General features: G+C 33.8%; 1 protein-coding gene and 1 long non-coding RNA gene across 2 annotated transcripts; both read left to right on the forward strand.

Annotated features, from left to right (window-relative positions):
- The first annotated feature begins 16,920 nt into the window (after positions 1 to 16,920).
- LOC119770122 lies at positions 16,921 to 45,425 on the forward strand. Its single transcript, XM_038264453.1, has 4 exons — positions 16,921 to 17,817; positions 17,884 to 18,180; positions 18,363 to 19,087; positions 45,128 to 45,425. The coding sequence occupies exons 1-4, from the start codon at positions 16,921 to 16,923 to the stop codon at positions 45,423 to 45,425; spliced, it is 2,217 nt and encodes a 738-aa protein (XP_038120381.1).
- Positions 45,426 to 46,556: 1,131 nt separating this feature from the next.
- Positions 46,557 to 48,939, forward strand: LOC119765689. Its single transcript, XR_005276906.1, has 4 exons — positions 46,557 to 46,587; positions 47,495 to 47,618; positions 47,690 to 47,757; positions 48,562 to 48,939. It is a non-coding gene; the product is annotated as an uncharacterized LOC119765689 (long non-coding RNA).
- Positions 48,940 to 72,089: the final 23,150 nt, after the last annotated feature.

Consider the following 72,089-nt stretch of genomic DNA (forward strand, 5'->3'; position numbering starts at 1 on the left):
TGAAAAAGTTATTACTGTTGTGTGCCTTGGAATTGGCTCCAAAAAAGTGCTTTTAAAGATTTAGTGAATTTGTTTTCACCTGTCTAAACACATCCGACTCCGCCTGCGGTTGTGGGAAATAATTCTATATCAAAAGATAATAATATGAATTCATTTCCGATAAAGTGTGCTTGGTTGATATTTTTTGGGGAACACGTCTGGAGCATCATTTGGAAAGGTCGCAAAAGCATTTTGATAGCTAGAACTGTTTTGCAAATTCTGAAACAACAGGTAACTATTTAACAAAACCCGTAGTGTTAAAAGGTAACCGGGAAGCCAGCTTTGTTTTGTGAAAGTGTTACCTTTTGTATCGAAACTTGTAAAATAGTTCCAGCAGTTAAAATGCTTATCCACCATTTTCCCGTGTTGCTAACGACTATTGAGATTTAACAAGGACTGGCATAAATACTTAAGGTTTATAAAAGGTTATCCATAAAACTTTATATTCCTAAATTAGTCTTCAATAAAACCCATCAGATTTAGTTTTCTGTATTGTTACGCCCAATAATTGACAGTTGCGCTCAAGGTGTCATTTGTGCTATTGTTGCAGTTTTCTGTATTTTTTGTGAATAACTATTTCAATCAATAATATGGTCTTTTTGTGCTGTCTAATTGTGTAAGTGAAGTGAAAAGTACAAAAACTGCGGTGAATGTTGCGACGATCACTTAACAATAGTGATAATAAGGACAGTGTTTATAAAGCTACACGAATAAAGTTGCGTCAGTTGGTTCTTCATTAAGTGATCTTATGTGTGTTCATGCTGTGTGTTTTTAGAATGAATAAATATCGTTAAAAAGCAAAAAACCTTTCTGTTTTTTATTCAGTTATTTTGAAATTAAATTTCTCCACCATCGAAGCCGATCTACTTGCAGCTGAAAAAGTTGCATGCGCTACGGTCCTGCCATGTGCGATTTAATCTTGTAGAAAACCATGATAAAACATTTTGGTTCTGATTAAAGCTCTTATAGGTATTTTATAAATCTGGTATGTTCTGGCTAGTTTTGAGGCAGAACTGCTCAAGAATGAATAGATTTAAAAAATATTTAATCAAGAGCATTTATACGTATCCAATTTCGCCATATTGCTGAAAGAAGCAAGGGGCAAAAACCGCAGCCATATTGAATTTGGAAGCAACAACAAGCAAAAATTATTAGTTTTTGAAAAAATCTCAACTTTTTTTCAGAGAATTGAAAGTGCTCACACTAATTTTTCGAGCTAACTTTGAAAATTGGTCGATGATTTTTTTTGGCATAACTGTTGTGGCTTATTATAAGTATAAACTTCAACAAATATTTCTTAATTACAATAAATAATATTGCCAAATTATTATCATCTGCCATCAGTCATTGTATTTGCGTATAAGAATAATTTATTTTAATCAAGTAAACTTGTATGTCATTTCCTCTGATATACAACCTTTTGGTTTTACTGCAAAACAAATAAATAAATACTTCATGCTCTGATATAGCATTCAAGAATAATTACAGACTTCAACAAAACCTTTTTCCAAGTCAAGCAGTTTTAATTTTTTTTTGAAGAGCTCTATAATGTATTTGTAAAGCACACATTAAAACTGGTAAGTTTTAACATGCTCCTCAAAAATACTCTTGATAACCTACTAAAATAGTCCATTTTGGCTTTAATGTTGATTTAACTGGTATTTAACTCAGCATGTAGGACCATAAAGCATTTCATTTGAACTTTCTTAAGAATTCTACAGAAACTCTTTGAGACTATTACAAAACTGAAATTGTTACTTGGGTAATTTAATTCATGAGGTTCATCGATGCTTCTCATCGAAACGGACCACTTTTAGTAGAACAAAATTTAGTAGAGTTTTCGGGGACTGACTATAAAAACCTCAAAATTCTTGAGGAGGGCAGTTAGTTCCAGGATTAGTTCCAGTCAGTTCCAGCCAGCTCAACTCCAGTCCAGTTCCAGAAGACGCCCCAGACCAGCCGGACCCGCCAGCAGCCACCAGTAGCAGAGGCCCCAGTCCAGCCGGACTTAGCGGTGGAGGCCGCGGTCCGCCGGGACTTAGCTGTTTGAGAAGTCCGCCGGGACTTAGCCGCCGTGAAGAAGTCGGCCGAGACTTAGCCGCCGTGAAGAGTCCGCCGAGACTTAAAAAGCTGCCGTGAAGAGTCCACCCGGGACTTAGGAGTTCGGGGGTCTGGCATGGCTCGGCGTAGAGGTCTGGAGGACAAGTCTGGCTTCAACATAGAGAACTGGCTCGACGAAAATTTTAATACAAAGTGATGTGATCGTGCGCGTAGAAGTTGAAAGTGTTACCGCAAAAATGTAATCTTCAAAAAGTGTAATATACAGATAAGTGATGTTTACTGATCTGTTTTGACTCTACAAGTAAATATCACAAAATCCTGAAAGCCTAAACCGCTCGGGCCGTTCAGGTGGTGACTAGCGGAAAGCAACGCTGTGTGTGTTTGGACACGCCATTATGATTGGACAAAACCGAGAGTTGAAAATGTGACTATGCGTGAAAGTTAATGAACAAAATGATTTCGCGAAGTAACAAACAGTTAAAATAGTGTTAAAAAACGTTAAATTGAAGAAAATGTTATGTGAGGAGTTCTAAGATGGAAGCAAATGTGCAGCAGTACGAGATGGAATCAAAACGGGCTCGACCAATGGCAGAAGCATCGAAAATTTCAAAACCGGCCAACGATGGACAACACTAGGGATTCAACAATGACGAGATCATCTGTATCAACTGGAGACGAAATTCAGCCGCATCGAACACCCAAGAAGACGACCATGGAAATCTGGCAGTTTAGGGTGAGTAAACAAAAGTTATACCGAAATTTGTTGTAAATAGTTAGAAACACGCTTAAAAGGGTGCACAGCAACCAAGGAAGTTGTTGTCTTCTTATGCCAAAATTGACAAACTTACGGACCCCATCCTGCACAAATCTGATTGTAAAAACAGGCAAATTTTGTTGTAAATCACTTAGTAGACAGTACTTTAGGGGATGAATAAAACATTATATCGATAGTTCCCGTAGTTTCGAAAATACTAAAATATCTGTAACAAAAATCTTGGTGCAAAAGCTCTTGTTGATGTGCACCGTTAAAGATGGCGAATTTGGAGATGACGGATTTAATCCAGCTTATTCCAGAATTTGATGGGTCATTAGACTCACTGGACCAATTTTTAATGTTAATAGATTATTATGCTGATCAAATTCCTGAAGGCGAAGATCAGAGTAAATTTTTAAATATTGTTTTTATGAAACTAAAATTTAAAGCAGCAGCACGTATTAACCGAATTTATGCAAGTACTTGGGAAGAAACCAAGGCAAATTTAATTAGAGAGTTTGGTATCAAAACTACTTTTGGTAGTATAATTGAACAAATTGAAACTCTGAAACAAGGACGGGATGAATCATTTAAATCATATGCAGGAAGAATTCTTGACATAAAATACGAAATCATAAAAATTGATCAAAGTTACAACGAAAATTCATTTACAGCTTATTGCTTAAAAGCCACTTTATAGTTGGAATCATAAATAATGAAATCAAAGCAATTGCCACTAAAAACCGTCATATGAAGTTGGAAAATTTGCTAGAATTTTTAGAAAATGAACGAATGGACAGAGAGTCTTTAAGAACTCTCGAACAAAGGTTACTTGCTAGTACTGAAAATTCAAACCTTAATTTTGACAGAAAATTCAGAAATTTCTGGAACAATAAAAATAAAAATTTTTATCAAAGAAATAATTATCAAGCTAACAAATTTTATGAATGTTATAAAACGAATACTGCAAAGAGCACTTTTAAACGAACTTATACAAATAGTCGGCGCAATAAAAATCAAATTCCAAATAATTTTAAAATGCAATTTAACGAATACATTCCACCACATGAAACATTAAAAATCAATTTCAATAATGATTCAATATTTTATGCAAATATTGCTACCTTGGCAAAGCCAACAAAATTTCACAAATTTATAATTGACTCCGCATCATGTAACAATTTTGTAAGATGGGATGTGGTTAGTAATATGCGTTTAACTAACATTGATTTCAACGATAGAATTTCCATTAGAGGGGTTCATGGAATAGCAGAAGATACAGTAGGATCTGTAAATATGATTTTATTAATAGGAAATTCAAAATACGAGGAAAAGTTCTACATTTTGAAGCATTTCGCTGATGATGCAATTCTTGGAGCACATTTTCTAAAGAAATACACCTTATATATTAGTCAAAGTTTCGACAACATAGTTTTACGAACGCCTGACAGAAATAATATGCAATATACTAATCATGAAATGACCAATTTATTTAGAATCAATGACATTGAAAATATAAACAAAGTAAATATGACAGGTATTGGAGCAAATAGCTATGACAATTTTAATACAAATTATAATGAAAATAATGAAAATAATTATGATTATGACAATGGCTGCAATGGCAGAATCCAACCGTACATTGAAGAGTATTATGACGATCAAATTGAAATTGATGATGATAACCAAGATTACCCAAAAGAGATGAATTTAGAAAACGATCGGGATTATGATGTGATTGAAAACATGAAGCATGAGAAACTTACAGGCAACGAAAGAATGAGAAAAATTTATGAATTGGTTAAAACAGACCACTTGAAAGGTGATATCAATCAAGAAATTAATAATATTTTGAATGATTTTAATGAAATATTTTATTTAGAGGGTGACGAGTTGACTTATACCAATTTAACCATGCACGATATAGAGACAACAACTGAAATTCCAATTAATAAAAGACAATATAGATTTCCTGAAGCTACCAAGAAACACGTAGAAGAACAAGTGGAAGAAATGCTAAAATTAGGGATAATACGCTCAAGTAAAGTCCGTGGAATGCACCAGTATTATGCATCCCAAAGAAAGACTTAGACGCCGAAGGCAACAAGCGCTACAGAATTGTAGTGGATTTTCGAGACCTAAATACCATTACTAAACCATTTGTGTACCCTGTACCGCTTATTAGCGAAATTTTGGACAGTATTGGAGAAGCTCGATATTTCTCAACCATTGACTTGAAATCAGGATTTTATCAAATCCCAATTAACCCAAAGGATGCTGCGAAAACTGCTTTTTCAACATTTCTAGGACATTATGAATTTTTAAGAATGCCAATGGGACTGAAAAATAGTCCATCAACATTCCAGAAGTTTACATTCACACTTATTTATGAAATACAACCAGTTAATGCGTTTGTATATTTGGATGATATAATTGTATTCGGTAGAACTATCGAAGAACATAATGAAAATTTATATAAAGTTTTGAATGCATTGCATGAACATAATTTAAAAGTTGAACCATCAAAATGTAAAATTTTACACAAAGAAGTCAGATATTTGGGTCATATTATTAGTGAAGAAGGTATTCGACCAACTAGTGAAAATATTGATACAATCAAAAACATGAAAAGGCCGCAGACGATTAAAAATGTGAGATCATTTTTGGGAACTGTTAATTTTATGGAAAATTTATTCCAAACATTGCAGATAAACGTAAGCCACTTAATGCATTATTAAAGAAAAATGTGAAATTTATTTGGACAGAAGAATGCGAAAATGCTTTTGAAGAATTAAAAAACTATTTAATTTCAGAACCAGTTTTAGTTAGACCGAACTATAATGACAAATTTGTTTTGACAACTGATGCTAGCGATTATGCTATCGGAGCAGTTCTTACTAATGAGAAGTCAAATGATCACCCCATCGCTTACGCAAGTCGTGCGCTTATCGGGGCTGAAAGAAATTATTTTACTATTGAGAAGGAACTACTAGCTATTGTTTGGGCAGTAGACCACTTCAAACATTTTATTTATAACCAAGATTTTATCGTTTACACAGATCATAGACCGTTGGTAGCTCTATGGCATTTGAAGGAAACTTCACCAACGTTGACAAAGCTTCGTTTAAAAATCCAAGGCATTGGATGTGAAATTCGTTATAAGCAAGGAAAGGAAAATGTGGTTGCAGATTTTCTCTCACGTTTAAATAATGATGAAGATCATGCAGATGATAAACAAGCATCAAAATTAGTAGCAATTACAACTCGTCAACAAGCAAAACAAAATAGACAAAATATTTCAGATAATCAAAACTCAACAAATACTCCAAACAGACAGAATTCATCTAGAAACAATAATAATTGGAATAATAATATGAATGGACTTCAACAAATTTACATAAATTTAGATAATGACGATGATAGCAACGATAAAACATTTACATACAAGGATTTCCAAGATACAGATATCGATTTTAACGTTTTAAAATTTTCTAAAAATATTATACCATTTGAACAAGCCGAAGCTACATTTATGATATTAAACAGTGTTACGGTACACAAAGAATTGAGTAAATACATTGACCTTCCACATGGTATTAAGGATTACACCAAAGAAAATATATTTGTATTCCCGCAAAAGAAATTTTGGGGTTTAATTTTGAATGGAACATATCGTTCAGCAATTAAGAATGAAGAATTTTTCGATGGTTTATTTAAAAGCTTTAAAGATTATCCTGATTTTGCTAAAGATGCATCAGTTATACAAATTATTTCTCATAGAATATTTAAAACAGAGTTGGAACTAAACTTATTACGATTTTTTGCAATGAAACTTTCAAAGTCATTTACACTATATGCAACAGAAAATGAACGAATTTATGTAAAGCCAGAAGACAGAGATCAAGTGCTTAAAGATTTTCACGACGCACCGTTGGGTGGTCATGTCGGAGGTAAACGAATGATTAAAAGAATGAGTCCTTTATTTACATGGGAAAATATGCGAAGAGATGTTTTGAATTATGTAAAGCAATGTGATTCTTGTCAAAAGAATAAAATATGGCCAGCAAATAAGATGCCAATGAAAATTACGACAACATCGTATGAACCCTTTGATAAAATTTATATGGATGTGGTTATGTTACCAATTTCTATTAATGGAAACAATTGTGGACTTGTGATACAAGATGATTTAACAAGATTTTTGATTGTAGCTCCCATGGAAAACCAAGAAAGTGCAACAGTTGCTAGAACTTTTGTTGAAAACTTTGTTTGTAAATTTGGAGCTCCTAAAGAAGTTGTAACCGATCGAGGTACAAACTTTGTAAGCAAATTATTGCAACATACATGCAAAATATTACACATTAAAAGATCGTTACAAGTGCATATCATCCTCAAGCTAATTTAGTTGAGAGATCAAATAGAGAGTTAAAAATTTATTTACGAAATTTTATTGGCAAAGATCCACAATGTTGGGATGAATTGATACCATACTTTATGTTTGAATACAATACTACAGAAAATTCATCAACTGGATATTCTCCCTATGAACTTTTGTATGGAAGAAAAGCTACAATACCAAGCACAATTTATAAAATCAACGATTCAGATTTAAATTATGACGACTATATTTGTTCAATGAAAGATATATTCAAGGATGCTCATGAAACTGCTAGAAACAACTTAATATTGTCAAAAGAAAAAAGAAAGGAAATTTATGACAAAAAGACAAATGATTGGGTACCAATGTGGGGAGATAGAGTTTTGGTACAAATGGTACAAACAGGAATTGGTCAAAAGTTACAAAATAAGTGGCGAGGCCCTTACGATATCGTTAAATTTAACAGCGATCAAACGACCACTATTAAAAATGGCAACAAATTTGAAGATGTACATAATAATAGACTTAGAAAATACAATGATTAATATTAGATAAAGTTTTATGTCAAAATTTACCAGTATGATTTTTTTAACAATATATATTGAAAATACCTTAAAATTAAATACTCCAATACAAGATAAAATATTTTAAAATGACAATTACAGTACAATTAAATGGAGTATAGATAAAAATTATGATGAATAACAGGAATGGCATAGTACAATAAACGATTAATATCAAAAGACTACAATGAATGAAAATATGTATTTTAAAGACGGGATTATTTATGTATATTGAAAAAAAATATGAAAAAATATATATATATTGAATTGATATGATTGATGAATAAGTAAAAAGAACGATGATTATCAAGAGAATTCAATGAATCAAAATATGTGTTACAGAAACCGGATTTTTTTAAAGATATATAGAAAAATAAACATGAAAAATATATGATTTATAGGTTGATGAATTAGTTGAAAAAATAAATAAATAAAAAGATTATTATCAAAGAAATGCGCAAACCAGATGAATGTTATGAATTGGAGATGAAAGATAATTTTTATAAATGATTGAATTGATGGGGTTTAAACAAGGAACAGATTAGGAAAAGTACGAGTACTGAGCTTATTTTTTCAGATGAAGCGATTATGATCAAATATAAACATAATAATGAAGCAGTGATGAAACACGTTAAAACAATTAAGAAGCTGTGGGGTTACTTCTTTTTTTTTTTTGGGAACATTCTAAAATTGAGCTGAAATGGGTTAACAGGGTATAAAAAGAACAATGACGCATTTTTAAACTGAGAAAAAAATATATATCTTGACTGAACAATAATGAAATTTCAACGACAAGTAAATGAAAAAAGTATGATTATTAAATGTTCCAAAAACAACATGTACAGTATGTAAAAAAAGTATTTACACCCCTTGGGCACTATGCACATTTTGTGATGAAACATGTAAAAAATTTAAAGTTTGACAGGAACCTAGTACTACGTTTTGTTCAGAAACTCATGCCAAACATTTTGCTACAAAATCATGAAAAGATGATTTCTATAAAAGTTATATAACAAATACTATTACGAAAATAAAAAGGTGCAAAAAGTATGTACACCTTTCGAAAAATTAACATAAATAATGTTATTTGTTGACAAATCACCATAAATCCAGTCTCCCAACTCCAAATAGGCATCCTTGACTGATTAAAAATAATTTGGATTGAATATAAAGTTTACTAACTACTTAGTATAAAAGTTTATATAACTCTGGAAATTCTATATAAAACTTATCTAAACTTAATTTTGCAAACTTTTAATTCAACTAAATGTCAATATATTACCATAGAATTGCTAAATAAACATTTTGAAGTGGGTATAACACCGTTTTGGGGGTATTTGTATCGATAGAATAGATTTTTCGTTGGAATTTCGTACCAACCCGGAATTACGTCGTAGGAAAATCCGCCTGCATCCGAACCGGTCCACGATTCACAAGTCAACCTATGTGGAATCGGAAAGGGCATAAAATTTCCGATCTTTTGATACCCAAACATCTAGGTTTTCTTTAAAACCCACGTTTTTAAATACCTGGGCAAAAAGTAAGTTTGATCCACGAGAACAAAAATTACGAAATTCCATGCATTTTTGGCAGGTTGCTCAAACGAAACCATAACAACGTTTTTGCTTAGGTATTTTAAAACGTAGGTTTTATAGAAAACCTAGATGTATGGGTATCAAAAGATCGGAAATTTTATGCCCTTTCCGATTCCACATAGGTTGACTTGTGAATCGTGGACCGTTTCGGATGCCGGCGGATTTTCCTACGACGTAATTCCGGGTTGGTACGAAATTTCAACGAAAAATCTATTCTATCGATACAAATACCCCAAAACGGTGTTATACCCACTCCAAAATGTTTATTTAGCAATTCTATGGTAATATATTGACATTTAGTTGAATTAAAAGTTTGCAAAATTAGGTTTAGATAAGTTTTATATAGAATTTCCAGAGTTATATAAACTTTTATACTAAGTAGTTAGTAAACTTTATATTCAATCCAAATTCTTCTTTAATCAGTCAAGGATGCCTATTTGGAGTTGGGAGACTGGATTTATGGTGATTTGTCAACAAATAACATTATTTATGTTAATTTTTCGAAAGGTGTACAAACTTTTTGCACCTTTTTATTTTCGTAATAGTATTTGTTATATAACTTTTTATAGAAATCATCTTTTCATGAGCTTTTGTAGTAAAATGTTTGGCATGAGTTTCTGAACAAAACGTAGTACTAGGTTCCTGTCAAACTTTAAATTTTTTACATGTTTCATCACAAAATGTGCATAGTGCCCAAGGGGTGTAAATACTTTTTTTACATACTGTATGCAAGTAAGAATGTGTGTAAGAATAATTGGACAAGGGAGGTGCACCCCAGAATGAATGTTAGATGTTAATATGTGTTTTATAATTTACTTAACAAAGTATTAAGAATTTATTTTCAGAATGTTATATGCTTATACGAAGGATTTACAGGAAACCAATGGAAGACGATCAAGAAGACAACAATATCAGCAAGGACGCTTGCAAGGACGAATATGGAATTCAGCTCAAGGAAGGGTAAAATTTGTGAGTATATCGTGGGAATCTAAAAGATCGAAAAGGACGGTAAAAGTTCCGATCTAGGGATACATCAACAGATAAAGCAACGCCAAAAGGATTAAAAGTAGACAATTGTACTCTATGGGGAGAGTTTTATGTCGAATAAAGCTTCAAACAGTTGTAATCCATGGGGGATTCAATATGTTAAAAACATTTCAAAACATTTGCACTTTACGGGATAGTCAAATGAAAATTAAAGGAATGGATAAATAATGCTTCAAGGAAAATCAAGGGACAAATAATGCTTCAAGGAAAAACACCTTTAAACTGATAAAATTCAGAGGGATAAAAAAATCATAATGATTCAGCATTTTATTGCGAATTGCTCAAATAAACAAATTGATTGAACGGATTTGACAAATATGAAAACACAAAGTGATGTACAGATTTCATAAGAAGTTGGAAGAACAGAAAGGATATTTAACATGCGCAGTTTTGCAATGACAAGATGATAGGATGTGTAGATCAATGAAAAACTTAATAGAGTAATTTTTTTATCCAAGTATAAAAATAATAGTCAATTAGAACTGATTTTTTAGTAAAAAAAAAATCGAACTGATTCCATATAACTGATTCTTATAAATAAGATTTATAAGATTGTGACTAAATTTGAATTTCAATTTTGCACAGAAATTAAATGATAGATTCCTGAAAATTATTAAATATTGTTCATACGAAGAAAACAAGTAAGACATTTTTATGGAAGAAACAAAACTAAAAACTGAAGTAAAATATGGCAGAGACGAGAGACGAGACGACTTGAGATGATCGACGCGTTCGTATGCTGAGAAGTTCTACGCGCTCGTATGCAGAGGTTTGTGATGGCAAGATGATGAGTGGCAAAGTCTTGCGGGAAGTTGAACAGGTAACGGTGTTGATGTTGCTGTAAATCAATGAGGATCAAGTCGAATTAAGACACAATTCTAGCAACGAGACATTCACGTAAAACAAATTATCAATCAAAATGTGGAATTAAGCGAAGCAAAGATGATTAAAATGCGAAACATCAATGATGCAACAAAAAAATGCAAGTGGAGATCTTACTACACGTCTGAAACTATTGAAAAGGAGAAGATCATGATAACATCATCCGGTGTCATCAATCTACAAAAGCCAAAGTTGCAAATTACACGAAAAGACAATTTTGGACTAACAACATGTCCTAAACATTTGAGAAAAGAATTACATCAACCGATGACAATAATTTGAGAATGTCAAAGATGCAAAGCAACTGGAAAAGTCAATTTTGGACAAATATACTGGATTTACGAACAATTCGCAATACTCAGCAAGTGAGAAGTCAATGCACTCTCAAAACTGACCATAGTCAACTCACAGCTGGGTTATGAAGCATAATTTATGATGGAAACGACGATTGCACTAATCGACGAAATTAAACACCTTAGCCTCGAAAACGGACCAATTGACCAAGTCACTGTGGAATGAATAGCCTCACGATGAAGACGATTATTGATGAAAGACGACGACGAATAACAACCAGCCGATCAACACAGCTCTACAACAACAAATTTTGCGTACAGTGGGAAAAATGCAATGATTTTTTAATAGATAATGAAAATTAATTTCAAATGCAAGTTTATTTAAATCAGTTTCAACGAAAATATTTTAATAGAGAATCTCAAAACGGTAATTCAGGTACTTTAACAGGACAGTAGATCAAAAGAGTAATGAAAATAATTTTACAGTAGAAAAATCAAATGAGCAATTATAATTATAATAATTATAACAAGAAAGCACAAGAAGAACAAATTGTAAACCGCACGATCACTACACCCGACAATATTCTTTCCATAGCTGATCATTTCTTTCAGACGATCATCTAGCTGATAAGTGTGGGGGAGATTAACCGAACCATTTTTTTGTTGGATCAATTTTTTTATAGCCAGCCATTCAAGTAACTTTTTATGAATTTTTGCAAAGTAATTTTTACACAATTTAAATTATTGACTTTGGGAATATTATTTCAACCTACGAATAACTTTCGATAGATGTTCTTAATGCTTTTCAAGAATACAAACATCTAGCTGGTAAGTGTGGGGGAATGCAGCGACCTCAAATTTAAATCATTAAATTTGTCCATTTTTCGAACCTCACCACAGTTCTGACCATGCGCGCTTACGCAAGCATAAATAATTTTACCCGTCGACTCGCGTTGCGCGACAAATAATCAAGCTTATGTACAGGTGTGGATCATGAGTCATCCTCACCTGAAAAGCCCTTTATTAAATTTCGCCAATTGTTAGGCAATCAAAAAAAATGGTTAAGCTTTCAATTATGAATGTGCGATGTTTTTCCACAGGGGAAATTGAGGGTGTGGCTTAACCAAATTCATTGGCATGTTCGTTCAATGGAGAATTCGACCTTCTCATTATTGACCAACATTTTTGAGAATGTTTTAGGAACATAATTTTGATATTCCAATAACATAATTTAAAGTTTCACGACAATGGTTCGAACCCATGACTTCCGGTTTTGAGGTGTACTCACTACACCATACGGAAAGTCATGAAGAATTGCAGAGGTCTGCATAATTTAATTCATGAGGTTCATCGATGCTTCTCATCGAAACGGACCACTTTTAGTAGAACAAAATTTAGTAGAGTTTTCGGGGACTGACTATAAAAACCTCAAAATTCTTGAGGAGGGCAGTTAGTTCCAGGATTAGTTCCAGTCAGTTCCAGCCAGCTCAACTCCAGTCCAGTTCCAGAAGACGCCCCAGACCAGCCGGACCCGCCAGCAGCCACCAGTAGCAGAGGCCAGGACTTAGCGGTGGAGGCCGCGGTCCGCCGGGACTTAGCTGTTTGAGAAGTCCGCCGGGACTTAGCCGCCGTGAAGAAGTCGGCCGAGACTTAGCCGCCGTGAAGAGTCCGCCGGGACTTAGCTGCCGTGAAGAGTCCACCCGGGACTTAGGAGTTCGGGGGTCTGGCATGGCTCGGCGTAGAGGTCTGGAGGACAAGTCTGGCTTCAACATAGAGAACTGGCTCGACGAAAATTTTAATACAAAGTGATGTGATCGTGCGCGTAGAAGTTGAAAGTGTTACCGCAAAAATGTAATCTTCAAAAAGTGTAATATACAGATAAGTGATGTTTACTGATCTGTTTTGACTCTACAAGTAAATATCACAAAAATCCTGAAAGCCTAAACCGCTCGGGCCGTTCACAAGCCAGGAAATCAGTGAAGAGTTTCAAGCTCTAAATGCTCTCTATGGAAATTTGCCATTTTATTACCTGCATTCTAAATATTTTTTTATTGGAGGATGGCGTTCGAGACATCGTGCGATACGGTTCGCTTTGAAGCTTGTGCTTGTGAGGCCTTGAATATCGGTAGTTTTAGGCGTGAAATAGACTTGAAAAGTGGTTAGGATTATCCTGAAAGTGTTCTGTGTCTTATGTTGTGTGATAAATGTAGACATTTTCTTGAATTTACCGGGAAATTTGCATTTTTTATCAAGTTTTGTGATCGGAGACGGCCATTTTCCGCGTTGCTTTGGGGGAAAACAGTCTTCAACGTGGTGAAAAAATCACACGCACAAGATCGGCATTAGTGTATAAGTGTGATGCAATCAAGTTTGTCACTGGAGGAAAAGAGAAAGAGTATGGATTGCTTTCGTCAAAATCGATCGCGCGTGTTTGTGTGTGTGAACGAAAGGAAAAAAATACCCGTGTTAGTATGTGTGCTGTGCTGTGGCAGTCGGAAATCATCGGGTGTCATCGCAGCACCGAACCTCTCATGCCGACTTCTGGTGGAGAGTGAGAGTTGATGACGCAGGCGTTTTGTCATCGTCATCGCTAGCCGATTAGCTGAGCAAGAGCGGGGCAACATCATGAGTGTGAAAGGAATAGCCGTTCGTGTTACTTTGTGCGCTTTTGTGTTTTGAGCGTGGCGCAACCTCCAAAAAGGTGGCAGTGCTACCAGTTCACTATGGGGTTTCAGGCGGCCATAAATCGAAAAACCGACATACTCTAATTATTTTTTTGGTATTTTTTTCGAAAATAAACATTCTAACTAAGAAAAATCCAGAGTTTGAAAGTTGTAGGTTCAAAATTCACTGAATTGCAGACCTTCAAAGGCGAAAATGGTAAGAAAAACATGTTTTTGACAAAAATGATTATTTTTCATAGTTGTATTGTGTAGCTGTTTATGTATTTTTTCCTGCATCATTATATATATTCAGAAAGGTAATTGATTCAACTTTTTAATAACATTTTATAAAACACACTTTTACAGGCTAAAAAATAATAAAAATCAAAAAGATGGATTTTTATTCAACATTTATTTTTTCAACTTTGCTAATGGAGTACTTTTTTGTGTGCATTTGTGCGGTCTGAAAAATTTGCAGCTTAAAATTTGAACCATGTCCTAACTTGTCTACAAATTTCAAAGTGCATTTATGTGCACTTTTTGAGTTATGCCATTTTGAACATTTTGATTCATGCATGAAAATTGATGATTTCGCGTATACGCTTGGTTAAAATCACATTATTTACCTGCGGAAGCAGAAATGACGCACCTGCTATGTATGTTTTGAAAATGGTTTGATATTCATGACTTTGTTGGTACTTTGGTACGTTTAATAAAATTAGAAATTCCTATTCTAAGTATTTTACAGAAACGATTCGTCGAATATTCATATCAGTTCGTTGTTGTGTTCTTTTGAAAGTATGGATAATAATACCGTAGTGTCCCTGTACGATATAACGAAGCACTATTTTGAAAACGTGAGAACTACTTTCGAGTATATTTGTAATAATTACAACATTGCAGAACCATCACATGATCAACTCAGGAAAAACCACCGAGGAAAAACTACGCATGTTGTTCTGTAGCTTCAAAACGAGGTATACAAAAGCCCATAGAAGAAGTTCATATTTTAAGTAATCTAACGACAATCGGTTACATAGTGATTTTGATTTAGAAGAATTTATCGTGGAAAACGTGAATTTGCAAGTGGATCAACAAAAACGTGGACGAGAATCCATACAATGTTCCATAAAATAAACCGTCTAAAATTCTAAAACACCGCAAAATCAAATTTTGATTGGAGGGGAGGGGGTCTTCAAAGAGAGGTGGATTTTAACTCAAGAAGAAGGGAGGGAGATTGAACGTAAATCAGAAACTTTAACATAGCATAAACCGCCATTCCGTGCATCAAATAGACAGAGCAAGAATATTAAAATTCACCACATTAATGCATGTGGCCTCAAATATATGAAAAAATCGAAAATTAAACTTATTTTCTGGAAAAATATCAAAATTCATTTGTTTTCATTATACTAAGTACAAACAACACAAAAAAGTCTCAAAAAAGCAAAAAAATATTTTTGGCCGCTCGCTTATATGGAAATACCCCATAGTGCAGTTGAGTCCAGAATTCTAAATCTGGAAAAATAGTGTTAATTGTAAAAATTAACAATACTGATTTTTTTTAAATATTCGGCTGTCAGAAACGTTGTGCGCGAGGAAATAGCGAGAGACAGGAAGACTTCAACAGCGAGTGGAAATAAGGATGGAACCCGAAATCGTGTGATTACGCGGTCGGAATCTAAGAAAAGGAAAGCAGAAGAGGCAGAGGACAGCGAGTCAAAGAAAATGAGAGCAGAAGAAGTTGGAGACACGGTGACTGAGTTCGTTACTCCAAAGGCGAGCTTTGCAAAGGTGGTACAGCAAAGAATTGTGCTATCGGAAGAGGAGCAAAAACAGAAACAAACCCAGAAGCCGGACCCAGTCGTGGTTATCAAGCCAAAGGAAGGAGTTGAGGTTGAGAACGCCCGAATGGAAGTACAGAAAAAGGTCAGCTCTAAAAACTTGAACGTTCAGCGGGTGTATACCAACAAAAATGGTGAAGTTGTAGTAGCACTGAAGGATGAAGCTTCAGTTCAGGTACTTCAGGAGAACGTGAAGAAGCAGCTTGGAGAGCGGTACGACGTACGGCTTCGGGATTCCCTGAAACCAACTGTCAAGATCATCGGCATGCCAGAGGAGTTGGAGGAGGACGAACTACGGGAGACGTTGATCGATCACAACGATTCGTTTGCCAACCTGAAGCACTTTAAACTGTGCAGAAGTTATCGCAACGAAAAGTGGAGCTACGACAACAACAACGCTGTAGTTGAGTTGGACGCAGACACTTACTTCAAAGTATTGGACGCAGGAAGGTGAATTGCGGCTGGAAGCGTTGCCGTGTCTTCGATGGACTACAGGTGCTGAGATGCTTCAAGTGCAACGGTTTCAACCACAAAGGAGCTGACTGTAAAGCTGCTGTTGTTACCTGTCCGATCTGCAGTGGACCGCACGAATTGAAGGACTGCAAGGCGGAGCGTGAAAAATGTTCAAACTGTGAGAAACTAAGGAGTGAAAAGAATGCTGACGTCGACGTGAACCATGCCGCGTGGAGCAGTGAGTGTCCGGTGTACAGGAAACAGCAACAACGGCGGAATAAGCTGGTTGATTTTACTCTGTAGCAACCAAAACCCGTCGGAGATGTCTTGTACATGAACATAGCAGGGATGAGGACACATTTTGACGAGCTAAAGGTGATAATTCAGCAAAACAAGCCAAAACTGGTGATTTTGACAGAAACACACTTGACTTCACAACATGATCTTGACGAGTACGAGATTCAGAACTATAGGAGAAGCGTGTGTTTGTCCAGGTCAGCCCACACGGGAGGGGTTCTAATATACGTGGATGATCGTGTTGACTTCGAGACAATTTCCGACTTTGTAGCTGGTGACAATTGGTTCCTGGCAATTGACGTCAAAAGCCCAACTCTGAATGGAATCTACGGAGGAGTATATCACTCACCGAGCAGCAGTGACACTAGTTTTATCGGAAGTCTGGAAACATGGCTCAGGAGCGTCTTTGTAGAAGATAGGACGAACATTTTCGCTGGGGATTTCAACATAAGATGGAACGAGCCCGGTTACTCGCGTGAGCTGAGAAACGTTACGGAGGCTTTGGGGATGAAGCAGTTAGTGTCTGAACCTACCCGTGTTGGTCCTAGCAGCAGCACAATGATAGATCTCGTGTTTACAAATATGGTGGGTGGAGATGCACGTGTTGTAGAGGAGCTGAAAATTTCCGATCATGAAACAATTGGAATCAACCCCGGGAAAAGCAGCGTGCATCTTTCCGAACGCAGCAAGACCCGGATTAGTTGGAGGCGGTACTCTAAGGAGAAACTGCAGGAGATTCTCCTTTCGAACCGAAGTCGAGCGGATCCAATGGCGTCAGTAAACGAAGCCGGAGAGAAATTTGACGCAGAAATTGTGGCAGCCGTTGGAAGTCTCGTCGATGTCCGCTTCGATGAGCGTTCAGACCCACATGACTGGTACGGGGATCAGCTTTCAACACTCAAAACTTTGAGAGACGATGCCTATCGGAAGTTTAAGAGCACCAAGTTGGTAAGTGACTGGGATAGGTACAAGCGTTGCAGAAACCGTTACGTGAACCAAATCCGGACATCAAAGAACTCGTCAATCAACAACGAAATAAGGAGCTGCGGCGGCGATTCAAAGAAGCTGTGGAGGTGTTTAAAATCGCTTATCCAGCCTGGAGGACAGCCGCCAACTGAGATAGTGTTTGGAGGACCACGAGGAGATGCTGAGACGGCGACGCTTCTGAACGAGTTCTTTGTACAGAGTGTGGAGGAGATACATGGAAAGATTCCACCAACGGCATTTACGCCGCCGACGACAGGAGGGACGGAACACAAAGAGTTGTTGAGTAACTTTGAACCGATCACAATGAACAAACTGAAGGAAACGGTACGGTCACTCAAGAATTGTGCTGGAGTTGAACATGTCACGAAACGGGTCATGATGGATGCTTTGGACGTGGTTGCAGTTGAGTTGCTGGATATCGTAAACAAGTCGCTGTCTCGAGGTGAATTCCCAGACGCATGGAAGAGGACCTTGGTGATTCCCATCCCAAAATTCCTAAATCTAAGAATCCGGAGGACCACAGACCCATCAACATGTTGCCGCTGTACGAGAAGGTCATGGAGATAATCGTGAAGGAACAACTGTTAGCGTTCATTGACCGTACTGGTGTGCTGCTGAAGGAACAATCTGGTTTTCGGAAAAATCACTCTTGTGAATCGGCGCTGAACCTGTTGCTGTTGAAGTGGAAGCAGTGTATTGAAGAAGGAAGAGTTGTTCTATCAGTCTTCGTGGATCTGAAGCGGGCCTTCGAAACCATTGACCGGACGAAACTAATAGGTGTTCTCAAGAAAAGTGGAATACGGGGCACGGTACTAAAATGGTTCAGCAGTTACCTGGAGAACCGGACGCAAGTGACAAGGTACAATAGCGCGGTGTCATCAGAAACAGCAGTCAAGCTCGGAGTACCGCAAGGAAGCGTGCTAGGCCCACTACTGTTCATACTGTACATAAACGACATTAAACAGGCACTGAGGAGAGTACAGGTGAACCTGTTCGCCGATGACACAGTTTTGTTTGTGATTGGTGACAGCTTCGACGAGTGCTTTGACATCATGAACGAAGAGCTAGTAGGATTCACGGAATGGTTGAAATGGAAGAAGCTGCAGTTGAACATCGCGAAGACGAAGTGCATGGTAGTGACGACACGGAAAACCAACGACTGCAGACGGTGTGTACAGATGGATGGAGGAGTTGTGGAGCGGGTTGAGACGATGAAGTACCTCGGAGTCATGTTGGACGAAAAGTTGAATTTCAACGAACATATTGACTATACTATTCGGAAGGCAGCACGGAAGTTTGGTGTTCTGTGTAGGATCAATCGCTACTTGACGGCAGAGACGAAAGTTCAGGTGTACAATTCGCTCATCGCTCCTCACTTTGACTATTGTTCATCGATCTTGTTTCTGGGAACACAACGACAACTGAAAAGGATGCAGGTACTACAAAGCAAAATAATGCGGCTGATACTAAAGTGTGATCGACTGACGCCTCGACGGAGCATGCTCGAATGTTTGCAATGGATGTCGGTAAAGCAAAGAATCGAGTACAATACCCTTGTGTTTGTTTATCGTATGAAAAAAAGGATGGCGCCACAATACTTGACGGAAGCCATGGAATGCGGAAGAGATATCCATGAGCATGACACTAGAGGAGCTGACGATCTCAGATTGCAGAACTGGAAAAAGGCATGCACGCAGAACTCGCTGTTTTACAAAGGATTTAAACTTTACAACCAGCTCCCAGAGAATGCAAAGACGACAAGCAACATCAACGAGTTTAAAAGAAACTGCAAGGAGTTCGTACGGACACGGCCGTTGGAGTAGAAGTGACCCACGATGGTACTGTGAGGAAGAGCACGTTATGACGGTCGGCCATCTTCACTATCGGTACGCATTCGCATGGGATCACTTTGGGCCGCATATGATAAACCTGATCAAAAGTAACGCGAATCTGGGCGCGGTTTAACCCTATGCGCTCATATGCGAGTGGAATAGCAAATGGTTCCAATACCCTAAATTTGATGCAATCTGAGTGATGAAAGACTCTACATAGGATTTGTAAGAGCGCCTTGAGACGAGATAAGAGAGATATGGATGGGCATACACGGAAGTGGAGTAAGATTACAGGACACTCTCTAAACATGAACGAAGAATTATCGAAAGATATCTGCTCGTAAATCTTCCATACTACAAAAACTGTGTATGGGTATGAGGTGGGCCATCCAAGGAAAAAAAAAAAAAAATTGGTGAACGACGTGCTCTGCCATTTGTCAACTCGTAAGCGAATTTTCAGTGAAATAACAGGAAAAATATTGTTTACAGTCACAAATATTTCGACCCTAGGAAAAAAAAGTATTTGAATGATAACGTTACAGAGCATTGAATGGATTAATAATTTGGTGAGGCAATTCTAATTACATGCTTTTCTTTTAGGACTTTTTTCGCCGGTCATGTTTCCTCGCTCGATATTGATAACTTCCTTTAATCACATATTTTCGCGTTTTATTCAATATTAAACAGTAAATTCGAGTTTATAATGTTAGATTTTTTTGCTATTTCAATTACCGTTATCTTTTTAATTTCAATATTTGGCAGTCATATTTTTCAATATATTTTGATAAAACAGGTAGATTTTCTGTTCGGTCGGCTGTTTGAGTTTAAAATTCTGTTATCTATTAAATCATGTTAAATTGATATTCCACGTAAAAAATCAAATATTAATTAGCCAACTTGCATCCCCAAACACCTGATCGTTTGCTTTTCATTTTAAAATAACATATATATATCAGTATAAATTTTATTCTTTTCCTCGGAACAGCCGGCTGTGCGAGTTTAACCAAAAACAAAATTTAAACAACTTTTATCAACCCGCAATACCTTTAAAGGTATATCCTAGGGTCCTACCTTTCTACTAACATTGAGTCCAAAACCACCCTACAAACATCTATACCACTAAGGTGACGCAGGGATTCTTGCGCACTTTAGATAGTTGTTTACAAACATTCCTTCCGTTCCCCAAAGGATAGTTTAGACCCGGCAAGGACCCCCTTATGCCCTGGCTGTATTACACACTCATCAAAAGATGAAAACATGGTATCTCCTGTGTTGGATTATTGTTCCGAATGAGGGTCTAACACAACCAGACCAAACAGTGGGATAAGCGTTGTGGAGCCATCCGTGGATAGGGCGTCCTAAAATGCTAATGCTAATGCTAATGCTAATGCTAATGCATTCTAAATATTTTTTTATTTTTCAAACAAAGGAAAGCAGTGAAGAGTTTTTAGCTCTAAATGCTCTCTATGGAAATTTGCCATTTTATTACCTGTATTCTAAATATTTTTTTATTTTTCAAATAAAGGAAAGCTGTGAAGAGTTTTTAGCTCTAAATGCTCTCTATGGAAATTTGCCATTTTATTACCTGTATTCTAAATATTTTTTATTTTTCAAACAAAGGAAAGCAGTGAAGAGTTTTTAGCTCTAAATGCTCTCTATGGAAATTTGCCATTTTATTACCTGTATTCTAAATATTTTTTTATTTTTCAAATAAAGGAAAACAGTGAAGAGTTTTTAGCTCTAAATGCTCTCTATGGAAATTTGCCATTTTATTACCTGTATTCTAAATATTTTTTATTTTTCAAACAAAGGAAAGCAGTGAAGAGTTTTTAGCTCTAAATGCTCTCTCTATGGAAATTTGCCATAAATTCTAAATATTTTTTTATTTTTCAAATAAAGGAAAGCAGTGAAGAGTTTTTAGCTCTAAATGCTCTCTATGGAAATTTGCCATTTTGTTACCTGTATTCTAAATATTTTTTTATTTTTCAAATAAAGAAAAGCAATAAAGAGTTTTTAGCTCTAAATGCTCTCTATGGAAATTTGCCATTTTATTACCTGTATTCTAATTATTTTTTATTTTTCAAACAAACGAAAGCAGTGAAGAGTTTTTAGCTCTAAATGCTCTCTCTATGGAAATTTGCCATAAATTCTAAATATTTTTTTATTTTTCAAATAAAGGAAAGCAGTGAAGAGTTTTTAGCTCTACATGCTCTCTCTATGGAAATTTGCCATAAATTGTAAATATTTTTTTATTTTTCAAATAAAGGAAAGCAGTGAAGAGTTTTTAGTTCTAAATGCTCTCTATGGAAATTTGCCATTTTATTACCTGTATTCTAAATATTTTTTTATTTTTCAAACAAAGGAAAGCAGTGAAGAGTTTTTAGCTCTAAATGCTCTCTCTATGGAAATTTGCCATAAATTCTAAATATTTTTTTATTTTTCAAATAAAGGAAAGCAGTGAAGAGTTTTTAGCTCTAATTGCTCTCTATGGAAATTTGCCATTTTATTACCTGTATTCTAAATATTTTTTTATTTTTCAAATAAAGGAAAGCTGTGAAGAGTTTTTAGCTCTAAATGCTCTCTCAATGAAAATTTGCCATAAATTCTAAATATTTTTTTATTTTTAAAATAATGGAAAGCAGTGAAGAGTTTTTAGCTCTACATGCTCTCTCTATGGAAATTCGCCATAAATTCTAAATATTTTTTTATTTTTCAAATAAAGGAAAGCAGTGAAGAGTTTTTAGCTCTAAATGCTCTCTATGGAAATTTTCCATTTTATTTCCTGTTTTCTAAATATATTTTTATTTTTCAAATAAAGGAAAGCTCTGAAGAGTTTTTGGCTCTAAATGCTCTCTATGGAAATTCGTCATTTTATTACCTGTATTCTAAATATTTTTTTATTTTTCAAATAAAGGAAAGCTGTGAAGAGTTTTAGCTCTAAATGCTCTCTATGGAAATTTGCCATTTTATTACCTGTATTCTAAATATTTTTTATTTTTCAAACTAAGGAAAGCAGTGAAGAGTTTTTAGCTTTAAATGCTCTCTATGGAAATTTGCCATTTTATTACCTGTATTCTAAATATTTTTTTATTTTTCAAACAAAGGAAAGCAGTGAAGAGTTTTTAGCTCTAAATGCTCTCTCTATGAAAATTTGCCATAAAATCTAAATATATTTTTATTTTTCAAATAAGGGAAAGCAGTGAAGAGTTTCTAGCTCTAAATGCTCTCTATGGAAATTTGCCATTTTATTACCTGTATTCTAAATATTTTTTTATTTTTCAAATAAAGGAAAGCAGTGAAGAGTTTTTAGCTCTTAATGCTCTCTCTATGGAAATTTGCCATAAATTCTAAATATATTTTTATTTTTCAAATAAGGGAAAGCAGTGAAGAGTTTTTAGCTCTGAATGCTCTCTATGGAAATTTGCCATTTTATTACCTGTTTTCTAAATATTTTTTTATTTTTCAAATAAAGGAAAGCAGTGAAGAGTTTCTAGCTCTAAATGCTCTCTATGGAAATTTGCCATTTTATTACCTGTTTTCTAAATATTTTTTTATTTTTCAAATAAAGGAAAGCAGTGAAGAGTGTCTAGCTCTAAATGCTCTCTATGGAAATTTGCCATTTTATTACCTGTATTCTAAATATTTTTTATTTTTCAAATAAAGGAAAGCAGTGAAGAGTTTTTAGCTCTAAATGCTCTCTATGGAAATTTGCCATTTTATTACCTGTATTCTAAATATTTTTTTATTTTTCAAACAAAGGAAAGCAGTAAAGAGTTTTTAACTCTAAATGCTCTCTCTATGGAAATTTGCCATAAATTCTAAATATTTTTTATTTTTCAAATAAAGGAAAGCAGTGAAGAGTTTTTAGCTCTAAATGCTCTCTATGGAAATTTGCCATTTTATTACCTGTATTCTAAATATTTTTTTATTTTTCAAACAAAGGAAAGCAGTGAAGAGTTTTTAGCTCTAAATGCTCTCTCTATGGAAATTTGCCATAAAATCTAAATATATTTTTATTTTTCAAATAAGGGAAAGCAGTGAAGAGTTTTTAGCTCTAAATGCTCTCTATGGAAATTTGCCATTTTATTACCTGTTTTCTAAATATTTTTTTATTTTTCAAATAAAGGAAAGCAGTGAAGAGTTTCTAGCTCTAAATGCTCTCTATGGAAATTTGCCATTTTATTACATGTATTCTAAATATTTTTTTTATTTTTCAAATAAAGGAAAGCAGTGAAGAGTTTTTAGCTCTAAATGCTCTCTATGGAAATTTGCCATTTTATTACCTGTATTCTAAATATTTTTTAATTTTTCAAATAAAGGAAAGCTGTGAAGAGTTTTAGCTCTGAATGCTCTCTATGGAAATTTGCCATTTTATTACCTGTATTCTAAATATTTTTTTATTTTTCAAACAAAGGAAAGCAGTGAAGAGTTTTTAGCTCTAAATGCTCTCTATGGAAATTTGCCATTTTATTACCTGTATTCTAAATATTTTTTTATTTTTCAAATAAAGGAAAGCAGTGAAGAGTTTTTAAGCTCTAAATGCTCTCTATGGAAATTTGCCATTTTATTACCTGTATTCTAAATATTTTTTTTTATTTTTCAAATAAAGGAAAGCAGTGAAGAGTTTTTAGCTCTAAATGCTCTCTCTATGGAAATTTGCCATAAATTCTAAATATTTTTTATTTTTCAAATAAAGGAAAGCAGTGAAGAGTTTTTAGCTCTAAATGCTCTCTATGGAAATTTGCCATTTTAGTACCTGTATTCTAAATATTTTTTTATTTTTCAAACAAAGGAAAGCAGTAAAGAGTTTTTAACTCTAAATGCTCTCTCTATGGAAATTTGCCATAAATTCTAAATATTTTTTAATTTTCAAATAAAGGAAAGCAGTGAAGAGTTTTTAGCTCTAAATGCTCTCTATGGAAATTTGCCATTTTATTACCTGTATTCTAAATATTTTTTTATTTTTCAAACAAAGGAAAGCAGTGAAGAGTTTTTAGCTCTAAATGCTCTCTCTATGGAAATTTGCCATAAAATCTAAATATTTTTTATTTTTCAAATAAGGGAAAGCAGTGAAGAGTTTTTAGCTCTAAATGCTCTCTATGGAAATTTGCCATTTTATTACCTGTTTTCTAAATATTTTTTTATTTTTCAAATAAAGGAAAGCAGTGAAGAGTTTCTAGCTCTAAATGCTCTCTATGGAAATTTGCCATTTTATTACATGTATTCTAAATATTTTTTTATTTTTCAAATAAAGGAAAGCAGTGAAGAGTTTTTAGCTCTAATGCTCTCTATGGAAATTTGCCATTTTATTACCTGTATTCTAAATATTTTTTAATTTTTCAAATAAAGGAAAGCTGTGAAGAGTTTTAGCTCTGAATGCTCTCTATGGAAATTTGCCATTTTATTACCTGTATTCTAAATATTTTTTTATTTTTCAAATAAAGGAAAGCAGTGAAGAGTTTTTAGCTCTAAATGCTCTCTATGGAAATTTGCCATTTTATTACCTGTATTCTAAATATTTTTTATTTTTCAAACTAAGGAAAGCAGTGAAGAGTTTTTAGCTCTAAATGCTCTCTATGGAAATTTGCCATTTTATTACCTGTATTCTAAATATTTTTTATTTTTCAAATAAAGGAAAGCAGTGAAGAGTTTTTAGCTCTAAATGCTCTCTATGGAAATTTGCCATTTTATTACCTGTATTCTAAATATTTTTTATTTTTCAAACAAAGGAAAGCAGTAAAGAGTTTTTAACTCTAAATGCTCTCTCTATGGAAATTTGCCATAAATTCTAAATATTTTTTATTTTTCAAATAAAGGAAAGCAGTGAAGAGTTTTTAGCTCTAAATGCTCTCTATGGAAATTTGCCATTTTATTACCTGTATTCTAAATATTTTTTTATTTTTCAAACAAAGGAAAGCAGTGAAGAGTTTTTAGCTCTAAATGCTCTCTCTATGGAAATTTGCCATAAAATCTAAATATATTTTTATTATTCAAATAAGGGAAAGCAGTGAAGAGTTTTTAGCTCTAAATGCTCTCTATGGAAATTTGCCATTTTATTACCTGTATTCTAAATATTTTTTTATTTTTCAAATAAAGGAAAACAGTAAAGAGTTTTTAGCTCTAAATGCTCTCTATGGAAATTTGCCATTTTATTACCTGTTTTCTAAATATTTTTTTATTTTTCAAATAAAGGAAAGCAGTGAAGAGTTTCTAGCTCTAAATGCTCTCTATGGAAATTTGCCATTTTATTACATGTATTCTAAATATTTTTTATTTTTCAAATAAAGGAAAGCAGTGAAGAGTTTTTAGCTCTAAATGCTCTCTATGGAAATTTGCCATTTTATTACCTGTATTCTAAATATTTTTTAATTTTTCAAATAAAGGAAAGCTGTGAAGAGTTTTAGCTCTGAATGCTCTCTATGGAAATTTGCCATTTTATTACCTGTATTCTAAATATTTTTTTATTTTTCAAATAAAGGAAAGCAGTGAAGAGTTTTTAGCTCTAAATGCTCTCTATGGAAATTTGCCATTTTATTATCTGTATTCTAAATATTTTTTATTTTTCAAACTAAGGAAAGCAGTGAAGAGTTTTTAGCTCTAAATGCTCTCTATGGAAATTTGCCATTTTATTACCTGTATTCTAAATATTTTTTTATTTTTCAAATAAAGGAAAGCAGTGAAGAGTTTTTAGCTCTAAATGCTCTCTATGGAAATTTGCCATTTTATTACCTGTATTCTAAATATTTTTTTATTTTTCAAACAAAGGAAAGCAGTAAAGAGTTTTTAACTCTAAATGCTCTCTCTATGGAAATTTGCCATAAATTCTAAATATTTTTTATTTTTCAAATAAAGGAAAGCAGTGAAGAGTTTTTAGCTCTAAATGCTCTCTATGGAAATTTGCCATTTTATTACCTGTATTCTAAATATTTTTTTATTTTTCAAACAAAGGAAAGCAGTGAAGAGTTTTTAGCTCTAAATGCTCTCTCTATGGAAATTTGCCATAAAATCTAAATATATTTTTATTATTCAAATAAGGGAAAGCAGTGAAGAGTTTTTAGCTCTAAATGCTCTCTATGGAAATTTGCCATTTTATTACCTGTATTCTAAATATTTTTTTATTTTTCAAATAAAGGAAAGCAGTGAAGAGTTTTTAGCTCTAAATGCTCTCTATGGAAATTTGCCATTTTATTTCATGTATTCTAAATATTTTTTTATTTTTCAAACAAAGGAAAGCAGTAAAGAGTTTTTAACTCTAAATGCTCTCTCTATGGAAATTTGCCATAAATTCTAAATATTTTTTATTTTTCAAATAAAGGAAAGCAGTGAAGAGTTTTTAGCTCTAAATGCTCTCTATGGAAATTTGCCATTTTATTACCTGTATTCTAAATATTTTTTATTTTTCAAACAAAGGAAAGCAGTGAAGAGTTTTTAGCTCTAAATGCTCTCTATGGAAATTTGCCATAAAATCTAAATATATTTTTATTATTCAAATAAGGGAAAGCAGTGAAGAGTTTTTAGCTCTAAATGCTCTCTATGGAAATTTGCCATTTTATTACCTGTTTTCTAAATATTTTTTTATTTTTCAAATAAAGGAAAGCAGTGAAGAGTTTCTAGCTCTAAATGCTCTCTATGGAAATTTGCCATTTTATTTCATGTATTCTAAATATTTTTTTTATTTTTCAAATAAAGGAAAGCAGTGAAGAGTTTTAGCTCTAAATGCTCTCTATGGAAATTTGCCATTTTATTACCTGTATTCTAAATATTTTTATTTTTCAAACAAAGGAAAGCAGTGAAGAGTTTTTAGCTCTAAATGCTCTCTATGGAAATTTGCCATAAAATCTAAATATATTTTTATTATTCAAATAAGGGAAAGCAGTGAAGAGTTTTTAGCTCTAAATGCTCTCTATGGAAATTTGCCATTTTATTACCTGTTTTCTAAATATTTTTTTATTTTTCAAATAAAGGAAAGCAGTGAAGAGTTTCTAGCTCTAAATGCTCTCTATGGAAATTTGCCATTTTATTTCATGTATTCTAAATATTTTTTTTATTTTTCAAATAAAGGAAAGCAGTGAAGAGTTTTTAGCTCTAAATGCTCTCTATGGAAATTTGCCATTTTATTACCTGTATTCTAAATATTTTTTATTTTTCAAACAAAGGAAAGCAGTGAAGAGTTTTTAGCTCTAAATGCTCTCTATGGAAATTTGCCATTTTATTACCTGTATTCTAAATATTTTTTATTTTTCAAATAAAGGAAAGCAGTGAAGAGTTTTTAGCTCTAAATGCTCTCTATGGAAATTTGCCATTTTATTACCTGTATTCTAAATATTTTTTTATTTTTCAAACAAAGGAAAGCAGTGAAGAGTTTTTAGCTCTAAATGCTCTCTCTATGGAAATTTGCCATAAATTCTAAATATATTTTTCAAGTAAAGGAAAGCAGTGAAGAGTTTTTAGCTCTAAATGCTCTCTATGGAAATTTGCCATTTTATTACCTGTATTCTAAATATTTTTTTATTTTTCAAACAAAGGAAAGCAGTGATGAGTTTTTAGCTCTAAATGCTCTCTCTATGGAAATTTGCCATAAAATCTAAATATATTTTTCAAGTAAGGGAAAGCAGTGAAGAGTTTTTAGCTCTAAATGCTCTCTATGGAAATTTGCCATTATATTACCTGTTTTCTAAATATTTTTTTATTTTTCAAATAAAGGAAAGCAGTGAAGAGTTTCTAGCTCTAAATGCTCTCTATGGAAATTTGCCATTTTATTACCTGTATTCTAAATATTTTTTTTATTTTTCAAATAAAGAAAAGCAGTGAAGAGTTTTTAGCTCTAAATGCTCTCTATGGAAATTTGCCATTTTATTACCTGTATTCTAAATATTTTTTTATTTTTCAAACAAAGGAAAGCAGTGAAGAGTTTTTAGCTCTTAATGCTCTCTCTATGGAAATTTGCCATAAATTCTAAATATATTTTTATTTTTCAAATAAAGGAAAGCAGTGAAGAGTTTCTAGCTCTAAATGCTCTCTATGGAAATTTGCCATTTTATTTGGAAATGTTTATTGTTTATTCGTCAAGCTTATGTAGACTACTTACAATTTTCTTACATACTAGATATTATTTCTATTGTACAGATTTTTTCGTAGTTCCGGTTTAGACATGTCGAAATGTATGTACTGTGAATTTTCATTATAAAAGCGCATCATTTGATTTAATGGCGAATTTTTTAAATAATTTGTCGTGTATGCAGTTATTCTAAAAAGTTGTGAATGTCTAAGAGTACGGCTTGGTTCATGAATACTATTGCGTATTACTGAAAATAATGCTGCTGACTGTATGCGTTGAGAAATAATGTCGTTGATGAAAGAGAGCATGGCAAATTTACGACGTTCTTGTAATGATTGTATGTTTATGAGCATGCAGCGTGCTTCATACGATGGGAGAGGAAATGTAGTCCAGTTAAGTTTACGTAGTGCGTACAGTAAGAATTGTTTTTGGACAGATTCAATACGTGCTTGGTGTACGTATTGTACGTATTACCTGTATTCTAAATATTTTTTATTTTTCAAACAAAGTAAAGCAGTGAAGAGTTTTTAGCTCTAAATGCTCTCTATGGAAATTTGCCATTTTATTACCTGTATTCTAAATATTTTCACACAGCTTTCCTTCATTTGAAAAATAAAAAAATATTTAGAAAACAGGTAATAAAATGGCAAATTTCCATAGAGAGCATTTAGAGCTAAAAACTCTTCACTGCTTTCCTTTGTTTGAAAAATAAAAAAGTATTTAGAATACAGGTAATAAAATGGTAAATTTCCATAGAGAGCATTTAGAGCTAAAAACTCTTCACTGCTTTCCTTTGTTTGAAAAATAAAAAAATATTTAGAATACAGGTAATAAAATGGCAAATTTCCATAGAGAGCATTTAGAGCTAGAAACTCTTCACTGCTTTCCTTTATTTGAAAAATAAAAAATATTTAGAATTTATGGCAAATGGCTTGAGGCTTGAGAAATAAAGAAAAAATGGTTTTTGCTATTTAATTTCATTTTCTTATTTTATTTAAAAAAGGTGACAAAATGTAAAAAAATATCATAGAGATTATTTAGAGCTTAAAACTTTCTTATGGTTATCTTGCTTGAAAAATATAGTTTTTTATGTTGAATTAAATAAAAAAGAAAAGTTTCCTGAAATCTTTATAAGGTTAAACATATGTTAACTGATTTTCTTTTTATAAAATTAAAATAATTGTTAGAAGATTTAGTTTTAATTTTTTTAACTTGCGTATTTGAAATTGTTTTTATCTTAATTTGTTGTACAAAACTTGTAATTTTGTTAAACATTTGTTTTGTCAAGGCAAACATAAAAATAGCTGTGCAATAATTTTGTTGTTTCTAATCTTAATTACTTACCAGTACAATAAAAAGAATATAATTTTATACGGAATCGACGTAACACCTTATAATGTGGCCCTCTTAAACCTTGCGGTTTCGTCAACGGTTCCACAGGTGTGTATCGTTCTTTTTGCGACAAGACTCCGCCTCCCGGGTCTCCTAAGTGGGAAAGTATGGCACGGGGAGAGGGCACCGAATACCTATATTTACACTTAGAATTTTTGCGTCCACCTCGGGATTCGAACCAGCGACCTCTGGATTGTGAGTCCAGTGCGCGGTCCGATTGATCCACACAGGCAGACGAATTTTATAAATTTGTATAATTTTATCTGAAATTTCTTTCAACCATCCAGACGAGAGCATTTAACATAAAAACTCTCCATGTACACTCTGCTATACTAGTTTTCACTTCAGACGATCTCTACCAAACATGCCTCATATTACCTGTGCCTACGACGCGGTCGCTTTGCGTTTGACGCAAGCCGTATTTATTATAAAAATAGTTTTTATTTTTTATTTCGGTATCTATTGAAGATAGAGCTTTGGTGTCTTCGAGAGAGTTGTTCATTTTTGGTAGTTGAGCAACTTTGTCGAAAACAAAAATATTCTATACCTTGTATCTTAGAAAATAAATATTTTTTTCTTGTTTTGCACAACTAAATCAATCAAATTGTAATGACGTCTGAGACAATAATATAGAACCTTTTGGTACCAGCATCTTTCTAGAACATGTCAACATTCTAAAACTTATCGTTTTTGAGATATATGCAAATCAATATTATTTTTCCCCATACAGAGCTGGCTCTGTTCGCTGCATACAGAGCTTAGCTCTGTTCTACCATACAGAGCAGGTAAGGAGTTTTTATTGAGCCTGTAGAGCTCGATGCGTCTCTGGTTGCATTCGACAGGTATATACCTGTACTTTGACCACAAATATTAATATCAGGGCCAGGTGACCTACCGGTTCCGGAAATCCGGAACATCCGAAAAGTTCATAATTTACTGTTTTTAACTTATATGTGATACCAATACTCTCATGATAGTTGAAATTGATCCATAAAACTTACTAAAAACACAATACACGATTGCCAGAACCACTCTGGAGTGTTAGTGGCCACTTCCGGGTAACCTGGAACCGGTTCCCGGGTACCCGATGAACGGCCAATTTGATTTTTTGTTGAAAACCCATCATGTTGCATATCAAACTTCATGAAATTGAAAGATATGTCCATCTTTGATAATGCCGTTAATCGCTGAGCCAACCTGGCCAATCTGGAACCGGTTACCGGTGGTCCCTTGGGGACACTCCCGGAATATGAGAGAAACCCTATCATCCGACGTATCAAACTTCATGAAATTGAAAGATATGTCAATCTACGGTCATGCCGTTGTTTGTTGACCCATTGTGACCAATCTGGAACCGGTTACCGGTGGCCCCTTGGGGACACTCCCGTAATATGAGAGAAACCCTATCATCCGACGTATAAAACTTCATGAAATTGAAAGATATGTCATGCCGTTGTTCGTTGATCCATTGTGACCAATCTGGAACCGGTTACCGGTGGCCCGTTGGGGACACTCCCGGAATATGAGAGAATCATCCGACATATCGGACTGAGCAAACGACCTAACCTTTAGGTTAGTCCGGGGCCAACATTTACTTCCCTTCCGACGGAAGGCGTGATCAGACAAATCTCGTCTCGAAAAACGCCACCGGGACCGTCTGGGATCGAACCCAGGGCGACTGGGTGAGAGGCAATCACGCTTATCCCTACACCACGGTTCCCGGTTACCGTTGGTTGACATATCATTCAATTTCATGAAGTTTGATGCGTCGGATGATAGGGTTTCTCTCATATTCCTGGAATGTCCCCAAGGGTCCACCGGGAACCAGTTCCAAAATTCCCAGAATGGATCAGCGAATAACGGCATGACCGTAGATTGACATATTTTTCAATTTCATAAAGTTTGATATGTCGGAAGATAGGGTTTCTCTCATATTCCAGAAGTATCCCCAAGAGGCCACCAGTAACCGGTTCCAAATTGGCCAGGATAGGTCAGCGAACATTGACATAACCGTACATTGACATATCTTTCAATTTCATGAATTTTTATATGTCGGATGATAGGGTTTATTTCATATTCCGAGAGTGTTCCCAAGGGGCCACCGGTAACCGGTTCTTAATTGGCTTGAATGGGTCAACGAACAACGGCATGACCATAGATTGAAATATCTTTCAATTTCATGAAGTTTGATATGTCGGATGATAGGGATTCTCTCATATTGCGGAAGTGTCCCCAAGGGGCCACCGGTAACCGGTTCCAGATTGGTCACAATGGGTCAACGAACAACGGCATGACATATCTTTCAATTTCATGAAGTTTGATACGTCGGATGATAGGGTTTCTCTCATATTCCGGGAGTGTCCCCAAGGGGCCACCGGTAACCGGTTCCAGATTGGTCACAATGGGTCAACGAACAACGGCATGACTAGGGCTAGTGAATTTTCACGGCAAATAAATCAAAATTACGCGGCATGCCAATTACAAAACATTGAAATTTCACGGCAATTTCACGGTACTCTAAAAACTGCTCAAAATAAACGTTTAAATATATACTTTTAGCAAAGTTATTAACAGAAAAGTGTCTTAAAAGGTAGCAGTAGTTCTATATACAAGATAAAACCCCCTGACACAAATTATTTATTTGAAAAAGGAGTATTGGATTAATCTTGGGAAATTTTAAAAAATTTCCGTCAGTTGAATTCTAGACTTTTTGTATTAGATCATATAAACAAATGTAAACATTGAGTATATATCTTATACGAATAAACATTTACATAAGGTGTGAAAGGGATACACTCAAACATTTGTTTATTGGACCCTATAAAAAAAAGTTCAAGAAGTTATGATTCAGCTGTTTTAATTTTATTGAGATTTTATAAAATTAGCAAGTCCTCTGATTCATCAAACCTAGAATCATTAAAAGAAATGCAATAAAGATTTTTTTTTTTTGGCTTTCCTTAATTTCAGCAATAGGAAAATTTTAGTATTTTATTAAAATTCTGGTAAAACTTCATTAAAAGCAATTTTTACATTTATTGATAATTCAAGAAAAAATATAATGCATTGCAAAATGGTTAACAAACATGATATCAATATGTATTATTTTACTAATCAATTGAATTCAAACACATAATTTATATTCAAAATATTTAAATGAAATTTGTTCATCGTTGTTTAGTATCGTTGATTATTTAAAAAAAAATTACAAAAATTTGAAAATGAAAAAGATATTATCTGCGTTTTCTTTCACAGAAATTTTGATTAATGTTCTTTTAAAATCTTTTTGGAATTTTGTGGAATAAAGAAACTATCAACAATATTTGCAACAAATAAGTATGAAAACAAATCTTCAGCAAATAATTGTAAATCTGATATGAAATACTTATTTATTTGTTAACTGCTTTTAAAATGCTTTCGAAAAATCATTTAAAATGTTTGAATTAAAAAATAAAGCTTAATTGCACTGAGTAGCGATTTATCAATTGAATATTTCAAATTTCGCGGCATTTCACGGTATTTCCCAAATTTCACGGCCAGAGGCGAATTTCACGGATTACGCGGCTTCCGCGAAATCGCGAAAAATCACTAGCCCTAGGCATGACCGTAGATTGACATATATTTCAATTTCATGAAGTTTGATACGTCGGATGATAGGGTTTCTCTCATATTCCGGGAGTGTCCCCAAGGGGCCACCGGTAACCGGTTCCAGATTGGTCACTATGGGTCAACGAACAACGGCATGACCGTATATTGACATATCTTTCAATTTCATGATGTTTGATACGTCGGATGATAGGGTTTCTCTCATATTCCGGAAGTGTCCCCAAGGAGCCACCGGTAACCGGTTCCAGATTGGTCACAATGGGTCAACAAACAACGGCATGACCGTAGATTGACATATCTTTCAATTTCATGAAGTTTAATATGTCGGATGATAGGGTTTCTCTCATATTCCGGAAGTGTCCCCAAGGGGCCACCGGTAACCGGTTCCAGATTGGTCACAATGGGTCGACGAACAACGGCATGACCGTAGATTGACATATCTTTCAATTTCATGAAGTTTGATACGTCGGATGATAGGGTTTCTCTCATATTCCGGGAGTGTCCCCAAGGGACCACCGGTAACCGGTTCCAGATTGGTCACAATGGGTCAACAAACAACGGCATGACCGTAGATTTACATATCTTTCAATTTCATGAAGTTTGATATGTCGGATGATAGGGTTTCTCTCATATTCCGGGAGTGTCCCCAAGGGGCCACCGGTAACCAGTTCCAGATTGGCCAGGATGGCTCAGCGATTAACGGCATTATCAAAGATGGACATATCTTTCAATTTCATGAAGTTTGATATGCAACATGATGGGTTTTCAACAAAAAATCAAATTGGCCGTTCATCGGGTACCGGGAACCGGTTCCAAGTTACCCGGAAGTGGCCACTAACACTCCAGAGTGGTTCTGGCAATCGTGTATTGTGTTTTTAGTAAGTTTTATGGATCAATTTCAACTATCATGAGAGTATTGGTATCACATATACGTGAAAAACAGTAAATTATGAACTTTTCAGATGTTCCGGATTTCCGGAACCGGTAGGTCACCTGGCCCTGATATCAATATTTGTGGTCAAAGTACACGTATACACCTGTCGAATGCAACCCGGAGCATCCTGATTGGTTGAAATTTACCGGAGATACAGGTCGTCAAAGTTAAGGTCTCAAAAAGGCCTTTTTCCGGTATTAGCCGATTCCCAGTGGCCACAGTGACCAAATCCGGTTTTCCAGGTCGGTATCGGAAAGGGGACGTTCTAAGCTTTCATTTGTGACCAAAAAAACCGGAATCGGTCAAAAACTGGATTTTTGTCGATTTTTTAAAGTTTGGGGTCGAAAAGGACCCCAATACCTTATGTGTGATTTTTTTTAATACCAAGGGAAGGTTAACATCATCATTATAAGTATACTATGTAAACATATTCTAAAACATGAGTGTTACTTTCGGGTGTCACCCCCATCTAAAATGAATGTTTCAGAAAATTTAACTTGTATGTTTTGTTTATATTAGTTAGATACTAGATGATTTTTTATGAACATATTTTAGGTCAATTATATTTTTTTCTTCGTCCGAGTCAGGTGTCATCCCATCAGCTCGGGTGTCACCCCAAGATGGGTGACACCCGGGGCGGGCCGCCCCCCCCCCCCCTTAGTACGCCACTGTTCTCGATGGCAAGTTGCTTCCTTGTCGTTGATTTGGGACGAGAACAGCCTAGGAAGTTAGTAGGAAGAAATAAGCCATCTAGGCAAGTCCCTGTGATTTAGGTTAACTCTTAACGGTTCCCGGTGTGTACAAAACTCGCCGTTTTTCGTTTCGGTACATTAAAATCGAGAAGCAGCCTATTCCGTAGCGCTTCTGGAACGTGAAATGGGTTAGTTGGAAGCACATCCGGTCACCGAAGAAGGAGACCTCCGCCGTCATCTGGATCAACCAGCTCGGAGTCACCTAAGCTTCGATATTTACATACACCATTGCCGGAACCGGCACTTGCCTATTTTAAGGAAACCGTTTCTGTGGCCAAAGCGACGAAAGGGCCGACGTACTGGAAAAAATGTTGAACCGTCTGCTTCCGACTGCACAAAACGCTTCCAAACCGGACCAGCTGGAAGTGCCCACCAGCACTACATGGTGCACGAGGACGTCGCAATCGCGTACGGCCACAACCGCATCCCAGCGCCATGATGGCCATTGTCCTGGGATCTTACAATTGAATCCGTCCGGTTTCGAAAAGTGACCTATGCTGCGCGTCCGTTGTCTCTACCCGTGAAGATTATTTGGACAATAGTGGTAATCTTCGAGGTAATCTTCCTATTTCAGCCGTCACCTCGGCCGTCACCGAATTAACCGATAGCTGAGTCGATTCCAGAATCCGAGACAAAATTGTGCTTAAAATATTTTTGTGTTAGATTCCTTTGTAAAACAGCCTCGTTTGTTTTGGTGGTTTTGGCGGTTTCTGTTTTCTGACGTTTGTTCGACAGGCCAAGATAAAATAATACGGTGGGAATACTCTAATTGATTAGCGTAACCTTAATCAACTAACAAATAATTTCTAATCAATTAGCCGAATATTATAATTGATTAGAGCATGTGTCTCACCCCTCGGGAGGCGACCTATGGAATGTTAACATTAACCTAAACATGTTAACATTAGTTGAGTGAAAAACTGCCACTGAATCCGTTTTGTAAATGCCGGCCCCGATACTCTTCACGGGTGTTCCCCTCAGGAACTGGGAAAGATTTACTTTTACTTAATTCATGAACCTCACTTGATCTTGTCCAGCCAGGAACATTCAAAACCATTTTGAGTACCTTGTTTTGGACACGCTGGAGCTTCAATTTATGAGTTCTAGCGCAACACTCCCAAACAGGTACTGCATACTCAATAACGGGGTAAATTATTTGTTTGTAAACTGCTAGCTTATTTTTCAAAGAAAGCTTTGATTTTCTGTTAATTAAAGAGTACAAGCACCTGATGAGAATGCTGCACTTGTTCAAATCCTACCTAACCGGAAGATCGATGCAGGTGAAAATCGCGGATTGCCTTTCATCACCATTCCTTGTGACATCCGGGGTACCTCAGGGCAGCCACTTAGGTCCATTTATATTCCTGCTCTATATTAACGATGTCAACTATCAACTTCGGTGCTCGAAACTTTCTTATGCTGACGATTTCAAACTGTTCACTATCATCAAGAAACCCTCAGACTGTCGCTTCCTTCAACAGCAAATCTATGTTTTCTCCGATTGGTGTCAGCTGAACCAAATGGTGTTAAACCCCACTAACTGTTCAGTTATCACGTTTTCACGGAAGAGGTCCCCGGTCTGCTTCGACTACACACTATTTGAAAACTCGTTAAAACGTGATCGTTGTGTCAAAGATTTGGGTGTCATGCTTGACGCAGAACTTTCATTTAAGGATCATGTGGCTTACATGACTTCTAAGGCATCCAAACTGCTCGGTATGATCTTCAGAATTACTAAGTACTTCCGAGATATTCAATGTATAAAAACTTTATATTGTTCACTAGTCAGATCCACCTTGGAATACGGTTCTATCGTCTGGGCCAGGGGCGCCGACTCTGGGGGGGCACGGTACTTTTTGCCCCCCCTAAAATTTGGCTGGGGGGGTAGCTCATACATTGTGCCCCCCCCAGAAATTTTGGAAGAAAAATATTTTTATTTCAAATATAAAAAAAATACATAAATAATTGAAAATAATATCTAAAACATAAATGGAACATTGTTTGTACACACGGATAGAATTCTTGTAAGCGAATCGGTAAAATAGCTCAAAAACATTTGTTGTTTTCGAAATCGCTGAAAGTTTTTAAACAAAATCGTTTACAAATTTTTGGATTTAGATGCATTTTTTTTCTAAATCGACAACGTTTTATCTATACCACTGTGCTCTCTAGGAAAATCAGTAAGCTTAGTACAAGAGCACAGAGGCTTCGGTATATGATTTGAGAGATATTGTCAACATAAATTTTACGGATTTGCTCATAAGATTTCTATCTGGGCATATTGTTCCAAAACAAAACCAATGTACTTTTTCCATAGCACATTATCTACAATCAAACTTACGCAAATTCTTGCGAAAACAATCATCAAGTTTTCAAACGCAACATTCTGCGATTTGCCATTGTAGATCAGGATTTAGCGAATATAAACTGAAGCACTTTTCAAAATGGTCATTTGTTGACTGCTTTACATTTTAAAAAAACGCTGATAAATTCAATTATTTTTTGGGTAATTTTAGAAAGGATTTGAAAAGATTTCAAATACATTTGTCAACCATTAACCGTTGTATACCGATTTTAGCCGAAAAATACAATTGTTTCAAAAAAAGTAATTTTTTGAAAACTAGGGCACCGCTTTACTGAGAAACCGACAAATTAAAACATAATCCACATTATAATCATAAAAAACACAAGTGTAAATCGCCTTCTGCAATTCATGATCGATTTAAAAAAAATAAAAAGGCTATAGAAATTTTAACTGCACCCTCAAAAAATATGCCAAAAAATCAGGGAGTAGAAAATAATACTAAAATTAAAATTCTTAAATTCTTAAATTCTTAAATTCTTAAATTCTTAAATTCTTAAATTCTTAAATTCTTAAATTCTTAAATTCTTAAATTCTTAAATTCTTAAATTCTTAAATTCTTAAATTCTTAAATTCTTAAATTCTTAAATTCTTAAATTCTTAAATTCTTAAATTCTTAAATTCTTAAATTCTTACATTCTTAAATTCTTAAATTCTTAAATTCTTAAATTCTTAAATTCTTAAATTCTTAAATACTTAAATTCTTAAATTCTTAAATTCTTAAATTCTTAAATTCTTAAATTCTTAAATTCTTAAATTCTTAAATTCTTAAATTCTTAAATTCTTAAATTCTTAAATTCTTAAATTCTTAAATTCTTAAATTCTTAAATTCTTAAATTCTTAAATTCTTAAATTCTTAAATTCTTAAATTCTTAAATTCTTAAATTCTTAAATTCTTAAATTCTTAAATTCTTAAATTCTTAAATTCTTAAATTCTTAAATTCTTAAATTCTTAAATTCTTAAATTCTTAAATTCTTAAATTCTTAAATTCTTAAATTCTTAAATTCTTAAATTCTTAAATTCTTAAATTTTAAATTCTTAAATTCTTAAATTCTTAAATTCTTAAATTCTTAAATTCTTAAATTCTTAAATTCTTAAATTCTTAAATTCTTAAATTCTTAAATTCTTAAATTCTTAAATTCTTAAATTCTTAAATTCATAAATTCTTAAATTCTTAAATTCTTAAATTCTTAAATTCTTAAATTCTTAAATTCTTAAATTTAAATTCTTAAATTCTTAAATTCTTAAATTCTTAAATTCTTAAATTCTTAAATTCTTAAATTCTTAAATTCTTAAATTTTAAATTCTTAAATTCTTAAATTCTTAAATTTAAATTCTTAAATTCTTAAATTCTTAAATTCTTAAATTCTTAAATTCTTAAATTCTTAAATTCTTAAATTTAAATTCTTAAATTCTTAAATTCTTAAATTCTTAAATTCTTAAATTCTTAAATTCTTAAATTCTTAAATTCTTAAATTCTTAAATTCTTAAATTCTTAAATTCTTAAATTCTTAAATTCTTAAATTCTTAAATTCTTAAATTCTTAAATTCTTAAATTCTTAAATTTAAATTCTTAAATTCTTAAATTCTTAAATTCTTAAATTCTTAAATTCTTAAATTCTTAAATTCTTAAATTCTTAAATTCTTAAATTCTTAAATTCTTAAATTCTTAAATTCTTAAATTCTTAAATTTAAATTCTTAAATTCTTAAATTTAAATTCTTAAATTCTTAAATTCTTAAATTCTTAAATTCTTAAATTCTTAAATTCTTAAATTCTTAAATTCTTAAATTCTTAAATTCTTAAATTCTTAAATCTTAAATTCTTAAATTCTTAAATTCTTAAATTCTTAAATTCTTAAATTCTTAAATTCTTAAATTTAAATTCTTAAATTTTAAATCTTAAATTCTTAAATCTTAAATTCTTAAATTCTTAAATTCTTAAATTCTTAAATTCTTAAATTCTTAAATTTAAATTCTTAAATTCTTAAATTCTTAAATTCTTAATTCTTAAATTCTTAAATTCTTAAATCTTAAATTTAAATTCTTAAATTCTTAAATTCTTAAATTCTTAAATTCTTAAATTCTTAAATTCTTAAATTCTTAAATTCTTAAATTCTTAAATTCTTAAATTCTTAAATTCTTAAATTCTTAAATTCTTAAATTCTTAAATTCTTAAATTCTTAAATTTAAATTCTTAAATTTAAATTCTTAAATTCTTAAATTTAAATTCTTAAATTCTTAAATTCTTAAATTTAAATTTAAATTCTTAAATTTAAATTCTTAAATTTAAATTCTTAAATCTTAAATTTAAATTCTTAAATTCTTAAATTCTTAAATTCTTAAATTCTTAATTCTTAAATTCTTAAATTCTTAAATTCTTAAATTCTTAAATTTAAATTAAATTTAAATTCTTAAATTCTTAAATTCTTAAATTCTTAAATTCTTAAATTCTTAAATTCTTAAATTCTTAAATTCTTAAATTCTTAAATTCTTAAATTCTTAAATTCTTAAATTCTTAAATTCTTAAATTCTTAAATTCTTAAATTCTTAAATTCTTAAATTCTTAAATTCTTAAATTCTTAAATTCTTAAATTCTTAAATTCTTAAATTCTTAAATTCTTAAATTCTTAAATTCTTAAAAAATTAATAGATGTATCATAATTTTGAAATTTTTGATTTTTTTAAACATTGAATTTTATTGTTATTTCTAAATTTCTGCTTTTGATTTCTTAACATTTTGATTTTTTTAAACCCTAGAATTTTTTTATACCACAGTGAAACCTCTTTTTGCGCGATGCGTTACGTTTTTCTTATTTGTAAATTTCTCTGGAACGACGCAACATCTTTGCAATCTTTTAAAAGCAATTCGTAGGTTGTAGGTTCAGATTTACAAAACGCTTTTTGAAGCTTTCAAAAATATTGTCGAGAAATTAAAAGAAATCTATGAAATAAAAAGCGTAACTCATCAGCTCCCTCCGTGTACGCACGAGAGCATGCAGCTAGTGCTCAGTGCTCCATCGTTTTTTCGATTTTTTTCGCCGTAATTGATTGTGGTTACCCGCGAGTTTGCTTCTCCAGCATGCCAAAGGCCGGCCGTGGCCGTGGCAGTTCGAGTGCGGCCTCGAAAACCCGCGAAGTTCGTCTACCGGCCGTGTGCAAAAAGGTAAACAAACCAACGCCGTGTCGGCCGCCATCGCGCAGGGAGCGTCAGCGCTGAAGGCATCGACAAAAGTTACTACATCCCGGATATGTCCCAAGATCACCAGTGCGAACCCGTTCTGGTACTTCCGGTGCCACGACCAGTGGCACATCAACATCCGCCAACATCCCCATCAGGAACAAGTTCCAGATGCTGAGCGACGACGAAGAAAATAACAACTCTGACGGTAGCAGCACTACCGACGACGACGACGACGATGATGGTCGTGCACGGAAAAAAGTGCCGACGTCAAAAAAGAACAACTCTCCAGTGGAACGTAGACCACCTCCAATTTTTGTTTTGGACACGTTAGCGGACGATGTTGACGAGTTGCTGGAAGGCCTCGGATATTGTCTGAAAATCGGTAAGTCGGCAGTGCAAGTGATCACACTGACCAAAAAGAATTTCGACCTGGTGTTTGAAGAATTGAAGCGTAGCAACTTCAACTTCTACACATTCAACCCCGAGAAGCCCCCTGTTAAGGTCGTCTTGCAGGGTTATCAAGACCGTTCGATCTCCGACCTGAAGGGTCACCTTTCGGACGCCGGAATAAAACCGCGGGAGATTAAAGTGCTCTCGCGCAAGACAACGGTAACAGGTACACACACACTGTACCTGTTGTACTTCGACCGCGGCACCGTCAAGCTCCAAGACCTGCGGCGGACTAAGACGTTGGACGGTTTTTGGGTAAACTGGCGGTTTTACACCAAGAACCCGACGGACGTAGCGCAATGCCACCGTTGCCAGAAATTCGGCCACGGCTCGCGGAACTGCAACCTCCGGCCCCGCTGCGTGAAGTGCGGTGAGTCACACCTCTCGGAGGCGTGCGCACTGCCACGAAAGGCGGAATTGGGGGACAAGGCAGAACAAACCAAGCCGCGCGTAAAGTGCGCGAACTGTGACGGCAATCATACCGGCAATTACCGCGGATGCGTCGCACGCAAGGTCTACCTCGAGGAGCAGGAAAAGAGGAAGAAGAAAGCGTCCCACTCTCCTCAGCGAAGTACGAGCGCAGCCGTTCCTGCAGCTGGACAGCGTACGGTTCCAGCGGAAAACTCAGCGTTCCCTCCTGGTTGGGGGCGTTCGTTCGCCAGCGCCCGGTAGCGGCAGTACGGCCCAGCAAGAAGTCACCGGGGAAGATCTATTCACCTTGCCAGAGTTTTTTGCTCTCGCGGGGGAGATGATGACGCGGTTTCGGAGCTGCCGGAACAAGGCAGAACAATTCCTGGCCCTTGGGGAACTGATGATCAAACACATCTACAAAGGATAAATTACCTGTGATCTAGATATAAGCTTTCTCTTCCTCTATCCCCTTTCCTTTGCAATTTCTGTAAGTTTTTTGTTATAATTTTTTCTTACTCTTGTTAGTGCCTTAGTTAAAGAAATAACTGTTCCTAAATGGATTATGATGCAACACACAGCTGTAAGGAACTCCAAAACTCTGTTATGCACTTCAAAATAACTCATTGTATCTTGATTATTCACCAATAAAACCGAATTGAATTGAATTGAAAAAGCGTAACGCCACCGCGTAAAAAGAGGTTTCTCTGTATTATTATTATTTAATTTTGGAATATTGAATTTGGTGTATCTGTTTTTTTTCCTTAATTGCATATGTGATAAATGGATGTTTTTTTAAATGTGTATTTGTATTCTTAAATTTCTGAAGTTCTTAATTTTTGCTTTTTACTTTTGTTTTTATTTTTAGAATATTTGTATTGTTAAATTTTTAAATATCTGATTATTTTTATTATTGACTGTTACTTCTAGAAAATAACTAAGAATATACCAATGAGAATGAATTCGCCTTCCAAACATATGCAAAATTCCCCCCAATTAACATTCTCAATCACGTTTTAATAAATTTTCTATTTAAAAAAAAGGATTCCGGATGAAAAAATCCGTATCACATCGTAATAAAATTATTAAAATTCGTGATATACAAGAAACTTTAACATCTAATCGCCACTCTTACCTATCGATTTCGAAAAACAACCGTGCCCCCCCAACATTTTGGACTAGTCGGCGCCCCTGAGTCTGGGCGCCATTTTATGCAAACGAGATAAATCGAATTGAAGCTGTTCAACGCAAATTCACTCGATCTTTGGATTATGCCAGTCGATGTGATTACCTTCATCTTGATTTGTCTGTCAGGAGAGATTTAGCAAAAACCGTGTTTGTTTCTGATCTGTTGAGATCCAACATTGATTGTCCTTACTTGGTCGGACAACTCAACATCAACATTCGCCGGCGAACACTTCGCTCGTTTGCTTTTCTGACCCTACCCTTTGCTCGCACCAATTACGCCTTCAATGAACCATTCTCCAGCATGTGCAGAGTCTTCAATCGGTGCTACTCGTCCTTCGATTTTAATTTGTCTCGTCCTGTTCAAAAACTTAAATTCTTGACGTTTCTCCGAGAAGAAAATCCCCCACCCCTTAACCCTCTAGTTTAGGTTTACACTTGTAGCTTATTTATTTATTTATTTATTTATTTATATTGTATGTAATTTTCGTTAGCCCAATAAGTTAGTTTAAGTAATTATGTAAAAAGCCTTTTTGTCATTTGGACTGTTAATCTGTTGACAATAAAAAAAGAGGTTTTGTGCCTATTTGAGAAGGACCCATCGGTAGGCGATCCACTCAAACGGGCTTTTCCCTCCAAACAAAACAAAACAAAAATTAGTAGACAACTTCCTTTGACCAGGGTATCGAAACATCATTCATTTTGATCAAAACATAATCCTTTGGGGCAAATCTGGCCGATTTGGAAAGAGGAAAAATGATGGTTTGAGTTTTTGCTGCATTTATACGAATTTTCCAGTCGCCAAAGTATTCGGAAAGAACGTCAAGACCCTTCTGAAGACGGCCAACTAAATATCTGGTTATTTTACCCTTATAAATAACGACAGTGTCATCAGCAAAAAGTGACAACACACCATTACCAGGAAGAGTAGGCAAATCAGATGTAAAAATATTGTACAGAAGTGGGCCAAGAATACTTCCTTGGGGAACCCCAGCATCAATGTTGAATAATCCAGAAGCAGTCCCATTCAGAAAAACCCTGAACGATCTCTCCGAAAGATAGTGCTGGATAATTTTGATAAGATACATTGAAAAACCGTACAAATACAGTTTATGTATCAAACTATCATGCCAAAAATTGTCAAAAGCCTTCTCAACAACCATGGCAGTTGATTTAGACTCAAGCTTGTTCTGCTTGATGATTTTAGTTACTCTCGTAAGCTGATGAGCAGTATTATGTCCCTTACGGAAGCCAAACTGCTCATTCAAAATTATATTACTATCGTTGGTAAAATCCAAAAGCCTTGAAAAGATTACCTTCTCAAAGAGTTTGGACAGACTACTCAAAAGACTAATGGGACGATAACTTGTTGGCGATGTTGGATCTTTTTGAGGCTTCAAAATTGGTATGACTTTGCCCAGCTTCCAATTGGTAGGAAGTAACCAAGTTGCAAACATTTATTGAAAATATTGGCTAGATGTTGAAAGAACTGATCACTCTGTTTTTTCAACACTAGATTAAAAATGTTATCAAAGCCAGGAGCTTTCATATTTTTCATTTGTTTTACTGCAACTTCGACCTCCTCACCAGAAACATGGGAATCTGCAGGAAATTCAAAGGTAGAGTTATTGATTGTTGAAATACTATTGGCAACTGATGTTTCTTTACGACTGGTCATGGAAGCGCCAAGATTATGAGAACTAACAAAATGAAGCCCAAGAGCATTTGCCTTTTCCTCGGATGTAATCAAGGAAAAGTCCTCAACAATAAGAGGAGGAATAGGCTTTGGTTTGTTTTTAAGAACTTTTGAAAGTTGTAACTTGTGGTTAGCCGAGACCTTTCTCGATGCAGGGACTATACAAAAATACCTCAAGGTCGGCACGCTTATCCACACTAGACTAATCGGACACAGGAAAAACACTTGAGCTACCAAACGAAACACCACTTTTATTATCTTTTGTGCACACTTTTATTCTCCCACTTCTTCCTACTAACTTCCTTCACCTTTCCTAACCTCAATTTTCCCACTTTCTTATTGTCTATCTGACCTGTTCCTTCTGGTTTCTTGGGGCCCCAGTAGCTCGACGATCTTCCAGCTTCTCCTTCTTTCAGCAATCTCCTCCGGATGACGGTTACGCGACCTCCGGTCGCTTACACGGATCACGGTTCCCGATCCTGGAACTCGGTAGCGGTTGATGTGCGCGGCTTCTGGTGGACCCGTCCGAACGTCCTGTGCTCCTCCCAATATAGTGACGGATTGGGACTTCGGCCGGTGTTGACGGTTGGCCGGAACATTGCCCGTAATCGAGCACCAAGGGCGTGGACACATCGAGGTTGTTGGGTTTCACAGGGACATCACGGAAGCGTCCGAAACGTCCGGCTCCGATGGCACTCCGTCGGCCAAGGATGACACTAAGGGTCAAACATTGAGGGGTCCTTTTCACAGGACACATTAGTACTGGGTCACACTTTGTTTTACGGCGGCAATTACCTGCTGTCCGACAGACTTCTAGGCCGGTCTGTCTGGTTACGGGTCCTTCGGGCAAATAGACCGATTCCCGGTTCTTGACTTCGCAAGTCATCTACGGTATTGCCGCCAACCAGACTTCTGTCAATCCTTGCTACCAATCGGCTACCAACCAGTTACCAACGTCGGTTTCCTTTGAAGACTCCTTCTTGTGGGTAGCAATCGTGTGGGTATGGAACTGGCTGCGTACTGCTAGGGTGTCTTGGCTTTTGTTTGCCCTAGCCAGTGGGAGTAGTGAAGCTCCGCCCAATAACTCAAGTATATTCCTGCATGCTATTTAACGCGATACAAACAGAGTCACAGTAACGATTGGGTAAGGAACTGCCATCGGTTACACTCTCCCCCAGTTCGGGAAAAAAAATGTTTACAAAGTAAATATTTTTTTAACTCACAAGATCACAACTCTAAACACACGTACCTCTGAACCTTGACATCGTAAAATAACAAACGCACGGACGAATTCACACTAACCGACGGTTGCTCGCGAAATGTTTCACTCATGCTGTACTAGATCGTATCATCCATAAGAAAATTTGTGAAAAACACTTAATGCGAGACTAGTACTACAGTCGGTATCGGGGTCATAAGGCTTCAACGATAAAGAGTCACCTCCTCCATCTCCGCGCAGTTTTGCAGGTTGTACCTGTGTACTGGCCATCAACGTTTGTTCAACTCCGGCCTCCAGCGATACGATGTTTGAGTTTTAATCTCAGTCAAAGTGATCGTGAAAAGTTTCGTTACTATTTACAACAAAATTTAACAAATTACACATTAAAATAATAAATAAGGAATAAATTAAAATAATATTTACAAAACTGTACAAAAATTTACAAAAGTTGGACTTTCCGTGTACTCTCATGCAATATTGCACACAAGTCCTTATCAAACTTCGTTCTAGTACTTCAATTTTTCAAAGGTGATCTTATCAACTGCTTCGTTGTGTGTGTTATTGATGTTCGGGAAACTTAGATCTGTCAACTATCTGTCACTGTCAAACAGATTTGTTATGAAATGTGATGATGTATGGCATGAAAATTATTCTGTGGTAAGTATCGATGAAGTATTTGATAAAAACATGAGCCATTTACAAGTAAACACTCTCCAAATCATGAGATACCAACATGCTGGTCAAGTGCTCGCTTGAGAAATAAACTCTTAAGTTTTTATCACGTAATTCATCAATAAAAGTGAAAACAAAAACAGGTTCATAACCTCAAGTTTTGTTTAAATGGAAAATGATTGGATAATTATGTCTGATTTAATTATGTTGCGATTCGATCTGATTATTATTTCTTCGTATTTTCCCGAGACACCTGATTCTTGTTTTGTTCTACTTGTTCTAAGAATGTATGCTTATGGCAAATTGTGTGTGTTCTATGATTTTCCATTATGTTTCTATGCTTTCATGCAATTATCTATCCAGAGCAATACCTCGTACAAAACAGTACATAATTTAATAAATTAACATGCAACAAACTAAAATTTCAATAAATTAACATTCAATTCAATATTTACAACATTTTTACAAACTCCACTCTTCCGGATGAGTTTTGGAGTAACATTTTACCTGCCTTTCAGGTGCGAAACTTTTGGCATTAGCGATAATTGGAACAAGGCGAGTCAATCTAGAAGAGGTATTAACAGATATGACTCCCTAGAACCAAAATCTACCAAATTTCTTTGAGCCAAACTGCTCTAAAAGTTGCCCTAACTCGAGGCACAACTACAAACACAAATTTACAGGTTAGATCAACTATAACGCAATGCAAGATCAAACACTTATTAACGATCAAGCACGCAGTTGCATCTACCGTAACATTGTCGAACTCTGTCTCACCATCTCGTCAGATGTTTTTGTGAACAGGCTCTAAAACTTTTTCTCTGGATCCAACTTTCAGCATAACAGCTGTTTAAAAGTCCCTACGACAATAACTTTACTTTTTCTCCTGCAGGTTTATTTTTGCTACTCTCGGCAGCTTTAGATCCGGAACTTAGCTGCAACTACCTTAGTCAGTGCTGAGCATTGACGTACGTGGATGGACAGAATAGTACTTCTAGAAGAAATATTAACAGAAGGTGACTATTTGCCAAACTGTACTGCTCTTACCAACATAAGGTAATTCAACTAATTCCTTCTCTACTTTTAGGGTATATTTGGCCATCAACGCGTACCACCCTATTTGAGGACCTTCGTCCCATAACATCTCACACACAGGTAAGACAAACACCTACAAAAACAACTTCACACACAAACACAAACGATCTTCATCGTCCTTCCTAGACTAGTACCACATAACGATCCATGGCATCTCTGTGTTGGTTTGTCCACTACTACTGAAAGTTCGACGAAAGACGAAATATTAACTTCATCGATTCTCAGTGTAGTTGACCACACACACAAGAGACCCAAAATGTTTGAGGTCTGAATTAGGTAACCTAGTACTGCGACACTCTGCCTCTCCGAGCATCAACATTCTTCTCCAAAAGAGAACACATTTGGTCATCTCGACCACAACAAAACTTCAACCTCCTGCTTCACATTAACTCCAAATTTGAACAAGGTACAGAAAAGTCTAGGAATCTTAATAAAAAGAGAACAGATTTTCTAAAATTTTGTTCTTGGGTTAAAAACTTGTCTCATACACAACAAACTCACATTTGTTATGTAGAAACCTACTACTAACTCTCTCATACTCGTAGCGACTCTCACTACAACATAACTTCTCTCACTAACCGCTCTCTTCTCCTGAAAGCTCTCAAAATAGATTGTTTTTCTCCACTATTGGTGTTCGATTCTCTCTCATTTCAATGTTTTTCCTTCACGCTCACTTGCGTTTTCTCTCAGGGGGGTAATTGGGTGGGAAAATCGGTGAAATATTTCACCATTCCAGTACATCATTCATTCATCATTTTAACTCATATTCATTCATTCAATCACTCACAACATACAATTTAAAATTCGTAATACTTCACACAATTTGATATATTTTTGCTAACATTTTTTTTTTAATATTTCCAGGTTTGCATGCTGTTTTTCATCACAATACTTTTGGCTAAATCAACGAAACGGTACCAAATTCCGCTCGGACTGCCTTCAATCAAATAGTTGCTGCTGCATTCACTCATCAACCAACTGATTCATAACAGAAATTGCGTTGGGATGGCCAACGTGAAGAATTTTGATAAAATTTGAAAAGAACTACCTAGTGACACGATTACGACGTTGAAAAATAATTTTATGACCTAAAATTGGTTCACGCTCGATATCTAAATGAGCTTTTTGGATTGTATATCACAGTTTAGGTTTTTGAAAAATAAATCACTATGGTTTTTGCTGTCTTTTCATTCCCTCCGACCAATAACACAAACACAGAAACAATTTAAAATTTGACTAGATTTGCAACTCACTTTGTAAACGATCGTTTTTTCATGCTTTTCACATTTAACTTTTGGACAACAGTAACCCCTCTAACATAAATGAAAATTCCGTGTGCATTGTAGATTAGAGTAGATTCAATCACTCACTGCTAATCATTATTTTAAGGAATCCGGGCAGTTTTCCCAGAGACCTCCGTGGGTGTTTAGTGTACTCAAGTGATCCCGAACTGTACCCTCAAAGCTAGCTGGTAAGACTAGTTTATGTTGGGCGCCAAAGTGTAACTTGTGGTTAGCCGAGACCTTTCTCGATGCAGGGACTCTACAAAAATACCTCAAGGTCGGCACGCTTATCCACACTAGACTAATCGGACACAGGAAAAACACTTGAGCTACCAAACGAAACACCACTTTTATTATCTTTTGTGCACACTTTTATTCTCCCACTTCTTCCTACTAACTTCCTTCACCTTTCCTAACCTCAATTTTCCCACTTTCTTATTGTCTATCTGACCTGTTCCTTCTGGTTTCTTGGGGCCCCAGTAGCTCGACGATCTTCCAGCTTCTCCTTCTTTCAGCAATCTCCTCCGGATGACGGTTACGCGACCTCCGGTCGCTTACACGGATCACGGTTCCCGATCCTGGAACTCGGTAGCGGTTGATGTGCGCGGCTTCTGGTGGACCCGTCCGAACGTCCTGTGCTCCTCCCAATATAGTGACGGATTGGGACTTCGGCCGGTGTTGACGGTTGGCCGGAACATTGCCCGTAATCGAGCACCAAGGGCGTGGACACATCGAGGTTGTTGGGTTCCACAGGGACATCACGGAAGCGTCCGAAACGTCCGGCTCCGACGGCACTCCGTCGGCCAAGGATGACACTAAGGGTCAAACATTGAGGGTCCTTTTCACAGGACACATTAGTACTGGGTCACACTTTGTTTTACGGCGGCAATTACCTGCTGTCCGACAGACTTCTAGGCCGGTCTGTCTGGTTACGGGTCCTTCGGGCAAATAGACCGATTCCCGGTTCTTGACTTCGCAAGTCATCTACGGTATTGCCGCCAACCAGACTTCTGTCAATCCTTGCTACCAATCGGCTACCAACCAGTTACCAACGTCGGTTTCCTTTGAAGACTCCTTCTTGTGGGTAGCAATCGTGTGGGTATGGAACTGGCTGCGTACTGCTAGGGTGTCTTGGCTTTTGTTTGCCCTAGCCAGTGGGAGTAGTGAAGCTCCGCCCAATAACTCAAGTATATTCCTGCATGCTATTTAACGCGATACAAACAGAGTCACAGTAACGATTGGGTAAGGAACTGCCATCGGTTACAAAGTTTCCAAAATGGTTTTGAACAATTCCCAAGCTGGCTTACATGTTTTGAAAATTCTTGATTTCTGATATTGTCAAGTCGGTCTTGTATGATTTTGTTCAAATTGTTTACTGAAATCTTTTTGTCATAGTCCCCAGTCCGTTGATATTGTCTCCTATAAACATTCCTAAGTCTGTAACCGATGGGTTCCAATTCCGTAGTAACAGTTCAATAGGGCGAATCTGCTTTTGTAACCAAGCAGTCTATCCCTTTTGCTCAAGTGACAGTTCACGTCAAGTAAGAGGGGGATAGACTGCTTGTTTACAAACGCAGATTCGCCCTATTGAACTGTTACTACGGAATTCGATCATTATCTGCCCAAATATGAAATATTTTGTTTTTTTTTTATAGACTAAGTACATTACATCTCTTTTCGCTATAAAATTTGATTTGCTTGCGTACCGAAATCGCAGCCCACTTCACTATGATAAAGGTTCATTTCCAATGCATGAGAGTGAGTTGAGCAACAGATCTTAGATTTAAAAGGGCAGTTCATTATTACCAATAATCACTAATTAGTTGGTAAATCATGATTCGACTAGAAAATCATGTATTGAACTAACATTAGAATTAAGGCCTCTTAGCTAATGGTTAGGATTACTAACAAAGACGCGCCGCTCTCATGCACAACCACTAGGTGTAGGGAGTTAGGTTGTTGTGGCGTTCCAGTATGGCGAGATTGGGAAATTCAAACTTTGCGTTTGAACTTCGCAACGCAAAAGATGACCAGCAGAATCTATGGGAGAGAGAGAAGTGGACCCGCTGGGACAGACTACCTCGGAGAGCGGAGGATACAAAAGGGCCCCGAAGCCCTAGACTCGTCCTCTTTTGCTATCTAATAGCCGACACTAGTACGATCAAGATTGTGGTTCCTCGAACGAGTTAATTAACCGCGTGTGCGAGTTGAATTAACAAAAAGTCAAAATCAGGCGTTAAGTTGAACGGTATTCACGGAATCCACCCGAGTGGATAGTGTGTTGGGAAGGTCAGCGGGGAGTGTCCGAGTACACATAAAGCGCGCGTTTCGATCCGGAAGATCACCTGGTGGGAGCTAGAGGGCCAATTCCGACGCGTATGCCTGTTTTAAAATAAGTTTAAGCGGCCTCCACACCAAATAATTGGATCATTTGGATCCACCCCGAAGAACTAAAGTGCGCGAGTGATACCGAAAATCTAGTGTCACCGTTCGAGGCCGTCAAGACCATCCATCAACATATGGTCCCACAATCCTGGAAACCCTTGTTCTCACTAGTGAGAATGCCCCGCTGACCATAGTCACGGTCGTCGACGAAAAACCCAGGCCCGGCAGGCATGGACGCCGCCGTTATCCGCCATCTTGCGACGGACGAGACGCTGATCGATGTATGTCTGTTCCCCCTTGACTTGCTTGCTCTCTCTACAATACCCTCATCCCGGCCTTCAGCTATCCGGTCGTGTATCGCGACCTGCAGAAGGGCCCCAACCGCGGGACGGCCCCAACGTGCATGCCATCATGAGATTGTTCGCGCTCCGTTTTGTTCCAGCTAAAATAAACCCATAAAACCCATCCCAAAACGTGTTAAATTCTCTTTTTTGAATCTTTAATTTAGATTAGTTTTAGTTTTAAGTGCAAAACCGTCGAAAAATCACTAAAGTTTCTGCTTAAAAGTAAAGTAAAGTGCGTTGAATAAACCGTGCGTGTGTGATCGTTAATTTTGCCTTTTCTATTTGCCGCACACGAGAGAGAAGACGATTGTGAGGTTGATAATGATCGGGTAAGTGCCAAATTATCGTTCGTTCCCAAAGAATTGCCCTGAGAAGTAGCTAGCCGTGCAAATTAGCTCCTGTTGCTCATAATTAGAACCCTTTTCCCCAAAAACTATATTTTCTACAAAGAGCCAGCTAGTCTGACGTTACAATTGGCGCGCAGCGTAAAATCAAAAATCAAAGATTTTTATCCTTTCGAGTGGGGGAAGAACGATAGTTGGCACTTTTATCGTGATTTTTTTGGATTTATTATCCACGCTTTGGGATGTGTGTTCGTAAATGGAGGTTATGTCAACTATATGCTTTTTTCTTATAGGTTATATTCAGAATTACAAGTCGATTTGACTCCTTTTTTTAAGTTTCCCTTAAGGTATTTTTGGGTGAAAAAGTTCTTATCCATAATCCTTAATTAATTTCACTTTTAGATTTAAATTGTTTGCTTGATTTAGTCAAATTTTGGTACTTTTAGTTTTCATTGCTTAGTAGTTTAATTAGATTATTTCAAAATGGAGTCTTACGGATCATTTTCGATTGGTGCGCTGGAAGTGGGGACGCGAAGTCGTGATTATTCAAGGTAATTTTTTTGTGTGCTTTTGTGTCGCTGTTCGTATGGGGTAAGTGATTGTGGTAGTCGAATAATAGCATCATTGGTGCGCTGCAAGTGGGGACGCGAAGTCGTGATTATTCAGGTTAATTTTTTTTGTGTGCTTTTGTGTCGCTGTTCGTATGGGGTGAGTGATTGTGGTAATCGAATAATAGCATCATTGGTGCGCTGCAAATGGGGACGCGAAGTCGTGATTATACAGGTTAATTTTAGCTCGGTGCTGGCTCCGCGCTCGAGGTTTCAGCAGCAAGCTCGAGGTTCCAGCTCCGGCAGAACCGAAGTGTCACCCCCCTAGTATAAATGGCAGTTCTCCCATAGAGAATACATTGTAGAAAAAGCAAAAACTGTTCGACTTCTGAAATTCTATAATTCTGGACGTCTTTCGAAAATTAATCACTTTTGGCTACATCAACGAGTCCTTCGTGACTTGTGATGTTGCATTTTTCTTATTTCCAAAATGAGGTGAATCTGTAGAACTTTGTACATGCTTTTACATGACTCAGCCCTTATGAAGTGCCCTCTCATTTTTCCAAATTACTCGTCTTATAGCGCAAGCTTTTCTCTCATTTTATGTGATTCACATCCCGGTCCTGGCATTATACGTGAAAGCATAGAATAGGTATTCTATGATGAAATGCTGACAAATGCTTCGTAAAATATGTATATCACCTTACCTGATGGTTCTGATCTAGCCCGGTAATGCATTTCCTCTTGAAACGATATGTCTTCAAACATAGAGATTTTCTTCTTTTTTAGTATGTTTGAAATGAATGTGCATGTTTTTTTCCGTGCGCTACTGCGACTTCTAATATTTTTATCATCCATTGTAGCATGGTTTGGTAACATTATCTTTCGTTTATTTTTAAACCAGTCTCTAATTTTGAATGAGATAATCTGCTAAAAATACCAACTAATAATTATTCTTGTAAGAGAAATTACACGTCAGCCTAATAAATGCAAATATAATAGTCGCATGCGCAATGGTTATACATGTTAAGAAAACACCACCACTCATCTTGGGAGAATACATACAGTCATCCCTCATATTCGGAACAGTTTACAGCTCGGCCAATGTTCAAAAAATCATAGCAAATCGGTAATTGAACTTAATGATTCGCTTTTACCTTCATTTGAAAGCTTTTCATGCGATCTTTCGAATGCTGTATCGAACAAGTGCAAATTTTTACTTTTATATCAAGTTTTTGAAGAAAAACATAGACCCTTGAAATCCACAAATTCGGAACACTTTTTATAACAAACTTTGGATCTCTCCAGGAGTACATAATTGTAACAAAATAATGATTTCACACACTGCAACCAGTGAAACTCAAGCTTAGTGATAGTGATGTTTTATCCATGGTCTGATAACTTTTTTTGTGAAAATATCAGTCAAATTCAGGTGTTCCACAATTGTGGGAGGCACAATAACATCCCACAATCATGAAACAGGCAATTTGGAGGCAGTGTTTTGCTGCTCTGGATAAAATAGTCTTGGAGTGAAGTTTTTTGTTCAAAAAGCACTACTTTTACTAGTGAAATAGCAAGAAAATGTCCAAATAAAGGTCCTAAAAATAGTAGGGTCGAGAGAAAAGCTGCATTTGGCATGCTATTGACAAATTATCACAAAAGTGTTCCGAATTTGTGGGTGTTCCGATTATGTGGGATGACTGTACATGGGGCAAATTGTGGCAACAATATTGCAGATTGCAGCGATTTTTAGACAATCGTGCAACTTGTGGAAAGCTCTATACAAAAGTGCACACCTCAAACTACAGCAGAAAAAAACTGTCTAAGACAGACACCCCCGAATAAAATTACATGATGATATGCATTGTCAAAACCATGCAGTTACAATAGATATTATAATATCTATAGTTAGTTTATGGTTGTTTTTTTTTTGAACTTCATTGGAATGACGATAAAGCTATCGTAGATTTCATGGTTACAGTCAATTTCATGGTTTTGTTATTGGAAATGTTATAAATTGAAACAATAAAACTACCGTAAAATACATGAAGACAGCAAATATCATGGTTTTGTTATTGGAAATCTCATAATGCATTTTTTCCAAATTTTTGTTACAGTAAGTTTAATTGTAATGTTATAGTTGCATAGTGTGAACTTTTTTTTAACGATTTTTTTTTTTCAAATAATGCAAATCATGTAATAAAAGTATTGAAAATATTAAAATATTAACATATTTAAATAATAAAATATTAAAATAATAAAATATTAACATATTAAAATAATAAAATATTAAAATAATAAAATAATAAAATAATGAAATATTAAAATATTAAAATATTAAAATATTAAAATATTAAAATATTAAAATATTAAAATATTAAAACATAAAAATATTAAAATATTAAAATATTAAAATATTAAAATATTAAAATATTAAAATATTAAAATATTAAAATATTAAAATATTAAAATATTAAAATATTAAAATATTAAAATATTAAAATATTAAAATATTAAAATATTAAAATATTAAAATATTAAAATATTAAAATATTAAAATATTAAAATATTAAAATATTAAAATATTAAAATATTAAAATATTAAAATATTAAAATATTAAAATATTAAAATATTAAAATATTAAAATATTAAAATATTAAAATATTAAAATATTAAAATATTAAAATATTAAAATATTAAAATATTCAAATATTAAAATATTAAAATATTAAAATATTGAAATATTAAAATATCAAAATAGTAAAATATTAAAATATTAAAATATTACATATAAACATTTAAACATTTAAACATTTAAACATTTAAACATTTAAACATTTAAACATTTAAACATTTAAACATTTAAACATTTAAACATTTAAACATTTAAACATTTAAACATTTAAACATTTAAACATTTAAACATTTAAACATTTAAACATTTAAACATTTAAACATTTAAACATTTAAACATTTAAACATTTAAACATTTAAACATTTAAACATTTAAACATTTAAACATTTAAACATTTAAACATTTAAACATTTAAACATTTAAACATTTAAACATTTAAACATTTAAACATTTAAACATTTAAACATTTAAACATTTAAACATTTAAACATTTAAACATTTAAACATTTAAACATTTAAACATTTAAACATTTAAACATTTAAACATTTAAACATTTAAACATTTAAACATTTAAACATTTAAACATTTAAACATTTAAACATTTAAACATTTAAACATTTAAACATTTAAACATTTAAACATTTAAACATTTAAACATTTAAACATTTAAACATTTAAACATTTAAACATTTAAACATTTAAACATTTAAACATTTAAACATTTAAACATTTAAACATTTAAACATTTAAACATTTAAACATTTAAACATTTAAACATTTAAACATTTAAACATTTAAACATTTAAACATTTAAACATTTAAACATTTAAACATTTAAATATTTAAACATTTAAACATTTAAACATTTAAACATTTAAACATTTAAACATTTAAACATTTAAACATTTAAACATTTAAACATTTAAACATTTAAACATTTAAACATTTAAACATTTAAACATTTAAACATTTAAACATTTAAACATTTAAACATTTAAACATTTAAACATTTAAACATTTAAACATTTAAACATTTAAACATTTAAACATTTAAACATTTAAACATTTAAACATTTAAACATTTAAACATTTAAACATTCAAACATTTGAACGTATTAACATTTAAATATTTTATCATTTGAACATTTAATAGTTAACATTTTGAAATTTCAATATTTGATTTGAATAAAAAATAAAATAAAAAGGAATAAATAAATAAACGAAGGAACCCAACATAACACTGAACCTGTGCAGCCGACGCTATTGCAACGGACGCACCATTACACTGAATCTGTGCAACGCTCATGAAACAAACGCACCATGGTTGAGCTGTCAGTTTTTTTCCACACGCGCGTGTTTGATCGTGTCCGTGTCGGTGTTGGCGGTGTTGGCTGTATCCTCGTGATTTGGCAACTTTTGGCGTTAGTCAAGGTGCCCAACGAGCAGCCGAAGGCAGTTGGACAAATCCGCTGAGGGACGGAATCGGGTCCGCTCCGCAAGGCGAAAAGTTTTCAGCATCTTTGTGTAAGTATTGGGAGGATTGTGAAATTTGGCGGAAGGGCGGAACCCTTTCCCGCAGCAGCAGCAAACGTTTACCTTGGCCTGCTGACGTTGAAAAACCTGCAATGTTTTTCTATTTCCAGAGTGAAGCTGTTTGTTTGCGGAAAAATCCAACTTGAAGGAGGAATACGACTGGAACTCGTCTAGTTCGTGCGAGGACGGCCAACATGGAAAGCTGGCGCCGATCTCGGCCGGATGACGAACCAAGTACCACCGACTGGCGCAGTGGTTCCGGAACTGGCGGTGGGGCAACGAACTGTCGACGAGTCTGTCCGGGTCTAGCTTGCGGGACAAGTGGTCCAGGTCAACGAGTTGGCGCGAAGAGGAGAGTGTCATAGGCGATGGGACTGGAGGGCGGCCACTGCATTCGTCGTCAGCGGGCGGTGGCTACAAACCTCGGATGTCGGCTCTGAGTGGCGGAGATCTCAACACGAGTGGAGGACCGGAAGGTGGACTACGGCGTCACTGGGACGCCGATGATCAACTGCCGGAGTGGGCCACGGAGAACCCGTCGGATTACGGAGGTAGCTTCGAAGCGAGTGGACCATTCCATGACTCGGACAACGGCATTGACGGGTGGCTGGAGGACGATGGCGGGATGGAGAATCACGTGGATCATCGCTATCACCATCAACGCAAGGAAGGTGTGTCCGGTGGCAGTTCACGAAGAAGCGCCCCGAGGAGTGCTTTTGTAAAAACGTGAGTATTGGGAGGTGGTTGGTTATTTTTTTGCTTGGAAACTTTTACATCGCAGCAACACTCAATTTTCATTGTGGATCATTGCGATATAAATCTGATTAGATTTTTACTCGATGTTGTTTTTAGGCGTATTTCTACCGTGGATTATGGGGAGCTGCTCGTTAGCGCTCAAGGTCAACCTACGAAAGCAGCAGCAGATCCGGCATCGGCTGTGCTGAAATTAGGAAATGAGGAAATAAGGAAATTCGAAAATTAATAAATTAAGAATTTTAGAATTTTAGAATTTTATAATTTTAGAATTTTAGAATTTTAGAATTTTAGAATTTTAGAATTTTAGAATTTTAGAATTTTAGAATTTTAGAATTTTAGAATTTTAGAATTTTAGAATTTTAGAATTTTAGAATTTTAGAATTTTAGAATTTTAGAATTTTAGAATTTTAGAATTTTAGAATTTTAGAATTTTAGAATTTGAACCTTAGAACTTTAGAATTTTAGAATTTTAGAATTTTAGAATTTTAGAATTTTAGAATTTTAGAATTTTAGAATTTTAGAATTTTAGAATTTTAATTTTAGAACCTGAACCTAGAATTTTAGAATTTTAATTTTAGAATTTTAAAATTTAGAATTTTAGAATTTTAGAATTTTAGAATTTTAGAATTTAGATTTTAGAACCTAGAATTTGAATTTTAACCTTTTAGAATCCTAGAACCTTAGAATTTTAGAATTTTAGAATTTTAGAATTTTAGAATTTTAGAATCTTAGAATTTTAGAATCTTAGAACTTTAGAATTTTAGAACTTAACCTTTAGAACTTAGAATTTTAACTCAGAATCTAGAAACCTAGAATTTTAGAACTTTAATCTAGAATTTTAGAATTTAGAATTTTAATCTTGAACTTAGAATTTTAGAATTTAGAATTTAGAATTTTAGAATTTTAGAATTTTAGAATCCTTAACCTTAGAATTTTTGAACTTTGAATTTTGAATCTAAGAATTTAAGAATCTTAGAATTTTAGAATCTTTGAATTTTAGAACTTAGAATTTTAGAACTTTGTAATTTTAGAACTTAAAATTTTAAAATTTTAAAACCTTGAATTTTAAATTTTGAATCCTTGAACTTTTGAATCCTGAACTGAACTTTGAATCTTAGAACCTTGAATCCTTTAGAACCTTAGAATCCTTGAACCTTAGATTTGAACTCCAGAACCCTTGAATCCCTTGAAACCCTGAGCCTTGAATTTTTGAATCCTTGAACCCTGAACCCTTGAATCCTTGAACCTTGAATTTTGAACCCTTGAACTCTTTGAACCCTTTGAATCCCTTGAATCTTTGAACTTTGAATCCCTTTGAATTTTGAACTTTTGAATCTTAAAATTTTGAATCCCTTTGAATCCCTTTGAAACTTTGAAATTTTGAACCCTTTGAATCCTTGAATCTTTGAATTTTGAATTTTGAATTTTGAATCCTTGAATCCCTTGAATTTTGAATTTTGAATCCCTTTGAACCTGAACTTTTGAATTTTGAATCCTGAACTTTGAATTTTGAAGCCCTGAACTGAACTCTTTAAACTTTAAATCCCTTTTAAACCTTGAATTTTGAACCTTTGAATTTTGAATCCTTGAATCCTTTGAATTTTGAACCCTTTGAATCCTTGAATTTATGAATTTTTAACCCTTAAATCCCTTAAACTCCAACCTTAAACCTTTAAACCTTAAATTTTTAAATCCCTAAATCCCTTAAATCCTTAAATCCTTAAATTTTAAACCTAAACTTTGAACCTTTGAATCCCTTGAACTTTTGAACCTTTGAACTTTGAACCCTTGAATTTTGAACTCCTTGAACTTTGAATTTTGAATTTTGAATTTTGAATCCCTTGAACTTTGAATTTTGAATCCTTTAAATTTTTGAACATTTAAATTTTTGAATTTAGAATTTTAGAACTTTAGAACCTTAGAATTTTAGAATTTTAGAATTTTAGAATTTTAGAACTTTAGAATTTTAGAACTTTAGAATTTTAGAATTTTGAATTTTAGAATTTTAGAATTCTTAGAATTTTAGAATTTTAGAATTTAGAATTTAAATTTTAGAATCTTAGAATTTTAGAATTTAACTTTAAACTTTGAATTTTAGAACTTTAGAATTTTAGAACTAGTTTTAGAATTTTAGAATTTTTAATCTTGAACTTTAGAATTTTAGAATTTACTTTAGAATTTTAGAATTTTAAATTTTAGAACCTTAGAATTTAGAATTTTAGAATTTTAGAATCTTAGAATCTTTAGAATTTTAGAACCTTGTAATCCTTTAGAATCTTAGAATCTTAGAACTTAGAATTTTAGAACTTAGAATTTTAGAATCTTAACCTTAGAATTTTAGAACCTTAGAATCTTAGAATCTTAGAATTAGAATCTTTAGAACCTTAGAATCTTAGAACCTTTTGAACTTTAGAACCTTTTAATTTTAGAACTTTAGAATTTTGAATTTTAGAATCCAGAATTTTAACCTTAGAACCTTTAACCTTAGATTTTAACCTTAGAACTTGAGAACTAGAACCTAGAATCTTTAACTTTAGAACTTTAGAATTTTAGAATTTTAGAATTTTAGAATTTTAGAACTTAGAATTTTAGAATTTTAGAACCTTTTGAATTTTAGAATTTTAGAATTTTAGAATTTTAGAATTTTAGAACCTTGAATTTTAGAATTTAGAATTTTAGAATTTTAAATTTTAATTTTAGAACTTTAGAATTTTAGAATTTTAGAATTTTAGAATTTTAACCTTAGAACTTTAGAATTTTGAACTTAGAACCTTTTGAATTTTAAATTTTAGAATTTTAGAATTTTAGAACCTTAGAATTTTAGAATTTTAATTTAGAATTTTTAGAATTTTAGAATTTTAGAATTTTAGAATCTTAGAATTTTAGAATTTTAGAATTTTAGAATTTAACCCAGAACCTTAGAACCTAGAATTTTAGAATCTTTAGAATTTTAGAATTTAGAATTTTGAACTCCAGAATTTTAGAATTTTAGAATTTTAGAATCTTTAGAATTTTAGAATTTTAGAATTTTAGAATTTTAGAATTTTAGAATTTTAGAATTTTAGAATTTTAGAATTTTAGAATTTTAGAATTTTAGAATTTTAGAATTTTAGAATTTTAGAATTTTAGAATTTTAGAATTTTAGAATTTTAGAATTTTAGAATTTTAGAATTGTAGAATTTTAGAATTTTAGAATTTTAGAATTTTAGAATTTTAGAATTTTAGAATTTTAGAATTTTAGAATTTTAGAATTTTAGAATTTTAGAATTTTAGAATTTTAAAATTTTAGGATTTTTGAATTTTTGAATTTTAGAATTTTAGATTTTTAGTAACAGCTACCCGAATAAAATTATATGATGATTTGTATTGTCATAACCATGAAGTTACAATAGATGTTATAATATTTATGGTAAGTTTATGGTTGATTTTTTTTTAACTTCATTGGAATGACGATAAAGTTATCGTAGATTTCATGGTTACAGCAAATTTCATGGTTTTGTTATTGGAAATGTTATAAATTGAAACAATAAAACTACTGTACATTTCATGAATACAGCAAATATTATGGTTTTGTTATTGGAAATCTCATAACGCATTTTTTTCCAATTTTTTGTTACAGTAAGTTTCATTGTAATGTTATAGTTGCATAGTGTGAACTTTTTTTGAACGATTTTTTCAAATAATGCGAATCATGTAATAAAAGTATTGAAAATATAAAAATATAAAAATATTAAAATATTAGAATAGTAAAATATTAGAATAGTAAAATATTAGAATAGTAAAATATATAAATATAAAAATATTAAAATGTTAGAATAGTAAAATATTAAAATATTAAAATATTAAAATATTAAAATATTAAAATATTAAAATATTAAAATATTAAAATATTAAAATATTAAAATATTAAAATATTAAAATATTAAAATATTAAAATATTAAAATATTAAAATATTAAAATATTAAAATATTAAAATATTAAAATATTAAAATATTAAAATATTAAAATATTAAAATATTAAAATATTGAAATATTAAAATATTAAAATATTAAAATATTAAAATATTAAAATATTAAAATATTAAAATATTAAAATATTAAAATATTAAAATATTAAAATATTAAAATATTAAAATATTAAAATATTAAAATATTAAAATATTAAAATATTAAAATATTAAAATATTAAAATATTAAAATATTAAAATATTAAAATATTAAAATATTAAAATATTAAAATATTAAAATATTACATATAAACATTTAAACATTTAAACATTTAAACATTTAAACATTTAAACATTTAAACATTTAAACATTTAAACATTTAAACATTTAAACATTCAAACATTTAAACATTCAAACATTTAAATATTTAAATATTTAAACATTTAAACATTTAAACATTTAAACATTTAAATATTTAAATATTTAAACATTTAAACATTTAAACATTTAAACATTTAAACATTTAAACATTTAAACATTTAAACATTTAAACATTTAAACATTTAAACATTTAAACATTTAAACATTTAAACATTTAAACATTTAAACATTTAAACATTTAAACATTTAAACATTTAAACATTTAAACATTTAAACATTTAAACATTTAAACATTTAAACATTTAAACATTTAAACATTTAAACATTTAAACATTTAAACATTTAAACACTTAAACATTTAAACATTTAAACATTTAAACATTTAAACATTTAAACATTTAAACATTTAAACATTTAAACATTTAAACATTTAAACATTTAAACATTTAAACATTTAAACATTTAAACATTTAAACATTTAAACATTTAAACATTTAAACATTTAAACATTTAAACATTTAAACATTTAAACATTTAAACATTTAAACATTTAAACATTTAAACATTTAAACATTTAAACATTTAAACATTTAAACATTTAAACATTTAAACATTTAAACATTTAAACATTTAAACATTTAAACATTTAAACATTTAAACATTTAAACATTTAAACATTTAAACATTTAAACATTTAAACATTTAAACATTTAAACATTTAAACATTTAAACATTTAAACATTTAAACATTTAAACATTTAAACGTTTAAACATTTAAACTTTTAAACATTATTGCGAAATAAATAAAAAAAAATCGTAAAAAAGCAATAAATAAGAATCATAAAACGAACGCACCATTATACAGAAACTGTGCAGCCGACGCTCTTGAATCGAACGCACCATGATTGAGCGAGCTGCGAGCTGTCAAACTTTTTCTCTCGCGCGTGTTCATTCATGTTTCGTGTTGGCCGTGTTGGCTGCAGTTTCGAATCGAATTCAAGTTTTACTCGCGTGTGCTTATGAAAAATAACCTCCGTCATCAAATCCGCCGGATGAACGAACCGGAACATCTCCGGGATGGCGGATTTTTCTCACATTTGGGTAAGTTTTTGGAGTTTTATTAATTTTGGAGAAGGCGGAATCCCCCTGAAGCAACAGCAGGTTGTTGCCATGGCCTGCTTCGAAAAATTGTCAAGCTATTCTTTTATATTATTTGTGTCTTTTTCAGTGGGCGTGTGGAGCTGTTCGGTTACGGGACAAAACCCGCAGTGGAAACGCAGACCCGGCGCATACTGCGGACATTTCCGGCCACCGTCAATAATCCATTCCGAATGGAGGCCTCCAAGATGCCAAGTGCTCAATCTGGAAAAGCTACGAGGAGTTCGAACATCTTCGTGTGAGTATTTGACATTTTATTCTATTGAAAAGGATAGAGCCACGGGGCGGAATCCCACCCGCAGTAGGCAAGAAAACTGTGACGTAGCAAATGAGCTCAAAGAACTCAGTGGTTTGATAGGTGTCGTTTTCACGACTTAACATTTCTTTTTGAATTTGAATTTGCTTCCGATTGCGCGAAACGTCAAAACCTGAGTTTTTTCGGATAAGTGTGCATCTGTCCGTGTTCGTGTACGCGCAATTGACCACGTAGTTGCCTGTTCCTTGTCGTTCCGTGGCCGTGCTCTAGGCTGTGTCCTTGTCCGAACTCCTGACCGTGTTCGTGTCTGTGCTTCTGGCCGTTTTCGTGTCCCTGGCCGTGTAGGTGCCTGTTCCTGGCCATTCCCGTGGCCTTGTCCTTGTCGTGCTCCTAACCGTGTTTGTGTCCATGCGAAACGGAACAACCGGAACAAAATTTTGAGTCCCGGCACTGACACCTGTCAAAAAAGTTCATTTGGTTTATTTATGTTGTATTTCGTGAGAGCTAAATTTATTTGATTCTATCTTGTTCGAGTGTCAGAAGTAGAATCGTGAATGAATGCTTGAATGATTGATGGTTGCTTCGATTGCTTGAATGGGTTGCTTCGTTAGTCCAGGGTGTGCAACAATTTACCTTTGAGGTTAAGTTCCGAGCTTTTCTCATTTGTAGCAGTAGACATTTTCCGTGGCTTGCTTGGGCAGGCCGATGTGTTTTCTTTAGGTTACCTATTTTTAACGTATTGTTTTTTTCGATTACAGAGTCTACTACTTCCAACGCGGATGCTCGTAGACGTGAAATGCGGACATTCCAGTTTGCCATCATGGTTCCTTTCTTGGTGGCAACGTTAATTCCTGAAGCAGCAGGACATTTGAAGATGAAGAAGTGGACGTAAGTTGTGGGATGCAGGCTGTGTAAATTGATTCTAATTGTGTTTTTTTACATTTGCAGTCTCGACAAAACGGAGCTTTTGGCCGACAGCTTGAAGCGGAATTACGAAAGAAAACGTCGAAGGGAGCCCAACGACAGTTTCAACTCGACCGCGGCGGTGATTAAAGGAAACCCTTCCTGAATGGCGAGATGCTGGACGGACGGCGGTGACGAAAATCCTGACGGGAGTTGTGAGTGATGAGTAATAAGAAAAGCTTGGTTTGTTTCTAATAAATTCTTTCATTTTTGAAGTTCAATTTAAAAAAAAACTGTGTAAATGAAACTAAAATAAAATAAAACATACTGTTAATTTAAGGAAAATACCGTAAAACATACCATAAATAAAATAAAAGTACAATAAAACCTGCTGTAGTTAATATTTATTTCAATGTACGAATATAGTTTAAACAGTACTATTTAGCAGGGAAAAAATCTTGAAGAACTATACATTTACTGTGAAATCCATTGTGAAGGTTACTGTATTTGTTGTAAATGTATGATGTTTTCTATAGTCAGGGCAAGTTTTTGAATGAAAATGCAACATTAGATTAACAGTAAAATGCGTCGTATTTGGAAAAATGTATGGAAAAATTTCGAAATTTTTATGGTACCGGTGCATAACAACCCCCCTTTTTTATGGTAAAGTCCCAAAATACGACGCAAATTATCTTAAAAAACGATGCTGTCTACTGTTAAAACACTGTCAAAATGACATTATATTTTATCGTTTTGTAACGTTAAAATTTACTGTAAGTTCATCAGAAAACTTTATGCGGGTTAAGGCTTCATCCATAAAGTATGTCACACAAAAATCGGCCAAAATTAACCCCCCCTCCCCCCTATGTCACACTTTGTCACACAAAGTTGAACCCCCCCTCAAAAAGTACGTCACATTTTGCCAGACCCCCCCCCCCTTGTTTTCGATTGGATTTTTTTATAGTTTTTATATCTTTAAACTCTCATAATTTTGGTATTTTTGCTAATTTTAATATGAAAAAAAAAATTGTCTAATTATTCATTTTTTAGAATAAACATTACGAAACAAAAAACAGTTTTGTATCTTTTAAAAATTATAAAACCTGGTATAACATTCAAGTATTAAAAAATCTTGAAAACTGTTTTTCCCAGCTTTGTATCTAATAAGTTCAAACCATTTATAGCAGTTTTCTTATGAACACCCTGCTTTCAAAGCATTTATTTTTATCAAGCAAGAATTTGTAAAATATTGAAGTTCCAGCTGCAAAAAAATGTGACTATATAATAAATTATAATGTGATACCGTCATCAGGGGTGACATTTGGTCTGGGGGTGAGTTTTGGGTCATACAAAAATGCAGAAATTTGTATGGCCAAATCTCACCCCCAGACCCAATGTCACCCCTGATGACGGTTCTTCTAAATAATAGTAAGCAAACAATTTTTAGAAATGAGGCTTTAATTTAATTGTGTACATTTCGAATTGATATTATGCAATCATAAAAAACAACCTAGCGTAACGTCACAGTCTCGCAATTCAACAACAAATTATGAATTTTGATCTTTAACCACTTCTCGGACATTAGTAATAATTGCTCGAACTTGCCCTTGAATAAAAGTTTCATTTTAAACCACATGATCACCCTTAACGGTGCACATCAACCAGAGCTTTTGCACCAAGATTTTTGTTACAGATATTTAAGTATTTTCAAAACTACGAGAACTATCGAAATATTTTTTTTTTCTTCCCCTAAAGTAGTGTCCATAAAGTAATTTACAACAAAGTTTGATTAGTTTTACAATTCCGTTATTGCAGGATTGGGTCCGTAAGTTTGACAATTTTGGAATAAGAAGACAACAACTTCCTTCGTTGCTGTGCACCCTTAATTCTGGCACGATGCCGCCATTATGCGACTGTGCGCTCCCCGGCCTGGGCAGAAAATCACATCTTAGGAAGAACACAAAAATATTATGGACTGTTTTTGTGAACATGGCATGATTTTTGTTTGTTCTAAAAACTAAAAATTCCCGGGCAGAAAGTTGCATCTTGGAAAAATCTACCCATTACCCATGTTCGTAAAAACACGAACAAGTCAAGTTCACCCCAGGGTATGGTTAAGAGATACCCGGGCAGAAAGTTGCTTCTTGGAAAAATCTACCCATGTTCGTAAAAACACGAACAAGTCAAGTTCACCCCAGGGTATGGTTAAGAGATAACCGAACATGGCCACGAACATAAATTGTTCGAGGCGTATCTGCGAAAAATCTTGTTGAGTTTATTTGACCAACAATGCCACATCAAGTTGAGTTTATAGTAGCAAACAACTGAAATCTTCCAAAATCATACCAAGTTCATAAAGTAGATTTTGATCCCAAAATAATTTTATTGTTTTTAATGCACCCCGCCACAATTCAGACCACCCCCTTCTTCCTCTTCACAAATATGAGTAATATTGCAGGAATATACGCACTTACATCAAAACAAGACTTTTCAAAGTTGAAAAATTATTTTACAAAACTCATTAAAAAATTGTGGAGAAAGCGTTGAATTGCCAAAATGTCACAATTATTCACCAAAATCCAAAGTCTCTATATTCCATTTTTTTAATTAAAAATAAAGTCTATGAAAATATTCCTAAAATTGCATAAGTCCAAAATCCACAGTAAAATTTCAAAAGCCTGGTAATGCTAATTTTTCAAAATGTTGAAAATATTCAACTGGCTGAGAGCAAAAATTTCGCAAAGTCCTGAAAATCTAATAAATTCTACCAACAATCTTGTCGTGATACGGATTAAACTTTCGAATTTCAAAATTAATGAAGACGTTTTGTTAGGACATTATTTTAGAACAAACTGATGTTTTTGTAAAATCGGACAAAAATTTCTGTAATTTCGTCGATTTTTCCGAAATTTTGGTTCATAGCAAAATAAACATCAAAATAATTTATCATTATTCCAACCTCCCGAAAATTCCCAAAAATGCTTTTCTGTAAAGTAAAGAATTAAAATATACGCAAAATTTCAAAGTTCAGCATAAATAAAATCATTTTAAAATCAGCTCATGAAAATTATTCTAAGTGTCGGAAATTGAAAATTCTGTCAGTGACTGCAAATTTTGCTAAGTCAGTATAAATTTGAAATAAAGTCAAAATAATCATTTCATGATGTCGGGTAAAATTTTGGAAAAATAAAATTTAAGAAATTTGCTAAGTCTAAAAACTACACAACAGCTCAATATCAACTGTAGATAATGCAGTATGATTATGGAATACTTTTTGATGACGCAGTCGGTTTCAAAAACGTCATAACCGAGGAGTTTACAACAAGATGCGAATAAACAAGCCAAGATAGTTCCAAGTTATCGCCACCAACTCACTTTCCGCCCGGGTACCCGGGCGGAAAGTGAGTTGGTGGCGATAACTTCGAACTATCTTGGCTTGTTTATTTGCATCTTGTTGTAAACTCCTCGAGTTATGACGACTTTTGAAACCGACTGCGTATCATGGAAAGTATATTCCATGATCATACTGCATTATCTACAGTTGATATTGAGCTGTTAGTGGTAGTTTTTTTAGACTTAGCAAAAATTTCGAAAATTAATTTTTTTTCAAAAATTTTACCCGAACATCATGAAATGATTATTTTGACTTTGTTTCAAATTTATGCTGGACTTAGAAAAATTTGCAGTCACTGACCGAATTTACAGTCACTGACCGAATACTTAGAATAATTTTCATGAGCTGATATTTTAAAGTTTGATTTTATTTATGCTGGACTTTGAAATTTTTGCGTATATTTTTTAATTCTTTACTTTTTACAGAAAAAAGCATTTTTTGGGACTTAGAAAATTTTCGGGAGTTTGGAAACATGATAAATTATTTTGATGTTTATATTTGCTTTGAACCAAAATTTCGGAAAAATCGACGAAATTACAGGAAATTTTTGTCCAATTTTTACAAAAACATCAGTTTGTTCCTAAAATAATGTCCCTAACAAAACTTCTTCATTGAAATTTTGAAATTCGAAAGTTGGTTTTTAATAATTATTGATATACCCCCTACAAAAATCGTTCCGGCACTTAGAAAATTTACGGGATCCGTATCACGACAAGATTTTCGGTAGAATTTATTTGATTTTTTGGACTTAGCAAAATTTTGGCTTTTAGCCAGTTGAATATTTTTCAACATTTTGAAAAATTATTTTTATAAGAAACATTACCAGGTTTTTTGGAATTTTACTGTGGATTTTTGGACTTACGCAATTTTAGGAATATTTTCATAAACTGTTATTTTTAATTTAAAAAAAATTGAATATAGAGACTTTGGATTTTTCGTGATTTGGAAAATTATTATAACATTTTGGCAATTCAACGCATTCTCCACAATTTTTTAATGAGTTTTTAAAGTAAAATAATTTTTCAACTTTGAAAAATCTTGTTTTGATGTAAGTGCGTATATTCCTGCAATATCACTCATATTTGTGAAGAGGAAGAAGGGGGAGGGGGTCTGAATTGTGGCGGGGTGCATTAAAACCAATAAAATTATTTTTGGATCAAAATCTACTTTATGAACTTGATATGATTTTGGAAGATTTCAGTTGTTTGCTACTATAAACTCAACTTGATGTGACATTGTTGGTCAAATAAACTCAACAAGATTTTTCGCAGATACGCCTCGAACAATTTATGTTCGTAGCCATGTTCGGTTATCTCTTAACCATACCCTGGGGTGAACTTGACTTGTTCGTGTTTTTACGAACATGGGTAGATTTTTCCAAGATGCAACTTTCTGCCCCCCGATCAGAAAATTACATCTTACGGTAAACTTGTCATGTTGCCAAAAACATGAAGATGACATGTTTCCAGAACGCTTGACTTAAGAGATGTAGAAACATAAAATGTAACATGAGTTACTCTACGAAACATCAAAAAAATATCAAACCAAGTTGACATTTTGAACTTCAAAATATCATGTCATGGTAACGAAAAATATCATCCAGGAACATGAAATAATCATGGCCAATTCTGCTTTTTCCTGAAAAAATTGGTGCGAAAAAATATCATCCAGAAACATAAAAAAATCAAGACAGGTTCAGGTTTTTGCCTGAAAAAAACTGTTCGTAAAAATATCATCCAGAAACATTAATGTATCATGAAAACTTGTGATTTCTGAATAAATCTTACAAATCCATATTTCGCAACTTCCCATGATACATTTTTATATTCAAATGGTATTTTTCGACAGAAAACTTAAAAGGACTTATTTTTTAAGTAAAAGTGCTTCGCGCTGTCTGAACTGAGTAAGCCCAAAGCACTGTTTACAAAAAGAAATAGTCACAAGAAGTTTTTTTAATGTCGAAAACTGCCATATGAAAACATAATAGAACTATGAAAACAAGTGGTATTTATGTTTTTTTTTTTTTGAAAATATATAAGTGTTCAAGAGTCTAATTAATTTATATGAAATGGATTGTTTTGTTTGATTTGGGGCTAACATTAATAAGCATGGGTACCATAAACCAGATGACTTTGATTGAAGATGATTTTGCAAAACGAAAAAAGCGTTAATCATACAGCTGGTGTAATCATCTATTTGATATGCTAAATTGCATATTTTTAAATTCCTTTTTATTTTGGCCAATTCTAGATTACTTTTTCTGAACCACCAATGCGCCATGGGTTTCCTATGTACAAAGGACAATTGAAAAAGCGAGAATTACAATTTGCGTGAAGTTTTTCTAAATGGTAGTTTTAAGGTTAATATCTCAAAATTAACACCATGAATGTTTTCAATTAAGACCCATTATCTTTAAAAAAACGGGAATTGACATGTTTTGAATATCCAATTGATAAAAAGTGATATGTTCACATAACAATATTGTTTAACATACCTTGTAAATGATCTCTAAACCCATCCAATCAATTCCCTATGATGAATACTATGATATGATGATGGTTGTCCAGAAATTGCTGTCCTGTGAAGGAGAAGAGAACACAAAATATCAAATCTAAAATGAAAATGTAAATCATTTTTGTAAAGATACTCAACCTTTACAATAATTATTAAATGTAACTTCTACAAAATGAAAGCAAACAATACTTATCTGAATAAAAACGAGAATTCCGTTGTCGAAATGACCGGATTTGTGCAATGCAAATGATGACTACCGGAACGATGGAGGTCCCAAAATCTTCCGATGGAAGATGGTGCTGCTAAATAGGTAGGACCCGCCTGCTGGAGACAGTTACAAAACGCAGCTGCTTATTAGATTGCACCGTTTTGCCTCCTCCTTCAGAGGTTGAAAAAATTGATCCGGGCTTTTGACGGTGGGGACAAGCTGCAGCAGAACAAAAACTTTGGGGGCTAAGATAAATAAATAATACCTTGCGACTGCAAAGCTCCTCTTCCGTGAGATGCATCTGTCAACAGGCAAAACTAGCACCGTCTGCCACAGGAAGAATCTGGAGATTGTAGAGCCGTAGAGCTGAATGATGGTGACCATACCGGCAACGAGGATTCTTCTTCTGACTTCTTCTGTGACAGGTGCAAAAGTCGATCGCGAAAAAACCTCCTCCAAATTCTTTTGCAAACCACATCCCCCACATAAACAAACTAATACACACGCAATTACCGACATAAAACACATAAACAAAAACAGCACAGCCTGCCGGGTTCACTCCGCACCGAATTGAAGCCTCAGTTTCCATCGGTGGCCCACTCTGGCGGTGGTGAATCTACTTAGTTTTCCTTCTTCTAATGCACCAAAATGGTGACGCAAAAATACAAAAGGTTCTCGCTACAAATCGTTCTTTTCCGCGGTAAAACGACAACCTCCACTTTCTCCTCACTCACTACACATAAACAAACACAAATACATACGACTATCGACACAAAATGCACCAAAAATGCACTTTTTTCCGATTTACGAAACGAAAAAGCACAGCACCGGTTTGTTTTGATTCCTGTTTTGACATTTCGCCGTGTGTGCGAGCGTAAGCAGCAAGAGCGAAAAGAGAGAGAGAGAGCGTGCGCTCACAGTGAAAGCGTACTGTGAAAAACATTGCGTATAAATTGAATTAATTATCAAAATAGATTTTTAAATTAAATCGATTAATGTATTGAGTTTATCCCATTAATATTCATTTTATATGCATGCCACAAAACTCAGATACAATGTGTATATTTTAAGGGATACCAGTCTTATCTATTTTTTGAAGGTTTTGTTAATAACTTTCAATCAATCTGTTATTATTGTATATCATCACAGAAAAAAAAGTTGAATTTTGGAATGTTGAAAATTTGGTAGGTTGAATATTACCTTTTTTACTACTTCATAAAAATGTTTAAAAATGTGAACCTGATGAATATTCATCAAAAACTGATTAAAATTCATCATTTTCTGGGGTAAAATTGATCATTTATTTTGCCACAAAATCTGTCACCATTTCCTGATGAATATTACCATAATTTTTTTCTGTGAACTGAAAGTCAACAATATTTTTAAATGTAAAAATATTTAAAGAAATTCATTAAATATTTAAATAAAATTTCACTTTATTTGATATTGCAAGTTACATAGATCATCAGTTTTTCAATGTAATATTAACAACTTTTTGTTGGAAAAATTACATTGACTTTAACATAATCTACTTCTAAAAAATCAATTTATAAACTTAAAAACGATTCATGCCCAAATTCTTTGAAACACTGAAATAATAAAAGCAAATCAAATATTGAAGAAAGGTGATGTTCTTTCTTCAGTTGAATTTTTCGCACAAAACCCAAATCTTTCTTTGAATAAAACAGTTTCTAAAGGTACCCTCATCTCAGTTTAGGACAACTACTATACCAATAAAATACTGCAACAACGTGAAATTTAAAAAAACTCTTTACGAGAACGTCTTTAAAAAATATTAA

Source organism: Culex quinquefasciatus, chromosome 1, assembly GCF_015732765.1.
Source record: "Culex quinquefasciatus strain JHB chromosome 1, VPISU_Cqui_1.0_pri_paternal, whole genome shotgun sequence".
NCBI lineage: Eukaryota > Metazoa > Arthropoda > Insecta > Diptera > Culicidae > Culex > Culex quinquefasciatus.

Excerpts from the sequence above, each read along its gene's own strand:
- LOC119770122 (XM_038264453.1), top strand. The coding sequence starts at position 16,921 with ATGAGGACACATTTTGACGAGCTAAAGGTGATAATTCAGCAAAACAAG. Across the intron at positions 17,818-17,883 it reads AGTTTAAGAGCACCAAGTTG|AACTCGTCAATCAACAACGA; the intron begins GTAAGTGACTGG and ends CGGACATCAAAG. Across the intron at positions 19,088-45,127 it reads ATGAAGTACCTCGGAGTCAT|CAATCTCCTCCGGATGACGG; the intron begins GTTGGACGAAAA and ends TCCTTCTTTCAG.